This window comes from Pantherophis guttatus, chromosome 3 (assembly GCF_059756535.1).
Source record: "Pantherophis guttatus breed Tessera chromosome 3, ASM5975653v1, whole genome shotgun sequence".
Lineage (NCBI taxonomy): Eukaryota > Metazoa > Chordata > Lepidosauria > Squamata > Colubridae > Pantherophis > Pantherophis guttatus.
Genome location: NC_142065.1, coordinates 120410254 through 120466626, shown reverse-complemented (window position 1 = coordinate 120466626; position 56373 = coordinate 120410254). Strand labels below are relative to the sequence as shown.

Sequence of the window (56373 nt, the reverse complement as noted above, 5' to 3'; positions counted from 1 at the left end):
TAAAGATGATTACACTGAGTTTAGCAGTGACAGAATAAGAATGGATAAGGGAAAATACATCTCAAATAAGAAAAGAAGAGAAATAAATGGGGAAAGATTGAGAAAGAAAATTAATAGAATTAAAATTAAAGAAAAGAGGCTGAAGGGGAAATACAAGAAAAGGAAAAAGAGGAAGGTAAGGGAATGGGAGAAAGGGAGGAAAATACCAAGAAATGGAGTTGTGGAGAGATTAAGGGGAAATGGTTAAGAGTCAGTGAAAATGTTAATTTGTTAATAAAGAGATTGATGTTAGTGGTAGAAATTATATGTGAAAATGTTGTTAAATGAAATAGACCAGTAGGTGCAATGTGAAAGAAAGAATGATTTTGGAGAAAACATTAAATGGAGAGAAATAAGTAACATAAGCATTAATTGAAATTATGATGGAAAATTGAAACTGAATGTAAAATTGAATGAAATTGAAATGTTATTTACTTTTCAATTTACTTAAATGTGATTTAAGTGTTATACTTGCAAGAAGTAAAGAAGAAAAAACTATTGTTAAAAGTAAAGAAGATAAAGGATTGGAAGATTGGATAAACATTTAAAGGGAAAAATGGAATAAGATGAAATATACTGTTTATAATTAAAAAGATAAGAGGAATTTTGTGAAATATACTTGATAAATGAAAGATTGGGGTTGCCTGGACTCCATAGTGGAAAATATTAAATTGAAGATGAATACAGCAATAGAGAGAGATGAAGGAGGAGAAGAGAGGTGGAAGGGAAGAGGAAGGAGAGAGAGGGAAGGAAGAGTAGGGAGGAAGGAAGGGAAGGGAAATTAGAGTAGGAGAGAGGGGAAGAAAGGAGGAGAAGGGGAGGGGAAGTAGATAAGAGAAGAAGAGGAGGGGAAGAGAAAGTAAGAAGGAAAGGAGAGAGGGAGATGGCAGGATTGAGAAGAAAGATTGCTGTACAACAAAAAAGATGAAATGGAAGAAAGGCAATCCCAAACATATATAAATATACTAAGATAAAGAATGAATGGTTAAAAAATAAAAGAGAATAAATATGAATAAGCAGGAAAATTAGAATTTGAGGGCGAATGAAGATGTTGTTTATATAAGTAAGCAAAGAAATATTGAGATATGATTAAAAAAAGGGAAAAAAGAAAATTGTGGCAAAAATTGTAATTGAGTAAAATGTATTTGAATTTGATAAATTGTATAAAATAAGATATGGCCAATACTCTGTTCAAAAAAGATGTGGGTGAATGTGTGTGTGTGTGGGGGGGGGACCAATAAAACTTGATTTAAAAATAAATAAATAAATAAAAACACCTGCTTTGTCTTTACTTAACCCCCCTCTGAGTTGATCCAAGAAAGTTAAGTTTTTCTTAGATTCTGAAATAGCAATAGCACTTAGACTTATATACTGCTTCACAGTGCTTTACAGCCCTCTCTAATTAGTTTACAGAGTTAGCATATTGCCTCCAATAATCTGGGTCCTCATTTTACCGAACTCGGAAGGATGGCTGAGTCAACCTTGAGCCGGTGAGACTCGAACTGCCAAACTGCTGGCAGTCAGCAGCCAGCAGAATTAGCCTGCAGTACTGCATTTTAACCACTATGGCTCTATGACAGTGATGGCTAACCTTTTTGCTGTCGCGTGCCAAAAGGAGGAGGAGTGTGGGGGGGTCGCGTGCCCATACCCATAATTCAATGTGCCTTCCCCCCATGCATGTGCGCACGACCCCCCCATGCTCCCCATACTTTTAGCACGTGATGGCACAGTGGGCCCGGTAGGCCCATTTTTCATCCTCCCCAGGCTCCAGAGGCTTTCTAGGAGCCTGGGGAAGGCGAAAACGGCCTTCCCCAACCCCCCAGAGGCCCTCCGGAGGCCGGAAATGGCCCATTTGCCAACTTCCGGTGAGACCGGAAGGCCCGAAAAACAGCTGGCCAGCGCACGCATGCACACTGGAGCTGACCTAGAGCAACGTCACGTGCCCACCAATATGGCTCCACGTGCCACCTGTGGCACATGTACCATAGGTTCTCCATCATGGCTCTATGAGTTTCCTATGCTGAGACCATCTACTAAACTTGAGAATATGTTACTGTGAAAGTAGCTGGTGATCAATAACCGCACCCATTCTGCCCCCAGTTTTATTTTGATTTGATATGCATTAATATTAAGTAATACATAAATGAAAAATTATCTCTGAATTTTCATTTGGACTTGGATTTTAATCAGAAGTTATTTTTGCATTCTATTTTTAGTGGAGTCCTCGGTACTCTCTGATTTTAAGTGCAAGAGTTCTAGTAAACCTCATACAAGAGGGCATTACGTCATATAGAATCCATACCTCTTTGGACCAGGAGTTTAAGAAAAAGGAGGTGGAGTGTATGTATCATTCTAAAAATAGACTCTTTATATTCCTTCCTTCAATTCTACTGAGCTTTGGGGCCCAGCTACCTCTTAATCCTAATTCACTGCATATGTTTACCTAAAGTGCAGTGTCCCAAATTCTAGTAGAGTGTTTGAATTCCATAAAAAGATCTATGGTAATCAATAAAAGTAAAAACACAGAAAGGGCATACACTGTGTAAAAACAGAAATTATCCTGGCTCCCAAGGGGTGGTGGTAGAAGTCATCTAAAACTACATCACATGTTATTTCAAATAATAGCTGTATTTAAGAAACAGTGCAAGTAATTGAAATTATACAAGTCTGCCTCACAGTCCTCCAAATGGTCATACCAGAAAAGTCTGTGATTTTTACTATTATTCTGTTAATTTGGACTTTAACTCACTTTACCTAACTGTAAATAAAGACTAATTCTTATACTGTAGCAAAAAGTGAAAGAAAGGCTAGTTCCCCACCCCAAATGGGAACGTAATGTAGGTCTACTAAGAGTACAATAATGTAGGAAGAAGTTTTTCCCCTCATTTAGAAGGGTGTATATCTTAAGAGAAAACACACACACACACACACACACACACACACACACAAAACCAGAGAGAAATGTTACTGTTTTGAGAGGGTGCATGGCAGGATTTTGGTATTTGCTAGTTGCTGTTGAATTCCGGCAAGGAATGGCAACAGTAACAGTATAACAGAGTTGGAAGGGACCTTGGAGTTCTTCTAGTTCAACCCCCTGCTCAAGACCCTAAAACATTCTAGACAAATGGCTGTCCAATCTCTTCTTAAAAACCTCCAGTGATGGAGCACCCACAACGTCCAGAGGCAAGTCATTCCACTGATAATTATTCTTACTATCAGGAAATTTCTAAATATCTAAATTTAGAAATTTTCAAATTTCTAATTTCTCATTCTAAATTGGATCTCTCTTTGATAAGTTTCCAGCTGTTACTTCTTGTCCTGCCCTCAAGTGCGTTGGAGAATGAGACAACCCCTTTGTCTCTATGGCAGCTCCTCAAATTTTGGAAGACTGCTATCAAGTCACCACTAGTCCTTCTCTTTTTAAACTAGGCACACCCAGTTCCTGCCATTGTTCATCATATGTTTTATCCTCCAGTCCCCTAATCATTTTGCTGCTCTTCTCTGCACTCTTTCTAGAGTCTCAACATGTTTTTTGTATCATGGTAACCCAAACTGGATGCAATATTCCAAGTGTGATCTTACCAGTGCAGTATAAAGGAGTAGTAACATTTCATGTGATCTTGATACTATCCAGTGGTGGGTTGCTACCAGTTCACCCCGGATCAGGCGAACCGGTAGCAGTGGCGGGATTTATGAAGATGTTGAATAATATTGGGCCTGATCAGAGGCATGCCAGCAAAAGACAGCTGTTCTGTCCCTCTTTGTAATCTGTTGTAAAAGCTGGCATCCAGTGTTGTACTAAGAGCAGGGGCAATGGCAAGCAGCACATTCCTGTCTGATAAATATTGATCCCTAGAATGTCAATAAATCCATACATGAATTTATTTGGCATCATGAAAACCATTAATTTTATTCTGACATTTGCTTATATATGTGTTTCTTCCATTACAGCATTTCACAATACATAATATGGGAAATATATTATGTTGAAGAAGTTCTCTTATTTTTCTATATCTATTCAGTCCCATTTTTTGCTATTTTATATTAACAGAATTGAAATTCTGAGTATATAATTTAATTTATACCATTCAGCTTTAATTCTCAAGTAGATCTTTTGTGTTTTAGTGAAATTATATATCCAATATGTGGAATGACATATTGGACCAGAGACAAGTATATGAAACCTGGTATATACAGTTGCAATTACTATAATTTCTTTCTGTTCTAAATGGTTATATTATGAATTGGATCTATATGCTTTGAATTTATTTATAGGCTGGTATTTCAGCAAATGGATGCTAGGAGTTACACGAATCTTTGGTGAACGTGTAGATTCTAAATTTTTAATGCCAGATCTGCATGATATACTAGAGCCCTGAAAATATGCTCTCCTTTAAGTTGTTCTGAAGCTACAGTATTACATAGCAGGACTGTTGGAGGCAGAAACCTGGATTGATGAAGACTCTGTTATTATATTTCACCCAACACAAATGAGTACACTATATTTGCAAATGTAGACTAATTGACTTCTTTGCCAACTGGTCTCTCTTTTCTTTTTGCAGGTATATACATATTGAGTTCAGTGACCAGGAACTTATCAAACATATTTGAAATCATTTTATTTTACCCTCTGTGTTTTTTCTTTATTAACAGGGGACTAGCATTGCTACCAAGGTTGAGCATGTAATCTTTTTTTAATGCTTATTTTCTCTCTCTCTTTAAAAAAAGTGGTGCTTTTAATTTAGATTATATGCTACTGAAAAAGTCTGATAGATCTACTCAGAAAACTGAAAGAGAGAATATAAAGATGTAGAACAAAAAATCAAAGTGAAACATTATTAAGAAAGTGACCAAAATAGAAAAAAACATAAGACTTTTGTATAAGGAAACTTCTTAAAAGTAGCATGCAAACTGATAAATATGTACAGTATATATGTAAAACCAAGATTACCCAGTGAAATTCACATATACCTGCAGTGAAGTATTCCATGATAAACAATTCTCCCGGCCAGGTTTTTGTAATTTCTTCATCTGTTTTCTGCCAGCAAAAGATAATACAAAAATGTCTTGACTCTCCCTCTTTTGTAGTTTACATGATTCATATTGTTACTACTTCATATACAAACAGTAACTGTAATCATGTGCTTCAACCACGATCACATTTCCAAACTGATTTTGGGAATACTACAAATGCTACATCTTTTTGGAACGTCTGGAAAACATCAAGGTATAAATCTAACAAATAGTTAGACCTGTGAAAGTTTTCTGAAACTTTATTCTCATGTTGAACCAAATATATAACTTTATAGAATGAGGGATGATGTACTTTGCTTTTGGAGAGTAGGGAAAAGCTTGTTGAAGAGAAGGAAAATGTAATGGAAGATGAAGAGAGTATTCCTTGATCCTGCTTCCCTCATTGCAAGAATAGTTCTTTTAGTGGTCAGTTAAGTACTTGCCATTATTTCCAGAGCAAATATATACCATGAGAATATCTTTTCAAGCTAGATTCCCTTTAAGGTAAAGGTGTCTCCTGTCTACTCTGACTTTAGGGGGTAGTGCTCATCTCCATTTCTTAGCTGAGGGAACCAGCTACTAGCAGGGAAGAAAGGTGATAAAACAAATGAGAAATTCTACCTCCATATAAGAAACTCTTAGTATTTTTGGATGGTAAAAGCACAGACTTAAAGTACATTTATTTATCCCCAAAACAAACGTAGAACAAAACATAACGAAATGAAGTCATTTTCTCTAAACATGTACTCCAAAAGCAGAAGCATACAAAGTCCACAAGGAAAAACATACTGACCAAAACCCATGAAAGAAAAAAAAAAGACAGGAATTAGACAAAGTAAAGAAATCTGAGCAAAAAGGCTACTAAAAACTGGAAAGAGACGTATATACAAGTTATTTCCACAGGAAAAAAGAGGGAAACAGATATAAACAAAAAGTTCCTGCTGGAATCTGAACAATGAATAAAGTTGTCTTAATAAAAGAATGAAAAAACAAAAGAGCAGAATGTGCTGTTCAGCAGAATTGCAAACAGAAAGGAGAAGAGGCTGCCAGAGTTGTTGGTGAGGAAATGGGATGGTTCTACAGAAAAAGAAGCTGTATATTGGAAACATGATAAAAAAAAGGAGCCCTTGGCTTTAGAAAAACCATTATCTTCTGATTTAAGTGTAATTATTTATTTAGGGGGTATCAAGCCATTACATGAAATTAAAACTAAAGATAAAGTTAAATTCGCTACTCTGGTAGAAAAAAAGCATGAAATGAAACCAGGGGTTAAATGCTCCCGGTTCGGACTGGATCGCCCGATCCGGTAGCAATGGCGGCGGGTGGTTCAGAGAACCGGTAGCAAAAATCCCTGTGCGCCCCCCCCCCATGCCCAGCTGAGCTGCACGATCATCAGAGGCTTTTTTTTTTTACTTTTAAAAGCATTTTTTCTACAACCTCTTCCGACGAAAAAATGCTTTTAAAAGAAAAAAAAAAGCCTCTGATGATCACACGGCTCAGTGGGATCATCAGAGGCTTTTCAAAGCATTTTTTTCTGCAACCCCTTGGCCGAAGAGGTGGTTTTAAAAATGCTTTGAAAAGTCTCTGATGATCCCAGCTGAGTTGCCTGATGGCAGAGGGGTATTTTTTAAAAAATACCTCTCTGCCAATCAGGCAACTCAGCTGGAATCATCAGAGAGGCTTTTTAAAAAATACCTCTCTGCTGATCAGGCAACTCAGCTGGGATCATCAGAGAGGCTTTTTAAAAAATACCTCTCTGCTGATCAGGCAACTCAGCTGGGATTGTCAGAGAGGTATTTTTTAAAAAGCCTCTCTGACGATCCCAGCTGAGTTGCCTGATCGGCAGAGGCTTTTCAAAGCATTAGGAAAAAACCTTTTCCCTTTTTCCCTTTTTAAAATGTAAATTTTAATCTGTTTTAAATTATTGGGGTGTTTTAAATCTGTCTTGAGCCAAATTGTTTAATTCGGTTTTACTTTGCTTTTAAATTTTGTATTTATGTGTTTTATCTGTGGCTGTTCACCGCCCTGAATCCTTCGGGAGTAGGGTGGTATATAAATCAAATAAAATGAAAATGAAATGAAAAAATGAAATCCCAGCAGCAGCAACCTCCCACTCTCCCCTTTCTGCTAGCCCCCTTCTTTGCACAGGATCACCCAGCAGCAGAGACGGAGAGGGAGAAGGGGGCAGCGGCAGCCACTAGCATTGAGGGGAGAGTGCCACACAGAAACGGGAGCATACAGAAATGCTGCCCCCTTCTCCCTCTCTGTCTCCGTCTCTCTTTCACTGCATTCAGTTCATACTCAGTAAAAGTACCTTTCTCTACAAACATGGAGTTAGGGTTTTCCTTTCTTGAGTTTTGAACAGAGGCACGCCTGACACCAACTCTGCTCCTAGTCCTTCTTTTCTCTAGACTAGCCATATCCAAATCCTGCAACTGTTCTTCATATGTTTTAGTCTCCAGGCCTTTAATCATCTTAGTTGCTCTTCACTGCACTTTCTCCAAAGTCTCAACATCTTTTTCATAATGTGGTGACCAAAACTGGATGCAGTATTCCAGGTATGGTCTTAACTAAGGTTTTATAAAGCGGTACAAATGCTTCACGTGATTTTGATTCTATGCTTGTTTATACAACTAAGGATTGTATTAGGTTTTTGGGTTTTTTTGCTGCTGCTGCTGCACACTGTTGACTCATAATTAAATGATTGTCCACTAGGACTCAAAGGTCCCTCTCACAGTTACTGCTTTTGAGCCAGGTCTCACCTAATCTGTACTTATACCTTTGATTTTTCCTGCCTAAATGTAAAACTTTGCTTTTCTCCACATTAATTCATTTTGTTGGATAAGGCCCATTGTTCAGGTCTATCAAGATCTTTTTGGATCCCGAGTTTGTCTTCTGGGGTGTTGGCTATTCCTGCCAGCTTAGTATCATCTGCAAATTTGATGAGTTCCCCTTCTATTCCCTCATCTAAGTCATTTATGAAGATATTGCAGAGTACTGGGCCTAAGTCAGAGCCTTGTGGTACTTCACTGCTTACTTCCCTCCATGTAGACCTAGACCCATTAAGGACTACTTGTTGAGTACTGTTTGTCAGCCAGCTACAAATCCATCTGGTGGTGATGTTGTCTATTCCACATTTTTCTAGCTTTCCAAGAAGTAGGATGTAGTCTATTTTGTTGAATGCCTTACTGAAATCTAAGTATACTATGTCCACAGTATTTTCCTGGTCTACTAATTTAGTGTCTTTGTCAAAGAATGAAATAAGATTGGTTTGGCATGATCTGTTTTTAACAAACCCATGCTGGCTCCCAGTTATACCTTTATTTGTTTCTAGATTTTCACATATCTGTATTTGGTTCTTTTTCAGTATCTTCCCAGGTATTGATGTTAGGCTGATTGGTCTGTAGTTTCCTGGGTCTGTTCCCCCCCACTTTTTTTTTAAAGATGGAAACCACATCACCTCTTTTGCAATCACTCCTCAGGTAGTTCCCTGGTGCTCCAGGATTTTTGAAAAATATGGTACAGTGGTTCTGAGATAACATCTGCCAGCTCCTTCGGAATTCTGGGATGTAGTCTGTCAGTACCTGGTGATTTGAATCCAGGTAGAGCTGACAGGGGTTCTCTTACCATTTTCTTGTTTATTTAAATTTTTATTTCTAGTCTGCCTTTTACAGTTATGTTTTTGGTAAGTTGAGCTATAGTATATTTTTGCGTGAAGACTGATGCAAAGAATAAGGTAGGCAACTCTGCTTTCTCTTTGCTGCCTGTTACTTCCTTGCCATTTTCTCTCTTTAGTGGATCAACTTTTTCTTATTATTTATATGTTGAAAGAAACTTTTTTTTATTATCTTTGACATTTATTGCAAGTCTTTGTTCATTCTGAGCCTCTAAAGCAGGGGTGTCAAGCTCAAGGCCCGCAAGCTGCTTAGATCTTGCCTGTGGGGCTGGCCTGGAGGTATCAAAGGACTGGCCTGTGGTGCCTCTGCCGGCCAAAATGGGCCACGGGGGGGGGGGGTGCGGGGCAGTGTGTGCAGCCCATTTTCAGCCTCCATGGCCTCTTGCAACACCTTTTCTGGCCAAAAACGGGCTTTGTGGGGGAGGGTTGCACGACCCCCCTGCTGCCCGTTTTTGGTCGGCAGAGTCCTGCGGGTGGCCTGTTTTCGGCCGGCAGAGTGCTGCAGGAAGCAGCACTTTCTTCACCTTCTCTTTAGCAGCATCTGCCAACTAGAACTAGGTACTCTCCAAGATCTGGATGGCTGTTGTTCAGAAGAGCCAAAAACATCTGGCTCTTCACCCAGGTCTTCGATGAGAATGAGCCCTCTCATATCAGTGAGTTCGTTGTCTTTTATCTTAATCTTTTACCTGTGATTGATTTAATTATAAAGTTTTTTATTGTTGTGGGTCATTGAGAATTGGGTGGTATATCAATTTTGTAAATTATTACTAATATTAAGTCCTCCTCTAGGGCTGTGTCAGAGATAGTAACAAAGATTGATAGACTGTGGGACAGACAGTTTTTAGAGATATTTGGAAAAATTGTCAGTTCATTTATGCTCTGCTCCTATGCAAAAGAGTCAAGTCTCATAGAAGCTGGGGACTCTACATGTCTTTAATCTCTACATTATGGAATTGAGACTATTTGTGCCAAAAAGTAAATGTCCCTTTATCTGGAATAGCTGTTTTGAATGCAAAGGAAGAAAAATGCATCTTGAGCCTGTGCCAAATGCCCACTGTGGTGACGCCCACCATGGCCACCCCCACCCCCAGCCACGCTTCACTACCCCTGCCTCTCCGAGGCCAAGCACAACCCCTGATGCAGCCCTCAATGAAATCGAGTTTGACACTCCTGTTCTAGAGTGTGATCTCTAGAGTCTCTTATAAATTTTTTACGTTGTCTCTTATAAAGATTCTTATATAGTCTCTTTTAAATCTCTTATAAAGTATGACCTCTAGAATCTCTTATAAGTTACTATGACATATTAATTCTGTATGTCACACATCAAACATTATTAAATTTACAAAGTGCAATTACATACTGTATATTGTATTTAATTCAATTCAATTTAAATGCTAAATATTATTCTAAATATTAGCCCCTGACATGCTATTCCAGGCCAAATTAAATATTCAGGTTAAAAATAATTGCCTTCCCCCAAGGTAAATTATGAAGTTTGCCCTCCTGAATCTAATGGTCATTGGAAGTCCAGGTGTCTTCCATAGTGGCTGCTATCTTCTGCCACTTTCTAAGAATCATGCGCCAGCCAAGGCAATAACAATACAATAACTGCAGTTTGGCTATGATTAGTTAGATTGATAAACTCCACATTGGAGCATAGTAATATATTTGAGGAGTTTTCAAAAAGTTTAATAACCCAGCTGAATAGAGCCAGTGGCTGAAAATATATATCCTGCCATTACTCTCAGACAAACTCTGGGCAGTCCCACTGAGATAAAGCTGCCGGCAGTTGTAGTAAAAACCTCCCTATTTTGGCATTCTACACATGGAATGATCTCTCTAGTAAAGCTGACTCAGCACCACTTGGTTTCTTTTCATCATCTTCCCATGAGATTATTTTCATACTGCTGTTTTATGTATTTTAGTTTTGACTGTTTTAATGTTTGTTGTAGTCTTTTTAACCATTGTAATGTGAAATATCCTAAAAATACTTCAGATGGAAAATTGCATGCATGTATGTATATATGCTTGAATAAGGGGGGAAACATTAACAGAAGTAAGAAAGATCAGCTCAAGCGGCTCTCACTAGCCGCATAAGCAATATCATGAGCTAATAAGCAGATACTGGCTTCCTAAAATCAAATCTTTGTTGCAGCAGGGGACTTGATAGCCCAGGTGAGCTCAAGAGGAAGCCTGAGAGATGGAGTAACTGAGAACAGTCCCTTACTCAAAAGGATTTTCACCTTTTGCTTCTTATATACACCCATATTCACTTGCCACTGAATTGGCTTGACCTATTATGAAAATAAAACCAGAAGCTAAAAAAACCTGAGTTTCTGTTTCGTATTAAGAAAACAAATGTAATGCCAACCAGAATGCTCCTTGAACTCCCTGCTGGTGATACATTGTTCTTATTTCCTGAAATTCAAAAATAAAGACAAACAGTCAGCTGGAGAAGTAAATATGCCAATTATTGAGATGAAAGCAATAACAATGTTAGCCAAATCTGGAAGGAAAAAGACATTTTTAATGACAACAAAGATCAGAAGAGTTGATTATAATAGATCATAATTGTTTTCCTATAAGGTGAAAAGTAGAAAGAGAAAGGTGAACTCTGATACTCAGGAAGAAGGAGAAAAACAATACCTTCGAATTATGCATCTAACAATGATTACTAAGTACTGTGACTGCAAAAGAAGCAATCTGTCAATATATTCTGAAACAAATATTGACTGCTTTCTTTAGGTGATTATCACAAAGCAGATTTTTGGGTGTATGATGCGAATGGATTATTCACTAGAAAAAAATACTGTGCTTGTCAAGAATGAGGGAGGGAGGTAGATGAAGGGATAAGGTTGATGGACTAAAACTGTGTCACACTATTTGTTCTTGTTCAGCTTGTGATCCATCAAGACACACATATTGGTTCACTGATGCTGTTATCTAACATGGTATCCCCTATCCTATACTTATACCTTTGGTTTTATATCAACCAGCTAAATATAGTTTGGTGCTCTGAGGTTGCCAAGAAAATTCTCAACAACATCCTTGAATGCTTTCCAGGTGATTTTCTCTGGCCTTACTAACAGATCTTTGAACCACTTGTCATTGAGGATATATCTGATCTATGGACCAAAAAAAGTCTTTTTTAATTATGGCATCAGTTATTCTTGGAAACATCTGTCTCAAATAACAAAAGCATTCACCTTCTTTGTTTATCACTTTCATAATTTTTTTCATTTTTATGTGAAGCGGAAGCACCAATATCTTTGTTGAATCAACAAGTGGTTCATGCACCATATTTTCTGTCCTGGACCAAATTCTTTCGGAGTGGCAGTTTCTTTTTAATGTAATGCAGCCCTCTTGCACATCTGTCCCATTCACATATGTAACAACAGTACTTGATATATCTGAGCTACATGCCAAGCAGCAGAACCAACTACTTTTAGATCTTCAGATATTCCAGTTACACTTGGTATAACTGGATTTGCTTCAACAACAGTTCCATGTTTCCATATGTTTCTTTCGCAACCAACAAGTACTGAAGGATGTATATTGCAACATGAGAAGATTTCTATAAAATGGTATAATAGGTTAAATTATGGGTTATTTTCATGATTAGCAGCCAAAAATCTGTAATTCAGGAAACATTCAGGAAACAAAATCTTTGTTGTCCATTTGCCTTTCTTCAATCCTCATGCTTTATATCAATCCTCCATGGTTTAGGAGATACCGAAAGGGGCTTTGAGATAACATCCACAGGTTTCTTCAGGGCTGTCAGATGTAAATGGCCTGATCTGGAGATTCAATGTCTTACATACTCGGGGTGCCCATTCCATCTTTATGCTTAGATTGATTTGACATGGAGAAGGCTAGAGCAAAGTAGAAAATGCTTGCTTTCTCCCCTGTCATCTGTCATTACTATCCTAGCTTAACTTTTCTGCTATTCTTTTTTGGTAATTAAACACATTTCCAATATATGTCTCCCAGGGGTGGGTTCTACTTACCTTTACTACTGGTTCACATCGCGCACACACATGCTCTTCTGCACATGCGCAGAAGCTACTTATGATGATGTCCGGGTCAGTGGGCAGAGCCTCCCACTGGTTTTACTACCGGTTCTTGCGAACCAGTCCGAACCGGGGACAACCCACCACTGATGTCCCCTTAACTATTTATTCAGTTCTCAATGTATCCATATGGTCCCTAGATAGAGTTGTTGGTGGCTGCTTGATATCTCTGCTCTGCAAAACATTCTTTTAAATTTATTTTAATTTCAGCTGTAAAATTTCAGAATACTTTGTTTCTTAGGCATCCTCTGCAGTCCATGTTGACATTGTTAAGACAAACCACAGTATTTCTGTGTGTGAAATAAATGTATTGGCAATTGTGGAAGATCCCTGGTTCTGCCACAAGCGATAAATCAAAGAGTTAATTTTCTGCCTATGCAAGAAACTATCAGATTATTAGAGCATCAGAAACATCAACAAAACATCAAAAATGTTTTTATTTATGTACCCCTCAACTTCCTAAATTTTTGACCTAAAACTGTCATCCTACTAGTTTTCCAATGAAACATGAGGTGAAAAATTGGTCAACATTGAATTGATCAAAAAATCATACAGCTTTATTTTTTTACATAAGCATAGTCAGTTTTTAGAACAAAAATCGAGTTTCTTTTAAATCCAAAAGCCATCCATTAATACAAATCTATATTTCATGCCAGTATTTTACTTAGCAATTCAGCTTTTTATTCACTTTTGCAATATATAAAACTTAGCTGTTATATCTTTGTCCTTTCCTCATTATGGAAGATTTTATAAGGGCATAGTGGGGAGGGCTGAGAAATAATATGTTGCTCTCAGTCTTAGGAACAGAACCTCAGCTTTGTTGTAATATTGTGCAGTTTTGCAGATTAAAATACTATATATTGTATTGTTTGCTTAATTGCAAATGGCCCTATATATTGAAAAATTGATAATATATATAAGGACTGCTTGTGTAACTTTCAGTGAAAATTGGCATCTCTGTCAACAGCTGTCAATTAAAAACTATATGAAACAACTAGAGATTGTTTCCAAAATTATGAATATCAGGACTAGGGAGTCAGTGAGCAAAGAAAATATTAAATTGATAATAGTCATCACCACAGGCAAACTGTTTACATTTTGGTGCATCCCCACACAACAATGCAATCGTTCCTATTAAGCCAGCTGCTTTTCCCAAAAATTTAGTGTTACTATTAAAAATGTTTTGAGAATTTAATCCACTATTGAATATGAACATTAACTCTGTGACAGAGTTTACAGCTTTTCTAACCAAGCGTTCTCATGTTTTTATGTTCTGTGGACATTATCTTCTAAAGCTTCTGCACCCGGGATAAATTCTTTGTGTGTCAAATCACACTTGGCCAATAAAGTATTCTACTCTTATTCTATTGCAATTCCAGTAACTCCCACTCCACTCCACTCCATTCTTTCAAAAGACCTTTGCAGGACTGCTCAATAGCGCTTAGGACACCAATGGACCCAAATCCTTTATCTTCACAAACCACCAGGGGTCACTGGACCACTACTTAGTTGGAATCACGAGACAGCTGACGTCTTGCGGCTATTTGCTCTTTCCTCAGCTCAAACCAGTAAAAAAAAGTGCAAAATTCAGTACTTTTATAGCGTTCAAAGCACCTCACGTACTGCTCCTTATCAAGGGTTTGACAGGAAGTCTGTCGTCTAGTTATTGGCAATAACCTTATAGTTCATAGCGCGGAAAAAGTTTCCTTCCTGCACTGGGTTTTTGAACCTATATTAGGAAAGGGATGCAGGTACATGTAGTATTTTATTACCCCCCCCCCCAAAAAAAACCACATCCACTTCCTAACTACCATCTTAAGTCATAGATCAAAGACGTTTTGGAGTTAGATGACATCTAGATGAAATCAGCACTGGATCAGTATTTCGCCCCAATTCTAAGCGCTTTCTGGAACCTACTGAAAACAGATCTTTTCCAGAGGAAATTTGTGGACCGATGCCAGACTCTGCATGGGTTAATTCTGTAATTCGGCTTGTAGATTTTTTTTAAAAAAAATTATTTGCTCTTTTATCATTCAGTGAACCGCCGAGAGTCTGCTTGTGATTGCAGCAGGCTAAAATGTGATACTATAATAAACAAGTATGTTGTAAAGAACGCAGTCGTACAGCCAAAAGAAATGGGAGACGGGGTGGTTCCTGAATGCGTGACCTGCCTACCCCACTCCTGTTCCTTCTTTCGCCGCGGGATCCAAAAGACTGGACATTAGGACCACAAGGAGGGCCCTTCAATAAAAGCACCTTAAACCTCTCCCAACACCGCGGCCGCGGATGGGGGTTGGGGAGAGCTGTACGCACGTCCTGGGTGCAGCCGCGGGACAGCGCATGCTTCCAGGGTTGGCGCGGTGGCCCCACTGCAGCGCCCTCCCTTGCTGGCCGCCCGGTGACTGGAGCTCCTGGAGTGACGTCACGGCCGTGCGCACTTTGCGGTTGTATTGTTGAAAGCCGATAGATAGAAGGAAGGAGCAGGCAGAGAGCTCGCGGGGAGAGTGGACGGCGGAGGGCAACCTTCGTGAGACAGGTAGGCGCGGCTGCTGCTGTTGCTGCTGTTGGGGACGACGCGAGGGCTGGGACTGGAGGTTCGGCATCGCCGTTGGAGAAGACTCCTGGGAAGCTCCGGGTTTGGGGGTACGTGCATATCGAGCCTAGTCTGCCTTAAGACGCCGGGGAGCTGGAGACCAGATTCGGACCCTTATACTTGAGTGTGAAGGCCATTCGGTGGCTGCAGCTCTGCGGCTGCACTGGCGGCGGCTGCTGTGCTGGTGGCCTCTCGGTGGGGCTGCCTTTCTGGTTCTTCGCCCCAATTGGGCTCCTTTACTGGAACGGAGGCTTAGAGAGGCAGGCCAGGTTTGTGCTCTGCTAGTAATCATATCGCGGGGTTGAGGAAATCGTGGAGGAGAAGAAAGGCGAACACGTTTGGGGTGCCCGCCCGTACTTCGTCAGGTGTATCACCTCTGAAAAGGGACGCCACAATGCGGCTGTTACTCTAAAAGTACGGTTCTTCTGGAGCTAAGGAGACCATTTCCCCTGCCAGCATTTCCAGGAAGAGGGTGGGGGGAGGGGGGTGCGTTCTAGCTCCTTGTGACTTAGCGGTTTTACCAAGACCTCTTTGTTTGGAGGGCAGCAGGAAGAGGCCTCTGGGCAAAGGTTGAATCAAAGTGGCAGTAGGATGTACAATAACACTTCGTGGGTGGGTGGGGCGGGGCGGGGCAACTGTTGCTTATTTCTTTGAGAAGGATGGCACAGGAGGCTAAATAACTCGCTCTGTACTGTACTATTAATGTGGTACTGTAAAGCTTAGTCTGGCTTAGGGCCCAGTCGAGCTGTCTCAGCTTAAATTATTTTACAGGGTGGCCATGAAGATAAAAATCCAAGGGGAGGATGTGTGATAAAAAAAAGTGCAAAAAGTTCTTCAAGAGAGAGAAAAATTAATATTTTCACACACCCATATTAATATATAGCAATTTGAATAAGTGTGAGATATAATTTTGTTTTATTGTTTATTGAAAATGTTAGGTATGGGTAAAATTTACCATAATGCTCATGCCAGTGCTGATCTCATTTGATTGGCAAGCCTATATTACCCCATAGCCTTTCCTAATAACAGCCTTGGAGACGATTGGCCTGCAGAATACACCTCAATACTAGTAATTATGTCTCTTTATATAATCTTTTCTGTCTCCATTCCCCATCTTGTGACTCTTTATTTTTCTCCCCTTTGAATAAGAAGTAAAATTATGCTGTTTGCTTTTTCTTTTCAGATGCTTTCCTGTACTTGGGGAGGGTTCTCTTCCTGATTTTCTTTAAGATTTGAGATGAATATCTGTCTATCTTCCACCTATATTGCTTCAAAAACAAATTAAACAAATTGATTTTGGGTCAAAGATAAGATGGTCATTTGTTAATTATAGTCAATGTGTTCATTAATTGCTGTTACTGTGTGACTCATATATGCTGGATCCAGTTGTTCCTTAATTTAATTGCAGCTTTACAGGACACTTGTACATTTTTACTGCTGAACTTCAGTAGAAATGTTGTAACTTCATTATGAATCCATTATGGACTGTCACAACCATTGAGTTTCCTTTTAATCTTCTTCATTCCTGTGCTACTGTATTGATTTCAATGCCTCATATTTATTACCAAAGTATGTTTTCAATAACTGAATAACATGTAATGTTAAACTTAATTATTATAAAATAAGACCGAATAAAAGCCATCACTTGCACAGCAGATAAAATAGTATTTAAAAAAATAGTATAAAATAGAAGAATATATAAAAGAGAAGAAAAAAAATAAAATCATTGTTCATAAAAGTAAAAAAAAAACTATTAACAAAAAGGACTAAGAGGAAGAGATGCCTGACTTTCTCTCTTTGGTCTTGATGCCTTCCTGGAATGGGATAGTCATTTATGAAAGCAATATTGTATGGCTTTGTGATTCGTGACTTTATTCTGAAGATACAAGTGGTATCCTTTTGTGTTGAGGGTCATTGACAACTTCTTATAGGGAACATTAGTGAAGGAGTAGCAGTGTAAAGATGTAAGACAGGAAAGTTTGACTTTGGAAAATGTAGACACAAACATTGCCACCCTTCATTTAAGATAAATATTGGGGGTAGCTAAAAGATCTATTATGACCATAGGGATGTGTATGAGCAAAAGAAGTTGAATATTGGTATCAGCCTATTGAGCCCAAACCTATTATAATATTTATATCTCTCTGACTTGGATAACATGGGAGTCTTAAGAAAGACAAACTTTGCTTACTGTAAACTTGCTATTAACTATTGGTCTTGTGAAACTGGTTCATCAAGTGCATGGCTGAGCTATGTCACAACTGAAATAATAGTTACCTCTCTGGTTAGGGAATGAGGGGGTAGGTCAGTTTCAACTACTGGGGCCATCTGTTTCTCTTAGTACAACCTTCCTCATGAGGTTTCTGTTGTAAGAGTTAAATGAGTCCATGTAAGCTACCTGGCACTTCTTAGACCCTAAGACCTAGAGGAATAGCAGGTCAAGTATAATTAAGAAATAATTAAGAAGCAGAGTAGCTTTTGGCTTTCATATGTGACAGAAAATGCTGAGGAGTTCATGGAGGAAGGACCATCAGTTCTGCAAGGAGCTTTTCTGACCCAAACACATAGTAATCAGGTACATGGTGAAAAGATTTCTGCTAAAGGCTCATGGTGAATTAGATGTCTGTGAGGGAACACAGGCAGCATTATGGTGAGATTGGCAACCAGGCCTCTCTGGATAGATTGTGAGGTTGCCCATTTGCATTATGGACAGGTGTTCCTTGTGAGTAAACAGCAGGAACTGAGCTTTCTACAACAGATTCATGAGGTAGTTGGAAGTCAAAGGATTATATCCCACAAAGTTCTGCTGGACCTCATTTCTTAATCACTTTTGGAAATTGCCAATTATTTTTCAACTAGTGAGATCCTTCCAAGTGACAAGTTTTAGAGAATGCACTGGATTAGTTTCCTTTAATCCTTAACAAAAGAAGTTTAAAAATAGGTTTAAGGATATTGCTAACTTAAAGATAAATTTAAATTTTTTTTTGGAATAAGGTGATTAGAGCATTGATTAAATCATTGGTTTTGGAAAGTTATAAATGGACTAAGGGTTCAGATGAATTTGAAATAAGGTTTTGAAATTGATTGTGAGGATCCTTTCTATGGGAAAATGCAATTGTTTTGAATTCTTGAAAAAAAACATGGTAGGATGGGAATTTGAACAGTGGATGCTAGAGGACCAAAGATTACATTAAAACAGAAGAATGCTTATTTTTGACTATTAATACAGAATGGCGCAAAATACATCAAGTTGACCATTTCTGAGGATATTTCTGAGCAATGCATCCAGAAGTTAATCTTAAAAGTGTCTGCCATTATAAATAGATCACTTTTAAGACATGTTGTAGAACAGGAACAGATTTTACTGGACAGGACTAGGACTGATTGGAAAATGGATTTGAAAATGATAGGTTGAAATAGTGAAATGGAAGATATTACACTGGATATAAAAATGAAACCAGCGGATGCCTTAATAATTAAAAGGGATATGCAAGTATCAGGTGTGCCTCCTTTCAATAGTCAAGAAAGAAAAACCCCAACTCCATTTTCATTGAGAAAGGTACTTTTACTGAGTATGAACTGAATGCAACCATAGAAAAGCAAGATCTGAAGCATAGACATGAAAATCACAGATAGAAAGCATCTCCTCCCAACTGTCCAGCGTATATCATCCAATCCACAGGCCCTCCATGGGTCATGTGGGAGCACACGTCTGGCAGTGTCATCCTCCTGATATGCCACGACCGTTGACCTTGAAATAATATCAACTTGAAAGAATTGCAGCAAAGATTCACTTTCGTTTTCCTCCAGCATGCTTCCCCCCCAAGAATCCCCCTAGCACCCCTTCCCCTGTTCCCATGGCAGCCGATCAAGTAAGCATCGAAAGAGCGGAGGCTGACAGCAAGTGGCAAACTAAAAGAGTGACTTAGATAACTTTCTTATCTTAGATTTACAAAAGAGATCTGATAAAGTTCTGAAGGATTTTTTGAGAAATTGAAATTCTAGGACCGTGATGGCGAACCTATGGCACACGTGCCACAGGTAGCACACAACACCCTCTCTGTGGGCACGTAAGTCGTCGCCCCAGTTCAGCTCTGCTGCGCATGTGCGCACACCTCCCGCTGCCCAGCTGGTTGTCTGGTCTTTGCTGCGCATGCACGGGTGGTGGGGCACGTGCATGGGGTGCATGTGGGGGGCTATGCGTGTGGGGCTGGGGTGTGTGCAGGGGGGCCACGTGCGAATGTGCGAATGCACATAGGACGGGCAGGGGGCATGCATGCATGCACGGAGTGGGGTGCATGTGCAGGGCCTGTGCGCACATTGCATTTTGAGGGTTCGGGAATGTGCACACGCATTCGTGCACATGCTTTGGGCACTCGGTCCAGAAAAGGTTAGCCATCACTGTTCTAGGACATTATTTGAAGGGATTAAAGTTCAAGATTATTAAAAGAAAGGGGAAGTGATATAAAGTGGATTTAGTGGAATGAGGTTAAAATACAGGTATTCCTCGACTTACAACCACAATGGAAGGAAAATTTCTGTTGCTAAGCAAGGCACTTGTTGAGTAAGCTGTGCCCCATTTTATGACCTTTTTTGCCACAGTTGTTAAATGACTGCAGTTGTTAAGTGAATCATATGGTTTTTAAAAAACCATATGATTTCCCCTATAACTTTGCTTTTCAGAAGCCAGCTGGGAAGGTTACAAATTGTGATCACGTGACTCCAGAACAGTGAAACACTCATAAATACATGCCAGGTGTCAAGTGTCCAAATATTGTTTATATGAGGATGCTGCAATGGTCATAAGTATGAAAAATGGTCACAAGTCACCTTTTTCAGTGCTGTTGTGTTTGCAAAGATGAAGTCAGGAAAACTAAGTCTCAGAATGAAGTAAGATTTGCAACAAATGCCAAAAATAATTTTAAAAGTTTCTTTCAACATGTAAAAAACAAGAAAAAGTCAAGAAAATGATTGGTTCACTAATGGGAGAAGATGGCAAGGAAGTGACAGGCTCCAGGGAGACAGCAGAACTGCTTAATTTGTTCTTTGCATCTGTCTTCATGAAAAAGGAAAAGATAGCCCAACCTACCAAAAGCAGAACCATAAAAGACAGATTAGGAATACAAATTAAAATTGGTAAGAAAATGGAAAGACAACTCCTATCTACCCTAGATGAGTTCAAATCACTTTTGAATAGTTTTATTCTCCTTATGACAATCCGTGAACTAAGACTGATTCTTGGAAAACATGTTTTCAGAGTTTCAAATAATCTTGTATTCACTTGTATATTTATACTCCAAACACCAAATGTTTGAATTTCAACATATAGTACAGTTAGGGCCCATAGGTATAGTTGCAAGAAAAAGTATGTGAACCCCTTGGGATTACGTGGAGTTTTGCATGAATTGGTCATAAAATGTGCTCTGAACTTCATCTAAGTCACAACAGTAGAAAAACACAGTCTGCTTAAAATAATACTACACAAACATTAGATGTTGCCATGGTTTAATTGAACATAACATGTAAACATTCACAGTGCAGGGAGGAAAAAGTATGTGAACCTTTGGACTTAATAATTGGTTGACCCTCCTTTGGCAGCAATAACCTCAACCAAACGTTTCCTGTAGTTGCAGATCAGACCTGCACAACGATCTGGAGTAATTTTGGACCACTCTTCTTCACAAAACTGTTTCAGTGTAGCAATATTCTTGGGATGTCTGGTGTGAATCGCTCTCTTAAGGTCATGCCACAGCATTTCAATCGGGTTGAGGTCAGGACTCTGACTGGGCCACTCCAGAAGGCGTATTCTGTGCTGTTGAAGCCATTTTTATGTTGAATTACTTGTATGCTTTGGGTCATTGTCCTGTTGCATCACCTATCCTCTGCGGAGCTTCAGTTGGCGGACAGATGGTCATACATTTTCCTGCAAAATGTCTTGATAAACTCTGGAATTCCTTTTCCCATCAATGACAACAATCCGTCCAGGCCTTAAGGCAGCAAAGCAGCCCCAAACCATGATGCTCCCTCCGCCATGTTTTACAGTGGGATGAGGTTTTGATGTTGGTGTGCTGTGCCTTTTTTTCTCCATACATAGTATTGTGTGTTTTTCCCAAACAACTCAATTTTGGTTTCATTTGTCCACAGTATATTTTGCCAGTAGTGCTGTGGAACATCCAGGTGCTCTTTTGCAAACTTCAAATGTGCTGCAATATTTTTTTTGGACAGCAATGGCTTCCTCCGTGGTGTCCTCCCATGTACTCCATTCTTGTTTAATGTTTTCCTTATTGTAGATATGTCAACAAAAATGTTAGCATGTGCCAGAGATTTCTGTAGATCTTTAGCTGACACTCTAGGATTCTTCTTTACCTCATGAAGCATTCTGCGCTGTGCTCTTGCAGTCATTTTTTACAGGACGACCACGCCTAGGGAGAGTAGCAACAGTGCTAAACTTTCTCCATTTGTAGACAGTCTGTCTTACCGTGGACACATGAACATCAAGGCTTTTGGAGATACTTTGTAACCCTTTCCAGCTTCATGCAAGTCAACAATTCTTGATCGTAGGTCTTCTGAGAGCTCTTTTCTGCAAGGCATGGTTCACATCAGACAGTGCTTCTTGAAACCAGTAAACCCAAAACAGGTGTGTGTTTTTAAAGGGCAGGACAGCTGTCAGCAACACATCCAATATCATCACACTGATTGGAGTCAAGGTTGGCTCACTCCTCACTCCAATTAGCTCTTGGAGAAGTCATTAGGCTAGGGGCTCACATACTTTTTCCTCCCTGCACTGTGAATGTTTACATGTTATGTTCCATTAAACCATGGCAACATCTAATGTTTGTGTAGTATTATTTTAAGCAGACTGTGTTTTTCTATTGTTGTGACTTAGATGAAGTTCAGAGCACATTTTATGACCAATTCATGCAAAACTCCACGTAATCCCAAGGGGTTCACATACATTTTCTTGCAACTGTAAATAATTACCACCCGGAAACAAATCTGTTTTCTAGCTGTTCCAGGTTTTCCCCTGTATTATACTTACTGGAAGAGGAAATGAGATAAAAATTAAATATGAATTGCTTTGAAGGTTTACGAGTGTAGAGAAGAGAACTGACATAATCTACTGAGCAGTGTCAGGAAGATATTTACTTACAAAACAGTGAAGATAAAACTAAAAAAATTGGTAAACTTGCAAGGGTCACAGTAAAATCTGTTCTTACCTATTTCAAATTGCCAGTTTGTTTTTGTACAGGAGTAGAAAGCAAAGTACAATTGCTTAGTCATACATAGCAACATTGTTGATTGCTTTGGAATACAGAGCATCCAACTTTCCAATGCATGACTTTTTTTCTTTTTACTTATATCCACATTTGTGGTTCATTGATTGCATCCAGTATGATGTATCACTAGCAATGCATTGTAATAAATTTTGAAAATAATATTAAATATTTTCATTGTTTTTTTTAATAAATGAGCTTTAATATACTGTACAGGAATAGGCACCTTATTTATAATTTTATAATTTTAGTAATTGTTTTTATTTTAGGGTTGTCAGCCTGATATGGTGTTGATGCTTCAGCTAACATCATCTCTGAAGAATATGCACAGTTCTTTGTGGATAAAATTACTCAGACAGTTCTTGGCTTGATAACATTTTGGGTAGTACAGTATTTGACATGTAGGGCAATGACATCTATCTGGATCAATTTCATGTATAGTTCAGTAGGAATTATTCAAACGTAGTCTGACTTGTTAGGTCACCAATGGTCAAACAACTGCTATAATGTTGAAAACGGCAACATAAATATATCAAGTTGGCAGAATTATAGAATTAGATTTGAATCTTCATTTGGGACTCCCATGTCGATTTCTCTGATTCAGTGTTGTGTAGTAGGTAAACAATGCTTGAAATAGGTGCATTTTTTAAAATTTTTTAAAAAATTTGATTTATATGCCGCCCTTCTCCGGAGACTCAGGGCAGCTTACAATGCGTTAAGCAATAGCCTTCATACTTTTGTATATTTTATACAAAGTCAGCTTATTGCCCCCACAATCCGGGTCCTCATTTAACCTACCTTAGAAAGGATGGAAGGTTGAGTCAACCTTGAGCCTGGTGAGATTCGAACTTACAGTAATTGCAGACAGCTGTTGTTAATCACAATGTTTTTAGTTAGCTGAGCTACCAGGCCCGTTTTTCTTCTAATAAAAAGATATTTCATCTTTTTATTGTTTAATATATCACCAGCCAGTCTTCTTCGTTGGTCTGTCAGAGTTGTGCTTCTAAAATATAGCTGTTTCTATATCGCTGCTGTGGTATGGATAAAATACTTTCCTCTTGAGAAGCAGTTACTGAAATTTTTCAGTACTAGTAACCTTCTTGGGTAGGGCAGCTGCTTCTAGGGATTTTGAGCCAAGAAGCTGTGAAAAACAAAGCTGCTCTAGCAACTAAGGAGCCTTGGTGGAGCAGCGGACTAAAGCGCTGTTAAATAGCACTTAGATGCCAGCTGCCTGCAATTACTGCAAATTCAAATCTCACCAGGCTCAAGGTTGACTCAGCCTTCCATCCTTCCGAGGTAGGTAAAATGAGGACCCGGATTGTGGGGGCAATAAGCTGACTTTGTATAAAAAGAACACCGCTTGGGGGGGGGGCGGCAAAAGCCCTGCTAAGCAGGTATATACAAAAGTATGAAGGCTATTGCTTAACGCATTGTAAGCCGCCCTGAGAAGGGCGGCCTATAAATCGAACCAATAAATAAAAAATGATAAATAAATAAATAAATAAATAAATAATGACAGTACATGAAAAATTACCTATTAAAGAATATCTAACCAAAGTAGTTTTTTAAATAAGCAGAGGAACCAAGTGTTGTACTTTGGGAATAACTCAAATTTATTCCTCTTGAGATAATAATACAAAGTGTGTAAACAAAAGCTCACATCATTATTGCTTGCAAGCAGCAGTAAGACTTTTAGGGCTTATTAAGTTAAATGCAGTTACTTTCAAGTTCCCCTTCAACCTCAAAAAAGACAAAACCAGGAATAATTTTGGATTTGCTCACTTGTGTTGCAGAACTGTGTCCTCTGTACTATCAGAAATACAGAAAGATCAACCTTTGGTGGAAACATGGTCAATCTCTGCTTTATAGTTATGCTCAATTTTCTGTGCCAAATCAAACTTTGTTCTGTAACCTATATGAATTGAGCAATATGTAACACTCACTTAATGCAACATTTTATTCCAATCATAGGCTATTGGTTCCCTGAGGTGTCGCTTTGGAGGCAATACACCAGGGGTGTCAAACTGGCAGCCTGCGGGCCAGATGCATCATGCGCAGGCTATACCCACCCCAGCTCTGCAAAGGCAGAAAATGTTGTGATACGTCACGTGACACAATTGACTTTGACACCCATGCAATACACAATCCTTATGAGGGTTGCCTAAATACTTTTCTAGCTGATCACATCCATAAGGAATGACAGACTGCCTATCTCCTCCTTCAGCTTGTCATTCTATTAGTTGTGCTAACATACGCTATCTTGCCTTTCATCCCCTGCTCTAACAGTCCTTCCAGAAAGCAAAATTATTTTGGCCTAGTGATGCAGGAGATTGTGCTGCAGTAGTAGCTTCCAAACTATCTTGCCCAGAATATGCCTTTGTGAAGAAGTATTATTAGACTGAGGTATTGGGATTCCCGAGAGCAATAATTGCATCATTCTGAAGAAGCCAGCAAGGTCCTTCGAGATATTCCAGAGAAGCATTGATTACTTCCTTTGTTGCAGTAGGCATGCTTCTGGAATACTTTGCCACAATACAAGCCTGGTGCATCTGCTAGGGCTCTGCTTGATGGTAGGTGTGATCGTTTCCCTGTAAAAGGAAACAAGTACTTTGAGATTTAGAAAGAATACTTCTGTTGATGACAGTATATGGCTCCCTAGCTGTAAATGAAACATAAAATTAAGCAGGTTGCTTATAAGATATTAAAATCAGAATAGAACTGGAAGGGATCTTGGAGGTCTTCTAGTCCAGCTCCCTGCTCAAGCAGGAGATACTATAGACAAGTGACTGTCCAGATGAGTTACTGTCCGATCTCTTCTTAAAAATCTGCAGTGATGAAGCACCCACAGCATCTGAAAGCAAGCTGTTCCACTGGTTTACTGTTCTCATTTTTAGAAAATTTCTCCTCAATTTCAGGTTGCTTCTCTTCTTGATTAGTTTCCATCCATTGTTTCTTGTCCTACCCTCTGGTGCTTTGGAAAATAAATTGACCCCCTCCTCTTTGTGGCAGCCTCTCAAATACTGGAATACTGCTATCATACCCCCTGCCCCCCGGTCCTTCTTTTCTCTAGACTAGCCAAACCCAAATCCTGCAACTGTTCTTCATATGTTTTAGTCTCCAGGCCTTTAATCATCTGTTGCTCTTCTTTGCACTTTTTCCAAAGTCTCATCTTTTTTGTAATGTGACCAAAACTGGAGGCAGTATTCCAGGTGTGGTCTTACTAAGGTTTTATAAAGCGATAATAATACTTCACATGATTTGATTCCATGCCTCTGTTTATACAACCCAGGATTATATTAGCTTGTTTGGCTGCTGTTGCACACTGCTGGCTCATATTCAAGTGATCGTTCACTCCAAGATTCCTCTCACAGTTACTGTTTTTGACCCAGGTTTCAACTAATCTGTACTTGTATCTTTTTCTCCCACCTAGGTGTAAAGCCAGTGGTGAAATCTAAAATTTGTTACTATCGGTTCTGTGGGCGTGGCTTGGTGGGGGAGGTAATGTGACTGGGTAAGCGTGGCCAATTTTTTTTTTAAACTTTTAAAACCATTTTTTCTACAACCTCTTCGGCGAAGATGTTGTAAAAAAAATGCTTTCAAAAGGCTCTGACGATCCCAGCTGAGTTGCCTGATCGGCAGAGACTTTTTTTTTAAAATGCCTCTGAGGATCAGGCAACTCAGCTTGGATCGTCAGAGTCATTTAAAAGAAAAAAAGGATTTTTTTTCTTTTAAATGCCTCTGACGATCCAAGCTGAGTTGCTTGATCGTCAAAAGCATTTAAAAAATCAGGTAACTCAGCTTGGAATGTCAGAGGCATTTAAAAGAAAAAAACCCTTTTTTTCTTTTAAAAGCCTTTGAGGATCCCAACTGAGCCGCGCGATCATCAGAGGCTTTTTTTTTTACTTTTAAAAGCATTTTTTCGGCCGAAGAGGTTGTAGAAAAAATGCTTCTAAAAGTAAAAAAAAAGCCTCTGATGATTGTGCGGCTCAGCTGGGCATGTGGGGGGGCAGGGATTTTTGCTACTGGTTCTCCGAACCACCCGCCTCCATTGCTACCGGATCGAGTGATCTGGTCCGAACCGGGAGCATTTCACCCCTGTGTAAGGACTTGCTTTTTTCCACATTAAATTTCATTTAATTAAATTAAAATTAAAATTAATAATAGTTTACACATTAAATTTCATTTAATGTGTAAATTATTAATTTTAAATTAATTAAATGAAATTTAATGTGTAAATTATTAATAAATGTAATACATTTAATAAAATGTATGTTTCTTGTTTAAAAGTAGAATCCATTTCTGTATTTTTAGGAAACACATAAGTATCTTACATGAATTACGAAAATCCTCCACCATATCCTGGCCCGGGCCCAACTGCCCCTTACCCGCCATATACTCAACAACCATCAGGCCCTGGTCCGTATCCTGCTTATCAGCCGGGGCCTACGGGGCCATATCCAGCTGGTCAACCAGGCTACAATGGTTACCCACCATATGGATGGCAGAATGCTCCACCTCCAGGACCAGTCTATGCAGATGGACCTAAAAATACAGGTAATATAAATGCCTTGCATGAAATTGTATAGATTTCATGATTTATTTGTCTATCCAAGAGAAAGCCATTTTGATCTGGATGTATGATAGCATTTAATATATTTTTCAATCTTTCTGCAATTATATTCATAAAGATTTTATAATCAGTATTTAAAAGGGATATCGGTCTATAATTTTTTATCTGCTTTTTGTCTGATTTATTACAGATCTAATAAGTGGTTAAAATATGTTAATGAGAGCATGGTGTTCAAAGGATGTTTCTCAGTGTTGCTATAATTTTATCCAACTTGCCCAATTCTTTGAAAAAAAGGAAGGATTTCTTTTCTATGGAAAAGAATTTTGTTTTTTTACTATGTCTGTTATTTTTACCCTTATTTCTTCTCTATTCTCCAACTGATAGTGGTAAGGCTTGATCCAGAACTGGCCAACCTTTTCTCTACTCAGAAGTCAAGCAGGGTTAGACCTTGTTAGTATCTGAACAGGAGCCTACCAGGGAATTCCATAAGAGTGGATGATATTAATTAGGCAGCTTCAAGCAAAAATATTTACAGTTTGCTATGTGATATGAAGCAATGACACAATTTAATCTGCATATACTTTTATTATTATTAGGAGTACCGCAGTCCTTAACTAGATAATAAAATCCTTTTATAAACGGGGTTTTTTTTTTTTTTCAAATATAATGTAACCAAGGAATATTTTACTGCATACATTTGCTATAAATTGGAATTGGAAGTGAATTAGTGTGAAATAAGCTCTAATACTAATCTTTATTTAAGTGTTTTTCCTATTTTAGTTGTAACTGCCTGACATTAAATCACTTGTAAAGGTAGTGATTGGATTATAGATTATATAATTATTGCACAGGAATTAAAGAGAATTCCAGGCATCAGTAGATATGAAAATATTCATGAAGACATAGAGGAGGGTTACCAAGACTAGTTGGTGCTTCTTAATAGATGGAGATCAAGAATAAACAAACCAAACATTTTGATTATTGCAAATTTGGTTACTGTAAATCTTATCTGATTCTTGTGGATTTTATTTTACAAAATTAACTTGTAGATAGTCTCATGCTGTCTGCCTCTCTTCCTCTCATCTTCCCGGTTTAGCTCCTTGTTCTGAATGTGTCTAACAAGATTTTTCCCCCCAAAATGTCTGATACCTAAGGAACACATGTTGCATACAATGTTGTTTGGTCTTGTCTGGCCTAAGGGACTACCTCTGAAAATTCTGCATTCATTCTTAATGCAGCTTGACAAAAACATATTCAAGCTAATCCTGTGCTTAGGTAAGAATTTAAAATGAATAATAAATTCTCATTAATGGCCATTCCTTATTTATTATTTCACAGCTGAGTTTGTTCTAAAAAAATTGTTTTACTACCAATATTAACTTAGGTGATCCTTTCTTTTATAGACCACATTTCAGAGCAGTTATTAACAATCCTTATTTCTTCTAAGCTTAATCAGTAACTAATAATCTATATAGGTGGAAATCAAACACAAATAGTCATGATAGAAGCAAAGGTAACGTACCTCATTTTTAAATAAAACCACGCAAATTGTTTGTACAGAATAAAGTGGTACTTGTCACAAACGTCAAAGCCTACAGATTAAAAAAAGCAAGATTAACTCTGACCTACAGCGGATTAGATAAATTTCCAAGGAGGCTAGTAGTTTCAGTCAAAGGGTTTTATATATGTGCATATGTGTTTAAGATTTCAAAACCAATGCAGATATGGCAGAACCAGGTGGGGCGGAGGAGACTTTAGCCTTAGTTTTTATTTCCAAGAAAAAAGGGACCAGAAGAGTTTGATACAAAGTGTCCATTTTAGATTAGTTCAATTACAGAAAGTTCGTGGTGCTATCTCTGGACTCAACTGAAGGGTTTGTGAATTTCTAGCCTCATTTTTTCTTAATGATGTTCCCACAACTGTCATAAGTCAGGATAAGAGAATTCTGATTGGCTAATTTTTCAAAATCATGAACATAATTTCCTTTTGCTTAAGTGAAGGATTAGTGATGGCTGTTTGGAATATAGTCACGATACTGAGTGACGACATATCGAAAGGGGAGTCTGCTTTGCATTTGATGGTTCATAAACAAGTAGCTAAAAGGAAGTACAGGTAGTCCTTCACTTACAATCACAATTGAGCCCAAATTTTTTGTTGTCAAGAGAGGCAAGTTAAGTGAGTTTTATCACATTTTACAACCTTTCTTGCCTCAGTTGTTAACTGAATCACTGCAGTTGATAAATTAGTAACCTGCTTGTTAAGGTAATCTGGCTTCTCTATTGATGTTGCTTGTCTGAAGGTCACAAAAGGTGATCAGATGACTTTGGGACATAGCAATAGTATGAACCACTTGCCAAGTATCTGAATTGTGATCACATGATCATGGGGATGCTGCAAAGAGCATAACTGAAAAATGATCATATCACTTTTTTCAATGCTGCTGTAAGTTTGAATGGTCACTAAATGAACTATTATAAGTTGAGGACTACCTGTATTCTATAACATTACTCTTAAAGTCTCTTGCTTTTAATATATTATGCAATATGGAATAACAGAGTTGGAAGGGACCTTGGAAGTCTTCTAGTCCAACCTGCTCCTTAAACAGAAGGTCCTATGCTATTTTGAACAAATAGCTGTCCAATCTCTTAAAAACTTCTAGTGATGGAGCACCCAGAACTTCTAGAGGCAAGCCATTTCCCTGACTGTTATCACTGACTAGAAATTGCTCCTTAATTCTATGGTTACATGTGAGCCTGTAGTACAGTGGACTAAAGCACTATTATTAACATCTGCTGCTTGCAGTTACTGCAAGTTCAAATCTCACCAGGCTCAAGGTTGACTCAGCCTTCCATCCTTTCAAAGGTAGGTGAAATGGGGACCCAGATTGTGGGGGCAATAAGCTGACTTTGTATAAATATACAAAAGTATGAAGGCTATTGCTTAACGCATTGTAAACCGCCCTGAGTCTCCAGAGAAGGGCGGCATATAAATTAAAGCAAAAAAAAAAAAAAGGCAGAAGTTTGGGGTAGCCCACTACAAGCTTTCCTCCTTATAGAGTTGAACTACATCAGCCCATTTCCAGTCCTCTGGTAGTTCCCCAGTGTTCCTGGTGATTTGAAGTCTGACTTATACATCCTTGTACCTCTTTCTTACTTTAACCAGCCCCTCTCATTGTAGAGAAAATGGCAAAACAGAGAAAAAATAATACAGGAAGTCCTCGACATAATCATTTTTTAGTGATCATTCAGAGTTACAACAGCACTGAAGAAAGTGATTTATGACCATTTTTCATAGTTATGACCTTTGCAGCATCCCCATGATCATGTGTTCAAAATTCAGATGCTTGGCAAGTGGTTCATACCATTGCTGTGTCCCAAGGTCATGTGATCACCTTTTGCAACCTTCTGACAAGCAAAATCAATGAAGTCAGATTCACTTAACAACCAGGTTACTAACTTAACAGCAGTGATTCACAATTGGAGCAAGAAATATTGTAAATTGAGGCAAAACTCACTTAACAAGTTTCCCATTTAGTAACATAAATTTTGAGCTCAGTTCTGGTTGTAAGTTGAGGACAACTGGTACAGAAATATGAGTAACATTATAACAGGAACTGCAGCCTATTTTACAACTTTGACTGAAATATCACAAATGGAGACAGCTGTGGCACATTACTCTCTATAATAGTGTGGGTGAGACAGAATGTACACTAGTCTGTAGTAGCAAGGGCAAAGGTGGAGGACTAGATTTGCTCCAGAATATAAAGCAGAAGGACTTAAAAGAGCTTCATTCTCTATGGCTCCCCATCTTGCCTTGCATACAGAAAAACACATATAAACCATAAAATGGGGAGCCAGTGTTTCATCATCAACCATCACCAAATCCACTTCAACAATCTCCTACCATTCTGTCTGGGAAAATAATAGGATAGTCAGGGCACAACCATTATCACAAGCGCTCCAGTAGGGATATTCACAGGGACTGGAGACTAAAGCATATGATGAATGGTTGCAGGAACTGGGTAAGTCCAGTCGAATGAAGAAAGGACTAGGGTTGATGACATGACAGCAGTTTTCCAATTCTTTAGGGGCTCTCACAGAGAATAGGGGTCAACCTATTCTCCAAAGCACCTGAAGCAAGACAAGAAGCAATGGATGAAAACTAAAACATTTTATTAACAGATATAATTTTCATATAATAGACTATAAGTAATTACTAGATGGAAAGATTAGAGGTTGAACGATAGTGTTACTATGTATGCTTAATATAATTGGCATTAAAATGGAACATTGAAATATTGAATACTCTAAAACTATCATGTATATCAATACTAGGATTATATAAGTTTGACTAATGTAACAAGTATTATTATTATCATTATTATTATTATGGCTGATGTATCAAAATGAACTATACCCAGAGGCCACCTGTTCATGTTTTCATACATGTATATTTAAAAATAAAAATCCAATAAAACTTTAAAAGAAAGAAAACTAATCACTTGTTTCCCAGCAATCAAATCTGTAGAGACTACTGTTCTGCAGTTCCCTTGCAAGGAGAACTGGAGCATATGTGGGTAATCTTTCATCCTTCCTTGTTCAGAGAGATTTTAAAGAACCGGTCTACTTGCTGGTTCTTCAATCTTTGCTGTAATCATCATCTCTGCTTTTTTGGAAATATACTTACTTGACATGCTACCCCAAGAAGTCCCAGATTTTTATCTTTTTCAAACAGAAATAGAACCTATGTATTTTAGAAAGACCTCATTGCATTTATGTTGTCAGAATGTGGTGAAGTTATGCTTACTTATGTTTATGTTTAATTCTATTGTTCCATTTTGGTAAGAAGCAATTTACCAGTATTAACTGAAATTTGAGATTTCATATTACATGGGAGTTGACTTCCAGAGAAAGAAAATGAACTTCTGGTTGAAATCTGTAGCTGAAGTGGGAGGTGAAGAGACTGGCAAGCTTAGAATCCCTGCAGGGCACAAAGTGACAGAGATCTCATACCCAAATTCCTAAAGTGTTCTAAAGAGAGTACAGTTTGCCTGATGAGATTCTTGTAGATAGGTAAATAGCAGTAAAGAAACTTCTCTGATCAGGTCAGGGTGTCATTCCTTTGTTCTGATACTTACTATTCAGCATTGGAAAAACAAAACATAAGGCTCCTGTTCAGGGCTTTGGAGAATTGATTAATATACAGGTAGTCCTCAATTAACAATGGTTTGTTTAACAGTAATTCAAAGTTACAACAGTCTCCAAAAAGTGACTTGCAACTCATTCTTGGAAGTTATGATCTTTACATCACCCCCATGGTCACATGATCAGAAATTGGGTGCTTGATAATTGGCTCATGTTGGAGTTGATCTCCAGACAAAGAAAATCAATGGTTGTAGTGCCTTGTGGTCACATGACATCCCAGCTGATTTTGGGTGTACGTATGCAAATACATGTATGGTTTTTTTCCTTGTTAAGCTTTTTTTTTTTTATAATTTTGTGTATTTTTTGTTTTTTGTATCTAGATTATGAAAATATATATGAAAAAAGGTGGAAATCGCTTTTGATATATAATATCAATCATATTGTCATAGCAGGGAAGGTTTGGTTCAGATCAAGTTGAAGCCAAACTCCCTTTAATGTTTGAACTTACATTATCATTTATATCAAGTAGGGGAACTATGGCTGCATTCTGCCAGTTAAAACATATTAATGCATTGAATGAATATTAATGCTTGGTTTGTTGATATTTTATAAGGGCATGCTTGTGTATGTGGGTATTATAAATTTGATAATTTAATTTTTAAAAAATAACAGTCCAAAGATTCAAAGTACAATGTATTTGGAAAATCTTTAGTTGATCCATAATATTTGATAAATGAAAACATTTATTAAAGCAACCACTAATAATACAAAAACACTTTTTTGTAGGATTTAGTTATTTCTTGCTGGTCACAAATATGGAGCATTTGGTAATAAAAATTGCTACAACTGTAGCAAATTTTGAATTTCCACTGAGGTATACAATACTTGACAAAACTATCCCCTTGATAGGAGATACTTCTCTTGTATAAAAAAGCATCTTCAAGTTTTATGTTACCTAATATGGTAAATATCTGGCTCCTCTTGGAGAGTCATCTACAATCTCCTATTTTCCATAAAAGTTGTAATCTTATTGGACTAAAAATTGGCTAATACACACTTTTGGAAAACTGTAAAAAATAAAGTTACAAGAAAAGTTTTTAAAAGTTAAAAAGAGAAAACAGCAAACAAAAGGGATATGTATTGTGTATCCGTATGTATATCAAAAACTTGAAAAGAAAATAAAATAATAATCTAAGACTTCCATATGAGACATAGCCAGTGATGGGATTCAGCTGGTTTGGACTGGTTCACTAGAACCGGTTGTTAACTGTTTGGTCAGTTTGCCAAACCGGCTGAAGCCTCATCCTGTTCAGGCCTCTGGAGGCCTCCCCCAGCCTGTTACAAGTCCAAAATGGAGCCTCCATGGGCCCTATCCAGCTCTCCTGGAGCCCGTGGGGGCCTTGGAATGCCTCCCCTGGCCTGTTACAGTCCAAAATGGAGCCTCTGTGGGCCACTTATTCCTCCTCACCCCATTTCCCATGGCTTTACTGTACTTTTCAAAGAGCTGCAGAAGAGACTGACCTACATGGCAGAATAGCCAAAGTCTTTTATTCAGAAGCTGATGAAGCTGTAAAAAGTGAGATGTAAGGAAAACAACTTTTCGTATCTGAATAAAAGACCAGCTTCTCTGCCATGAGGGCCTGCAGGCTCAGTTTGGGCCCAGTTGGCCGGCATGGAGCAAACTCCTGCTTGCTACTGATTGGCTAGATCGAATGAGCAGCTTCAGGGATTGAAGTGTGGCAGCCAATCAACAAGGGGCTTGGAGTTCAACCCAGTGAATTTTGCCATCAGCTGAATAAAACACTGGCTTCTCTGTCAGTGGGTCAGCCTCTGGACCTCTGGAGATCTTCAAAAAGTAAGTATTCCATGGGAAATGGTGGGGAGGAGTAGTGGAATCTGTGGTGCTAGCAAAGCAGGCCCAGTCTGTGGAGACACGGCGGGGCAGGATGGGGGGGAGCAATTGTGGGAACCCCAGGGGAGCATGAGGTATCTCAGTGGATTGGGGGAGGCCTTGGATGGCCTGCTCCAGCACTAGGTCCCACATGCTGTTCCCCAGCCTGAGATACCTCATGTGCATTTAAAGACCTGCCTATTCGATTAACAAATGTATTGGGGAAAGCAGGGAGTGTAACTGGAGGATTCCCTGCATAATGAGAGTGAGGGTCTCAGGGAAGTCCTGCCTTAGCACCTCACGAGTCCCGTGTCATGCCCACCCTGGCCATGCCCCCACAGTCACATGACCTCCCAGCCATACCTACCCAGCCGGACATTAGGATAGAGAACCAGTTGTTAAATTATTTGAATCCCACCACTGGACATAGTTCTTCTCCTTTCAAAGTGGAAGAATTAAAAACAGATTTTAGAATCTGATACTTCTTTAATTCGGGTGCTGCAACAATAAAATTCTCACCCAGCACTTTGGTCATAAAACTTTTTCAAGAAGTATCCAGCAACCAATAAACAAAAATGCTGGAAAAAAGAAAGAAGAATTGATGATCCCTTTCTGTTTAGCTGCCAGAGAAGCTTTACTGAGTTGCTTCTAGTATTGAACCATCTGTAAAGAAAGACATGGAAAAGTCAAAAGTCATCTCGGCTTTCCATTCATGGGGTCCCAACTACCATGACAAAAGCAAAATATCATCCTATATAATAGATTTTAATAACCTACAACAAGAGATTAGATTTTTGATCTAAATATATACTTGCACTCTTACTACGCTGTTAAAAGTTGTTATTTTTCTAAAAGCTGCTAAGGCTCTGATAAATGGAATATTTAAAAGTGTAAATTATTTCTGCAGTAATGACCTTGAGTTTCATCACCAGGTTTTCAACCACAGCATTTTTTGATCTAAAATATCTGGTTCAAATCCCAAGATTTTTTAATTGAAATTTTCTGTAACGGTTTTATCTGCAATACATTCAATGAAGCAGAATGGGAAAGCGCTTTTAAAAGCGCTGGGAGTGAGGGTCTCCCTTTAACTGGGATTGCTTTTGTTTTTCTATGTTCAGCCAAGGCAGTCTATCAGCAGGCAGCTCTTCCCTCTCTGTAACAAACATAGAATTTCATCCACTGACTGCTGGAGGCACCACATGGTAATGCTACTACACACAGATGATAGAGGGATCCACTCACTGACGGAACTAGAACACTTAACCAGTTATTCTTCTTCTGTATAGAACAGTGATGGCTAACCTTTTCCAGACTGAATGCCCAAAGTGCGCACAAGCGCACATGCACACACAAATGCGCGCATACCCAAAACCCCAAAATGCAATGTGCATGTGGCCTCCGTGCATGCGCCCCCGCAAATGCGTATGCAGCCCACATGCATGCACCCCGCAGCACTCCACCCCCAATGCATGCAATCTCCCTCATGCACCCGTGCATGCGCATGCAGGACCCCTGCATGTGCCCTACCACCCCCACATGCGCAGCAGAGACCTCCTGATGACCAGCTGACTCCTAGAGAGGCTCTGGAGGCTGGGGACAGCAAAAAATGTCACTTCCTGTCCCACCGGGAGTTGGGAAATGGGCCATTTCAGGCCTCTGGATGGCCTCCAAGGGAGTGGGAAAGGCTGTTTTTGCCCTCCCCGAATGCACAGAGAAGATCTGGAGCCAGGTGAGAAAGAAAAACCAGCCTACTGGGCCATTGCGTGCCAGGAATGGGGGGGGGAGGGGGTTGTGCGCGCATGCACAGGGTGGGGCGCATAGAATTATGGGTATGGGCATGCGCGTGCGAGAACCTCTCCCGTTCTCTTCCCCCCCAATTCTGGCACGCGATGGCAAAAAGGTTAGCCATCACTGGTCTAGAGGAAGAATTTAGTAGACTAGAGGTAGGATTGCAAAAGGAACCACAAAGATGGGAACTGAAGCAACAAATGGACTTAACTAAACACAAGCTGAATATTATTGAGAAAGAAGACTTAGCACAGCAAATAAAATGTACTAAACAAAATTTCTTCGAAAACGCAAATAAACCGGGGCGATGGTTAGCCTATAGACTGAAGAAACAGAAGGTGGATTAGCAAACTATATAATGAAGAGGGAAAGATAACATACCAAAATGAAGGGAAAAGAAATGTAATTTATGTGTTTTATAAGAAACTATATACAGAGGAGGAATGTAATATTGAAGATAAAATGTTACAATGTTTCCAGGAAGCCGAACTACCTAAAGTCCCAGAAGGCATAAAAATTATGTTGAATAAAGATATAACACTCTTAGAACTAACAGAGGCAATCAAAAGGCAGAAAAATAATAAAACGCCAGGTCCCGATAGACTACTGTCAGAAATATATAAAAACCTACAAGACTCTTTAGGTCCAACATTATTAGAGGTATTCAATGCAGTTCTAAAAAATGCAGATACCCACATCGTGGGAGGTGGCCACATTGATCCCAAAGGAGAATTTTGATTTGACACATTAAAAATTATAGGTCCATATCCTTGTTAAACTCAGACTACAAATATTCATGGCAATTATGGCTGAAAGATTAAAAAGGTTTTTGGATGAATTTATTCATGCCTACCAAAATGGTTTTTTGCCAAGAAGGCAGATAAGAAATAACATCAGGACCATATTAGACATGTTGGAATATTATGAAGTTCACAATGAAAAGTAAATGGCATTAATATTTGTTGACGCACAAAAAGTGTTTGACAATGTCAAGTGGGACTTTATGTTAAATCAACTAAGATACATGGAATTTGGGGAGAACTTTATAAATATGTTCAAGGCAATTTATTCCAAACAGGAGGCCAGAGTAGTAGTCAATGGCGAACCAACACATAGTTTCAAAATCCAAAAAGGTACAAGACAAGGATGCCCATTATTGCCATTATTGTACATATTATCCTTAGAAGTACTGACTAGAATAATCCAGAAAGATAAACAAATTAAAGGTTTAGAAATTAAGAAAGTAATTTTTAAAGTACAAGCCTTTGCAGATGACCTTGTGTTCATTATAGAAGAGCCATTAAAGTCTGGTGTGAGGCTAATGGAAGTACTGGGAGAATATGGTGAAGTAGCAGGTTTGAGGATAAACAAGGAAAAAACTAAATGTTAGTTAAAAATATGATTAAATCTCAAGAAATTGAACATTGGGAAAATAAACATCCAGACAGCAAAGAAAGTGAGATATTTAGGGATTCAATTAATGGCAAGATGCATCACATTCAAAGAGGATAATTATAGTAAATGAATCAATCAAATTAAGGTGGATTTGGACAGGTGGAAAAATTTGCAACTCTTCATGGGGAGAATTACAACAATTAAAATGAACATATTACCAAAAATACTTTTTTTATTCCAAAGTATACCAATAAGATTAAAAAAGGAGTTTTTTGGAAATCTAAATAAAATTATATCTAAATTTACAAGGGAAGAAACCGAGAATTAAATTAAAATTATTACAGAATTCTAAGGAAACTGGGGGATTCGGCCTTCCCAACTGGGAAAAATACGACCAAGCAGCAGCACTCATGTGGGTTAGGGATTGGATAAATTTAAAAAAGAGGAGGTTATTAACACTAGAATGCAAACAGGGTGGCATGCTGCCCTTTGAGATAGAAGACACAGGGCCCACCAGTACTTCCAGAAGCACCTCATTAGACGGGCTCTATTGGATGTTTGGGTAAAAATCAAACAACGAAATTACATGGAAATCCCAAACAGGTTATTGACGTTGGAGATGTTTGTACATCCAAACTTCATGAAATCAGGAAGAGTAGCACCAGGAACCTTCTACCATATGTGGTGGGTGTGTCCGAAAGCTAAGGACTTTTGGCACCAGATAAAATGATGGCTGGATCAAATCATAGATCTAAAGCCAGAACTCTTTCTATTGGGTATCACAAAGGACAAATATAATAAAGGAACAATATACCTAATGTTGCATATATTAACAGCAGCGAGACTGGTCTTCGTGCAAAATTGGAAAAGTAAATAGAGCCCCCCTGAAGAAGAGATAATAAATAAGATACTGACGTGCAGAAATGGACAGGCTGACTCTGGAACAAAGTGAAACAGAATATCATGAAATCTGGAATAAAATGTATCAATGGTTGGAGAGGAGAAGAAATGTCAAGATAGAGAAATATGGATAAATCAAGAGTTTAAGAATTATTATGTGATAGGTAGGAATTGTATTGGTATTGAATGAAATTTCTATAGACGAAGAGATTTATGTTGCTGAATTTTGATAGATTGTATATAGGAATATATTGAATATGAATTGTAGTTGTGGTAAAGGAAAAAAATGATGGAAATGTTGGAACCAGAGAAGTTGCACTAGGTCCAATGTTTTTATTTTATTTTATTTTTTTTAAATACTTTATTGAGTTTTCCAAAACAAAAAAGAAAATATATAATCTATCTCTCCTTTCGGAGGTGCAGTGTTTATACAATATAGTGAAACAAAAGTTAAAAAAAGGACTTCATCCTTAACTATACATTATTTTAAACAATATAACTATAATACATGTGCCAAGTCAAATTCTAAGGTCATGTTTTCATCTTATTGTTCAACCAGTGATACCAAATACCCCATACATCATAATATTTTGAGTTGTCCTCGTTTTTTAACTCACTTGTCAGTTTTGCCATTTCTGCGCACTCTAGGATCTTATTTATTAGAGTTTCTTCTGAGGGCATAAGTTTGTTTTTCCAGCATTTTGCGAAGGCTATTCTAGCCGCAGTTATAATCTGGATTATCAGTTGGGTTTTTTTGTTATTGAAGCCTTCTTCAGTTACGCCTAGGAGGAAAAGCTCTGGGGCTAGGACTACCTCCTGTCCCGTTATTTCACAGAGCCAGTGTCAGATTTTGGACCAGAACTTTTTAGTCTCAGGGCAGGTCCACCATAGGTGGTAGAAGGTGCCGACCGTTTTTCCACATTTCCAACATGTGGGAGAGAGATTTGGAAACATCTTGGCTAGCCTCGCTGGGGCTAGATACCACCTGTGTAACAATTTGTAATGATTTTCCCTAAACGTTGTCGATTTAGTTATTTTGTAGTTTCTATTCCAAGCTATCTCCCAATCATTAAAATTTAATCTATGTCCTAGATTTTTTTCCCAGATGTTCAGTTGATTTCTTGCTATGGACTCTGCCCTATCTTCATCTAATAGAAAGTTATAAATTTTTGATAACATTTTCTTATCTGTTCCCCAAATAATTTTGTCAAAATTCCCAAATTTCACTGCTATACCAAATTTGTCTCTGTCTTTTTGGAATCTTGAGTTGATCTGAAAATAGTTCCACCAATCCAAGTTTAGGCCCTGATCTCTCAATAGATCCAGCGATTTAAGTTTCCCTTCTTCATCGAGGATGTCCTTGTATGTACCCCATTTGTACTCATCTCTCCTGTTTGGTGCCGCCAAGGCTTCCATGATGGAAAGCCAGTTGGGTACTTTCGTATAGATCTTCTGTCTAATTTCGACCCACGTGCGAATAAGGGTCTCCCTAATTTTATGTTTATGAAAATAGGATTTTTTCTTATTCTTTATATCCCAAAGGTAGGAGTGCCATCCTTCTAGAAGGTCATGTCCTTCCAAGGTCAGGGTTCTCCTATCTTGTAACTTGATCCACTCCTTAATCCAGATTATTTTTGCCGCCTTTTGATATAGTTCCCAGTCAGGGAGCCCAAAACCTCCCAAATTCCTTTTCCCTTGGAGTATCTTAAAAGAAATCCGCGATTTCTTGCCCTCCCACAGAAAATTCCTGATATGTTTGTTCAAGTCCAAAAAGAATTTTTTATCTAAAGATAACGGAATGTTTTGGAATAGGAACAAAATTTTTGGTAGGATATTCATTTTAATCGCTGCAATTTTACCAATCAGAGACAATTTGAGCTTTTTCCATCTTTCAAGGTCTTGGTGTGTTTTCTGCAGAAGGGGGATATAGTTATCATCTTTTAATGAGGAAAGTCTCGCAGTGATCCATATTCCCAAGTATTTTATTTTCCTAACTGTCTGGAGGCCTAATAAATCTTCCAATTCTTCCTTTTGAAGGTCTGTCATGTTTTTCACTATTAATTTAGTTTTATCCTTATTGAGTTTAAGGCCCGCCACCTCTCCATATTCCTGTATTTCCTGCATTAATTTTCCACCGGATTCTAATGGGTCTTCCATTATGAGGGCTACGTCGTCGGCAAAAGCTTGGGTTTTGAATAATTCGTTCCTAATCTTTAATCCTTTAATATCATTGTTAGCTCTTATTTTTCTAAGTAGCACCTCTAGCGCCAAAATATATAATAAGGGAGACAGGGGGCATCCCTGCCTCACTCCTTTTTGAATCTGGAACAATTGGGTTCTGTCTCTATTCACTAGTATATTTGCCCTCTGGTTTTTATAGATGTTCTCAATCATCTTCCTAAAGTTAGTACCGAATCCCATTAGGTCAATTTGATTTATCATAAACGTCCAATTCAAGTTGTCGAATGCCTTTTGGGCATCGACAAACATTAAGGCCAGCTGTTTTTCAGGATGTTGTTCGTAGTATTCAAAGGTGTTTAAAACTATTCTCAGATTATCTCTGATCTGTCTCCCTGGGAGAAAGCCATTTTGATCTTTGTGTATCCACCGATTTAAATTTTTTTTGAACCTCTCCACAATTATGTTCATGAACAATTTATAATCTGCGTTCAACAATGAGATAGGTCTGTAGTTGGATATCTGTTTCGGGTCGGCACCCTCTTTCAAAATAAGCGTCAAATATGCTTCCCTCCACGAATCTGGAATTGTGATACCCGCCAGAGCCTCATTCAATATTTCTAGTAACTCTAATTTTAGGGCATCATCAAATTTTTGGTATAATTCCCCGGGAAGACCATCTGGGCCTGGAGTTTTATTCTTCTTTATTTTAGAAAGGGCCGTTTTTAATTCCTCTATAGTGATCTTTTCATTTAACCTTTTCTTTTCTTCTTCAGGGATTAACGGTAGATTAGCATCCAACAGGTACTGTTCTACCTTGTTTGACGCAATTCCTTCACTTTTATATAAACCTTCATAAAACTTTCTTATACTCTCTAATTTGACTTCCTCCTTCGTCAGCAAATTACCCTGGGAGTCTTCTAATACTAATATTTGGTTTTTTTCCTTCTCTTTTTTTAGTTTATATGCCAGCCATCTCCCTGACTTGTTAGCGTTCTCAAAACAATAATGCTTGGATCTTTTTATTTTTTGCGCCATTTCCTCTTGGTCCAATAAGTTCAATCTATGTCTCGTCATCGACCACTGTTGTTTGATCACCTCATCTCCCGGGCATTGCTGGAGTTTATCTTCAGCTTGTGATAACTTATTAGTGAGCTCTTCTCTAGTCTTTCTTTTTTCCTTGTTTTTGAAGGCGGCATATGAGATGGCAACCCCTCTCACATACGCCTTCATAGTGTCCCACACAATTTCTTTGGCTGTCTCTCGGTTTCCATTTTCTATGAAGAAGCGTTTGACTTCTTCGTTCAATTTCAGTATAAACTCTTCTTCATATAGCAGCTTAGTCCTTAGGCTCCATCTCTGTTGTATTTTCTTTGTATCGTGATGCCAGCTAATTTCAAGGAACTTGTAGTCTGCCCAAGCATTTATGCACATGTTGACCTTTTTAATTTCTAGGCCCAGTTTTCTGGTAGCCCAGACCATATCTATTCTAGACCAAGAGTTTTGTGGCATTGAATAGAAAGTAAATTGTCTGTCATGGGGGTGTAGGGTACGCCACATATCAACCAGGTTTATCTCGTCCACTAAATCAAAAAAGGACTTTGGTAGGGGAGATCTTTTATTCTTTTTAGTTATATCACATTTGTAATCGTATTTTGGATCTATTATTCCATTAAAGTCCCCTAACATACATATTTCATTATTTGCCCAATTTGCCAGCTGTTCATGTAATTTCCGGTAAAATTTCCCTTGTTTTTTATTCGGGGCATAAACCCCAACCAATAACACCTTAGAATTACCTCTCGTTATTTCTACTATAAGTATTCTCCCTTTTTCATCTTTATATTTACATTCTGCCTCTATTCCTTTCTTAACATAGATAGCCACCCCTCTTTTTCTTTTCTCAGCTAATGAAGAGAATACTTTACCAAATTTAGTGTAATTTAAATAGTTGGCTTCTTCTTTTTTTATGTGAACCTCTTGGATACAAATTATGTCGGGATTTTGTTTCGCCAATTTCGACAATACTATCCTCCTTTTTTTGTAATCATTTAAACCGTTCACATTTAACGATAAGATCTTAGTATCATTCATTCCTGTAACTATTCTCTAGTCTCTGGTTCTTATTTACCTTTTAATGTTACTGCTCTCACTGGTCTAGTTTTTTTCCCCCTTTCTTCTGTGTCTTCCTTTTTCTTCTCCTCTTCTATATCTTCTGTTGTGATTTGTTCTTGAGATGTCTCTTCTTCTGTATTTACTATTTTGTTTTCCTCCTTACTAATTTGTTCCTCTTCACCTCCCCTTAATTGCTCTAGGAAGTCTTGGGCATCGCTTACACAATCGATTTTAATTTTCCTCCCTTGCCAGGATATAAGCATTCCTTCTGGCAAAAGCCACCTAAATATTATACTTCTCCTGTTTAGTTGGTTTGTCAAAAATCTATAGTTTTTCCTCCTCTCCCTCACTCTCCTTGGAATTTGTTTTAAGATGTTCACTTCTTTTCCCCCAAAGATAATTTTTTCCTCCCTGGCAATATTATACAAAATGTCTCTCACTTTTTTCCTAGCGAACCGAACATGGACTTCTCTAGGGAGCCTATTCCTTCTCACGTAGTTTGTTTGGACTCTGTAGATTTCGTCGATCTCTCGAATTATTTCTTGCTTATCCTGTTGGAGAGTCACTGCAATCAACTCAGCCATCTTATCTCCTAAGTCCTCTTCTTTGTCTTCCACTATGTTTTGGAATCGCAAGTAAAATGAGGCCTTGTCCATCTCGAGTTGAATTAGGGCATTTTCCGTTTCTTTATTCTGCGCCAACAGGGTTTGATCAACCATGTCCAGTTTCTTCTCGTTTTTTTCTATTCTTTGTTCCGCTTTTTGAATTCTGTTCTCATTACTAGCGATCGAAATTTGAATCTCATTCATTTTAGCATCAAGTCCATGTATATCCAATTTCAATTCAGAATGGCTATTCAAAAGTTTTTCTTGCATCGCAAGCATGGTTTCTTGTATTGTTAACAGAGACGATTGTACCGTCTGCAGCGTTGGAGTTGCTGGGGGTTTGTCTGTTTTCTGTAGACCTTCTACTGCTTTCTGGGTGGCTGGAGATGACATTGCTAACGTGGGGATGGATGGCACTTTTTTATTGGTTTTTGCGATTGTTGATGTCAAACTTGGTCATTTCTTTCAAAAGCGCTTTTTGATCTCTAATTATATTTTCTATCTTTCTCCAAATAATCATCCAATGGCGCTTGCCACCTTTTACTCCGGGGCACTATCTTAAGTCCCAACCTCCTTAATTGGTTCCCACTAATCTCTTAATAAGTTTCAGGTAGAACTTGATTTAAAGATTACTATGATACGATGATTCTACGTTGCAGCTAACCACGATATGTAAAAGTAGGGTTCTTATAAGGCTAAGTACAGTCTTGATATAGTTTGTTAATGTAAATGACTTAATAAGTTAATAAGTTGAGCAGTTAATAAATTACGTTAATAGATTAGTTAATAAAATTTATCAATTCTCTCAATAATTCTTATATATCTAAGTTTAGCCCTTAATATGGAATACAATATTACTATAAAGTGAATATCAATGAAATAACTATTACCAATAGGAGTAAATATTTAAGATTAAATAGATAAAATAGATAAAATAAATATACCTAGATAAATATATATAAAATATCAATATTATATCAAATCAATTCAATAAATGCAAGTCTATATCCTAATATAAAGTTTTATCCAATAACTATTAAATAAGATCAATACTTAATTAATTAATCAATTTTATAAGTTCAATATTTCTTAACACTAAGGGAATCTACTTGATAGGTAATCTACTTGATAGTATAATGTAATTAATTTCTTTTTTTTTTTTTTTTTGGTAATTTTAAAAATACTTATCAGGGACAGAATCAAAGTTCTGAGTATTAAAGTCCCAGATACTCGAAAGAGCAGGAAGGGAAATGAATAAAAGTATATCTATGATGCAAAACGGTGATCGCCCAGCTTTAAGTCTTCGCCTCTCAGCTCTGCTAGGTTCCGACGCTTCTCAGTGGTAAACACTCACGACTAGAGCGTCTCCTTGTCAGTCCTCTGCTGTTTCAGTCTTCCACTTCAATGGACGCACTTCCTGTTTCTCCAACACTCTCTAGAGCTCTCAAAGGCAGATCGTGAATTTCTCCTTCTTTTTCACTTTATTCGCCAAACAGAACCCAACCGCCCCAATAGACTTTCCCTTTGCTTTTCCTTTCTCGCCGCACCATCTGGAGCTCTTTAAAAAAACAATCTGCTCCCTCTGTGACTCTCGTCAGCTCGTCGGGTTGTCGGGTCTCTGTAGTTGCAATCCGCTTTACCCTCTCCGTCGCCGCCTCACATCGGATCAAAACGCTCCTCTCCCGACAGCACCGACCTCCTCTTTCGGCGCTAGATCACTCCAGGGTATGGGAATAAGGTTTTAGAACTAACACCGCACCTCCGATCTCCTTCTTAACTCCCCGTCACTTGCCGGCTATTGCAGCTTCAGGCCGGCCATTAGCGGCCAGCTCACCACGTTGGATTGACAGAGCCGCCGGGTCCAGCGAGAAGTGGTTGCGCCCCACTTTCCCACTCGCCTGGCTTCCCCTCTTGTCCGCAGGGCTCTCCGGGTCCTGCGCCCCCCAAGGGATCCCCAAAACGTGATGAAAAGAGGTGAAGAGGAGCAGCGAGCACTCACTCCACACCCTGTCGCTTCAAGTCACCAACTGGAAGAGGTCCAATTTAATTTAATTAATTTAATTGTATATTTAATAAAAAAACCTTTTTTTAAAAAAAAAAAAAGGAAGGAAATTGAAGGTAAAATGAAAAATGCTGCAGACTGAGCTTCTTCCCAAAATGTTGGTGGGGATGGGCTATGTACATTGCTCAAGCAGAGATTTAACAGATACTGGAGACTCGGAAAGCTCAGGGGACAATCATTGCAAGCACAGTAGCTAGGTTTCAGATTTCCCAACTCTCTCATGACTTTGGCAACACAAATATATACATTTCAAAGAATAAAATACATGTAATACAAAAAGCAGGTGTGTGGGAAAATAATACAAGAAGTCTCACAAACTAATTATCCCAAGAATTCTGCCACTTACTCTTCAGTCAAGGCTGGAGAGAAGAGCCAGGTTGTAAGGACTTTTTAAACAAAGTCAGGGTGGGAACCATACAAATCTTTTGGGATATTGTCATTCCAGAGAGCACGTGTTATCACAGAGAAGGTCTTTCTGGAACCCATCAGATGGCACTATTTAATCAATAGGACATGCAGCATACCAGGCTGTGTAAGATGGGCATCAAACTACAAATCCCTAAACAGCACAATATCTGAAACAACGTACACTTTATACATTTTAACAATCTCCCTGCAGACATTTTCAGCATTAGTTATGCTTCATGTGATGCAAAACCCTACCTGTGTGGGAAATGAATAGTAGAAACACTCTGATCCAGATTTTTTAGTTGTCTTATTCTATAGAGACATCTATTGCAGCCTGATAACCACCAACAATTCCAGGTGATCCAAGTGTTTAGGGAAACTCTCCACTTGCTGATCTCATGACTAGTAGAAAAAATTCTTTTTGGCAATTTATGAATATGGCACTATTGCAAAGAGGAATACAAAATATGGGGAGATAGAAGTCAGAGGTCTTCCATTTTATTCAGTATTGTATTTTGTATTTATTTTGTATTATCAGAAGTAGTACAATACATATTTTTACACTAGTCTGATTGCTTGATTGCTAATTTCCTCTGTTTATGAGTGCAAATTCAACAAGCATTACAAGATACTTTTCTAATTAAATCCTGCTATGTTTGACTAATTCTCTGACTACCATTTCCTGAAAGTATGGTTCATTTGCACTGTTCATTCAGGCTCTACCATTTTCCTTTTCTTCTGGCTATGAAGCAGTCTTTTTGATTTCTGCAAAGAGAAATCATCTCGTCAGAATATAGTCAGATTGTGTTGAAATGTGAAGTGCAAGTCTCACTATATGATTTTTGGCATGAAATGTCATTTTATTTTGCATAACGGTGTTCAAGAGACTGCCACTGGAAGGAGGGTAGATTGTTTTTGATTTGGAATGTATATTCCAAAATAGATATTTTGGATGAAAAAGAGTTCTAAATAGGAAATAAAAATGTGTATTTTATTCAGGATTCGATTACCTTGAATCGCCTGCAGTCCGATTTAAATATAGTACACAAAATTGTCTGCTACAACATCTTGCCTGTCAACGACTTCTTCAGTTTCAATCACAATAATACACGGGCAAACAATCGATACAAACTCAAGGTAAACCGCTTCAAAGTCAATTGCAGGAAATACGATTTCAGCAACAGGGTGGTCAATGCCTGGAATGCTTTACCCGATTCCATTGTTACAGCCTCAAACCCTCAGTTTCAACCTCAAACTGTTTATCGTGGACCTCACTCCATTCTTAAGAGGTCCGTAAAGGGGGCATGCATAAGCGTACCAGTGTGCCTACCGTCCCTGTTTTACTGTCCTCATTTATTTGTATTTACTTCCTTTGTTTATGTTTATGTTCATACCTATACTTGTTATCTTGTACGTGTTTGACAAATAAATCTTGCTGCTGATCTCTCAACATTTCCAAATTGTTTTCAAAGAGCTGTTTGTAAATGCTTTCGTTCCCATCTTTTCCCACAGCATGAAATAAATAATTCGAAAATGTGGATATTGTCTGGTAGGCTGGGAAAAGAGTGGGTTGGGGCTAATCTCCCTCTTCCTGCTGCTTCCTTCATAATGAACTCTCTTGCATACTTGAACAGTATTGGTTCCCCACCAGTCCTCTGGAGTCTGCAGGGCGACTAATGGTCATTTTCATTAGTCATGAAGCAAAACCAGAAATCCAGTGATGGATTTCCCAGTTAGTTTTGACTTTTTAATATTTTGACTATAATAAATTTCATTATCTTGAAATATTTTCAGTTTATTAGTAACTTTACTGTTTACTAAATAAATCAGATGTTTTCCTTTTCCTGAATACCACTTGTAAATTGCCTAAATATTAAGTTACAAATAATGTAAAAAGCAAATACATTTTTGAAAATTTTTATGAGAGGAAAAACTGGAATTTCTCTATTAGTCCTCTGCCTTCAGCCAGGAGAAGAGGTCATCTGAAATGTCATGCAGTGAATCCCCTGGACATTAGCTTAGTAAGGCTTATAGTTCTCTTAGGAAAGTCCTTCTTTTGTTAGTAATTATTTTTTAATCACTGCTGCCTAAACTGTCCTTAATTTCATGCCTACATGTTTTCATCTCCTGAATACCATTTTCCTCTTCTCTCTTCCTCTATAAGGACCAAAATGCTACAGCATTTTTCTCCCATCTGGAATGCTTCCTTATTTCCAAATAGGGTTGTCTCTAATTGTGGAATTAGTTGGAGTCAAACTTTAAATCTATTTTTATTTCCTTGAGGGCCAAAAGAGACTAGCGATGCAGAGTGTCATCTTACGCTGGGTGCGTCCTAGTAGGAAAATCCTTTAAAGAAATACCTTTTACAATACTGCATAAGAATTGAAACTTGGAAATATTTCTTTGGACAAAATACAACCATAATGGTGACTGTGTTGTTCAAAATGTTGCAGGAAGAAATTAAGGCTGACTACAGTTTTTTATTCAACAGTTGGATTATTGGTTCTGATATTCTAGTAGATTTGATTTTGAAAGTACAAAACTTTCATTTGCAGACCTATTTGTAAAGTGCTTGGGTGCAGTCTTCCATTTTCTATTAATTTAATAACTTTTGAGTTTTCCTAATTTAGCTGAAAATTTTCTAGTGATTTCTTTGATCCTCTTGAAATTATCTTTTATTTTCCTTTATTTTCTCTTTATTTTACTCTGTTAACATTCCTGAATTAAATATATTTCCTTGTCCTTAATTAATGATAAAAGTTTGTATTCCTGTTATGCATTGCTTCTGTTCAAAGCTTCCATCCTGTTTTTGTTGCTATCATGGTAATTGCCCTAAAAGCCATTTGGATTTTTGAAAAATAGGATACAGTACTTCAAATAAATAATTGTAGATTACAATTTTTGGATTACAAAATTTAACTTTAAAGAGTCATTTAAAATGGCAGGGATAAGATCTATACCAATGTTGGCGAAACTTTTTGGAACAAAGTGCCAAAACAGGGGGCACGCACATGCATGCTGGAAACCAGAAGACTGTCAAAATACGAATGCCAAAATTCACCCGAGTGGCGGGGGCACCGGAGCTGTCAGTGGTGGGGGAGGGATGAGCCCCGCATGCGGTGGACCCTCCGCCAGCTCTACATGGCCTTTCAGGGATCCTCACATCTCCGTGTCCACCCCCCTGGTCCCCATCGGGATGGCGGGACATCTCCATTGATGACCCGGTTCCGCAGCCCTGGACAGGGAGAGAAAGTTGGGCAGAGAATGCCACCTCTTTCTGCTGGAAAGCGAGAGCCCCTTCCCAACCTCGGAGGGAAGGGGTGTCAGTGTTCCCGGGGCTCGGATTGGGAGGCCAGCAGGCGGGAGAGCTTCACCCCAACTCTGGCCGGGATGAAATGCCCCACCCAGCCCGCCACCAAGAAAAAGCCAGCACAGTCCTCTCACCCGCCACTTCTGGCAAGGGAGCACGACCACTTCCCAGCTGGTGCGCCTCTTACCCCGCTGCCGGACAGAGGTTCCTCCTGCGCGGACTCAGCTCCTGCACAGCCCCAGAAGAGCAGCAGCGGCAGCCGCAGAGCGAGGGGCAGGAGCAACCGGCCAATCCTCACAGACGCTTCCTGGCTGCGGGGCGGGCCCTCAGCGGCATCTCCATGCATGAGGAACTGTGCTCTCCTCCGGCCCTCCTGGGGCAATTTGCCTCCCCGATGGCAGCTCCTCCTCGCTGTTCCAGCATCCCGGCCGGAAGCGGCAGGGTGAGAACCACCACCACTCCCACGCCCCCACCGGCGGCAGGAGCCGCAGATGGGGCAGCCGGCCACCCAGCCAGCAAACACTGCCCCATGCGCCCGATCATGTCGGTGCCACAGGCTGGGGCCACGCAAGAAGCCCGCTTGGGTGGGGAGGGAGGGAAGCCGTGGCCCGCCCATCCTGGCCAACAGCTCTGCTCCCCTTGCTCTTGTGCATCAGCCAGCTGGTCTTCACACATGCAGGAGCACTGGAAATCCAAAGAGCAGCCGCCCGGTGCACAGGCACGGGCTGGGAAGATGATCTTCCAGTTTCCAGTGCACACATGTGAACCGGCCAGCTAGTCTTGGTGCGTGCATGTGTACCAGAAACTGGAAGACCAGGTGGCCGGCGTACATTACTTTGCTATTTGTTTGTAATATATAGCTTCTATGGTTTGAACAAATTTCTCTCCAAAGCCCATCTGTTTCAATTGTAATATCATAAATCACATTGTTGAAGGCTTTCTGTGCATCTAAAAACATCAAAGGCATTTGCTTTTCTGGGTGCACCTCATAATATTCAAAAGTATCCAGAATTATCCTCATATTATCCCTAATCTGCCTTTTCGGCAGAAATCCATTTTGATCCGAGTGTATATAATTATTTAAATATCTTTTAAATCTTTCTGCTAATATTGTAGCGAAGATTTTATAATCTGAATTTAGCAGAGATATAGGCCTATAGTTTTTGACTTCTTGTAAGTCGGTATCCTCTTTTGGAATAAGTGTAATATATGCTTCTAACCATGAGTTGGGTATTTCCTTCTTTAACAATACTTCATTCATAACTTCTAATAATGGGAAACTCAATGATTCCTGTAAGGTCGAATAATATTCCGCCGGTAGTCCATCTGGGCCTGGAGCCTTCCCACTTTTTTGTTTTTTGATTGCTTCGGTCAATTCCATCATCGTTATATTTCCTTCTAGCATCGTCTCAACATCTTTTGGAATCGGAGGTAAATTCGCCTTGTATAAATATTGTTTAATACTTTCCTCTTCCTCTAGTTTTTTATAGTAGTCTTGTACAATTTTTTTCTTCTCCTCATTTCCAAATCTAAGTTGTCCTGGTTCATCTATTAGTTGTGATATTTTCTTTGAGTCCCTTTCTTTTTTCAGTTTATTTGCTAGCCATCTGCCTGGTTTATTAGCATCTTCAAAATATTTCTGTTTAGCATTCCTAATTTTTTGTGCTAAATCTTCTTTCTCTATTAATCCCATTTTATATTTAATTATGTCCATTTTCATTTTAATGTCTTTTTTTTGTGGGAACTTCTGCAGTTCTTATTCAAATTTCTTATAATCATCCTCTAATGTTTTATATGCTTGTCTTTTCTTAATATTTATTTTTCTTGTATAGTCAATAATCAAGCTTCTGGGATAGGCTTTCATAGTGTCTCACAGATTCTGCATTGATGTATCCTCTTTTCTATTTTCTTTGAAGAAAAAAGCTAATTCTTTCTCCATTTTCTGTAGAAAGTCCTTTTCTTTTAATATTGTAGTATTTAGAGCCCATCTAAACCAGTGGTTCTCAACCTGTGGGTTGCGACCCCTTTGGGGGGTCGAACGACTCTTTCACAGGGGTCGCCTAAGACCATCGGAAAACACATATTTTCAATGGTTTTAGGAATAATTTTATGGTTGGGGGTCACCACAACATGAGGAACTGTATTAAAGGGTTGCGGCATTAGGAAGGTTGAAAACCACTGATCTAGACCTTCACCTTTGTCCTTTCCATCTCACCGTCATTGGATTATGATCTGCCCAGGTATTAGCCTCTATGGCTATTTCTTCTATGTTTGAGGTCAGTCCATTGTCAACCATATCATATCTATTCTGGACCATGATAAATGTCTATTAGAAGAAAAAGTGTATTGTCTGTTTTCTGCATTTCTTTCTCCAGATATCTTTCAAATTTATTTCCTCTAGAAATAAATACAGGTGGCCGGCGTACATGTGCATGCTGGAAACCAGAAGATTATCTTCCCGGCATGTGCCTGCGCACCAGGCGGCCGGAAGAGCAACAGCCGACAACTCGCGTGCCCAGAGAGATGGCTCTGCATGCCACTTCCGGCACGTGTGCCATAGGTTTGCCATCACGGATCTATACAATGGCAGACATGTATCTAGGGCTGTGGAAATGATGACAAGCCTGGAGTTCTTCGGATGTGTACCACCACTTCCAGGACTTTCTATTCATAAGCACTTGTGCCAAGCTTTCAATGATTGGCCATCCATGTACCAGTCAGCTATCTTGAGCCAGAAGGCCTGCCAAGAATGCAGTGTAGCAACAGTTGAGCGCATGAAGCCTAAGCCATTATTCAGTTGCCTGCATTTGCATAAAATATTGGAGTTAGACACGGTTCCTCAAGTTTTGATGATGTGTCTTTTCTTTTCTCAGTGTATGTTGTGGAAGAACAACGAAGAGACACCTCTGGTGAAAGTGCCTGCCTGACAGCATGTTGGACTGCATTGTGCTGCTGCTGCCTTTGGGACATGCTGACCTGAGATCCCTGAGAAGCAAAGCCTTTTGATACCTCTCTCTTGGAGTGCTATGCAGTCTCTTCCTTCTCCTCCTCCTCCTGCTCCTCTTGTCTCTTCTTTTCAGCAGCTTTTTAGTACTGTAATAAATGAGATGGCTTTGTCCAAGCATAACATGCCTGCCAGTTGGATGCATGAAGCTGAATGCATCCTTTTTTATTTGAGTGGAGAATCCCCCTCCCCTCTTCTTCTTCATGATTGTTCTTTAAATAATGTACTATATTTTGTTTGAAACAAGCTTTTACTATAAATTATGTATTCATAATTTACATGTCCTTAGAAATGGAGTAATATGCAATAATTTAAGGCATTTTTGGTTTTCTCTTACTTGCTTAATTTTCTGTTTTAATAAACTTTGTCCAATAAAATGTGATCCAGAAATTGGTAAGGCACAAATCAGTTTTTTTCCTCAAAACGTTTAGAACACTAAAAATGCCAGTTATTTGCATACTGGCTCTCAAAGATAGGATAAAAGATTATTCTTTTTGTGTCATCTATTATTATCTAAATAAGTGGGTGTGATGGTTAAACTTAGATTATAAAGAGGAAGATCCAGTTCTAAGTTTACCTTCAGCCAAAGAAGTTCACTGGATGATTTTTGGCTAGTTAATCTCTCAATTTAGCTTGTCTCACAAGTATGCTTGCAAGGAAAAATGGAAGATAACATTATTGGACTAACTACTGTCGAGGTAATGGGCATTTGCTTTTATTAGGATAGTCAAATTCATGAAGAATTACTCTTGAACTTGATGGGTCTCTCTTACTCCCAGAATAAAAACCATATGTCTTAAAGGCCAAGGCCTCCTGGATTCAATAGGAAAAGATGATTCTCAGGGCAAGTTAGCACCCACATATTCAACAACTATTCAAATCAACTGCCTGTTTTCCTGGGTGTCTCAAAAGTCTGTGTGCTTAGTTGAGAGATATTCCAGCTGCTGTCTGACATCTAACCTAGATAGCTGCATGGTTACTAAGCAACAGTAGAAAAGGTTTTTCTGTCATATTCAAAAGCCTCACTTTCTTCCAAAAGTATAAAATCACCTTTTTTTCCCCTCAACACTCCAAGCTCAATATATCAAAAACTTCATGGACAAATTCCAAACTCTGAGAATTTAATAATTCATTAACATTCTTAACCTTAATGTCCATGCAAGGAATTGGTTTACCATGACAGTATCTAATCAAATAGCAAAATATATCTCTAAAACATGTAATAACATTCTTTAAATTTAATACATCTTGAATATAAAAACAATGGCCAACAATTCTTAAACATTTACTGGGGAGTCCAATAAACCCTACAAATAAGTATTTACTGAACTAATTTGATTTTTAAATTATTTATTAGAAATAAATTTGAAATTATATTTTTGAAATCTAAAACCACTGATGTTATAAAATATTTCTCCAATATAAATTTCTTGCAATTTATCCAAGTATATGTTTGTAATTTTTAATACATGTAGAATCCAATACATTTAAAATTTCAAAAGGCTGTGAAAGCTTCAGGGCTAAAGAATTAGGCAACTTTTGACTATATAGCAATTCAGCTAGCTTTGGTAAATTCAAATTCATTTAGCCCATGATTCCCCTCCAAATTGTTTCCCTCCCTATTTACAATAAAAATTATTTCAAAATGTCAGTTTTTCCAATAAACTTCAAAAAAGTCTTACCAGCTTATGAAAAATGATAAGATGCTATAGTTAGAATCAAGAAAATGCCAAAATATCCAAGTTTTCACTAAGAATTTCAAAACTAAGCCCACAACTGAATATAACTAAACCTTTATGATTTATAAGAAATATTTATGGGGAAACAATACAGCTTTTACTCTCAACATACATATTACTTGTTTTACCTCATTTATTCCCAAAAATTCAGGGATACTTTCATCCATCTCTTATTATCCCTTTCATTTGTGTAATAAAATTTGAAATACATATTTCTACTAAATTAAATTATCATAGATATTTAAATGAAAAGGATAAAAACCAGTGGTGAAATGCACTTAACTTCACTACCAGTTCGGAAATGTACGTCAGGTATGCTTCCTTCAATATCCAGGAAAGGAAAACCCAAACTCAAACATTTTGAAGAGATTAGTACTTTTACTGAATATGAACTGATCGCAACCCAGGTAAAGCTGGAAGTGAGCAAAACGCGCGAAATAGCATCTACTAAGCTTCTCCCCCCCCCCCCCCGTGTCCATTGGTCATCAGCCAATCCAAAGGTCTCCCAAAGGTCAGGTGGCATCACGTCTGGCAGCGTCATTCATCAGGAATGTAGGGCAGTTGGTCAGCCGTTCCCTTTGAAGATTCACTTTCGATTCTTTGGAAGACACGTCCTACAATGAAAAAAAAACACCTCCTGCATCTTCCCCCCCTTCGCCCCCATAACTAATCCCTCCCCCGTTTCTTATGGCAGCTGAAGCAGGCAAAGCTGAGGCTAACAATGTGAGTGCATGCACGCTCACTACACTCGCATGACCTCTTCTGCACATGCACAGAGCCTTCTGCTCATGCGCAGAGGGTCAAAAACAGGACGTAATGACATCCCAGCAGATGGACAGAGCCTCCCACCATCAGCCCTACCGGTTCATGCGAGCTGGAGAGATCTGGCCAGATTTCACCACTGATTAAAAAAAATCTTTTTTGTAATCAATAGGAATCTTGTTATCCATTGGAATATTAAAATTACCCCAAATTATTATATACCTAGGATATATGACATAATGCTGTAGAATTTCTACAAAATTGTAAAAAAAAATATTGAAACATTGAAAAACTGTCATTTGTATACAACAACTTATATTCTGTTTCATACTGCACATGAAATCACATTTTCATACAAAACTCACCTAAGATTCCAATACTAAATTAAATATTAAATGAAATCCCTGGCATGTGCATATTAATTATTATATAGAAGCGTTGGTCTTACCTGATACTGTACGCGCCTTCTCGTTGGGTGGAGATAGCATCCAGGAATGGGTTGACCTTGTTTGCTTAGCTGATTCGACTGAGTTTGTCAGAGCTGTTAGGACACACCTCTGTTGCTAGGGCTCCCCAGCTTTTGGCGAAGACAAAGGGATAGACTCGACGTGCCATGCTTGAAGATGTTTCCCTTACGAGCCGAGGACCAGACGGTCTACAGGGGGGGGCTGGATGCTATCTCCACCCAACAAGAAGGAGCATATCAGGTAAGACCAACGCCCCTTCTCCATAGTGGTGGCGGTAGCATCCAGGAATGGGACATACCAAAGCTGGCTGTCCTACGGGTGGTCTGCAGTCTGGTCCGAAGTCTCCTCCTCCGAATGGACGCTGAAGCCAAATGCCACCTCCTCCAAGGCGAAGATGTTCAATTTATAGTGCCTGATGAAAGGGGAAGGAGAGGATCAAGTCACTGTTCGACAGACCTCCTCCATAGAGGCCTGCGTTGCCCACGCCACAGTTGAAGCCGGATTCCAGGCAGAGTGTGCAGTTAACCTGGGAGGCCTTGGGAGGGCCTGCAGTGCATAGGCCTCGGCAATGGTGACCTAAGCCATCGTCCCACAATGGAAGGGGTGACCCTGTTGCCCAACGTGGCCAGCTGGAACTAGATAAACAGGGACACTGTTTTCCTCAGTTCAGCAGTCCGTTTAACACATATACGGAAAGCCCTCCTCACAACCAAGGTAAGCCACCTCCTTTTCAAGGGGTTGGCTGGGCCAGGGCAGAAGTTAGGCAATATCAGTTACTACGCCCTGTGGAACCAGGCGGTCACCTTGGAAATGAAGGAGGGGTCCAACCGCACAAACACTCTGAGTGAAAAACACAGGTCCTTCCTTACTGACAGAGCTGCCCACTCAGACACCCTCCTGGCCGTTGTAATAGCCACAGGGAAGGCCACCTTACTAGCTCCACTATTTGGCCTCCCTGCCTGTCAAATTGGGAGCATGAAGCTCCACTGTCAGTTGGTAAGGGTGGGAGCGTGAAGGCTCCACTGTCCGGTTTCCCTGGCTGTCAAATTGGGAGCGTGAAAGCTCCACTGTCAGTTGGTAAGGGTGGGAGCGTGAAGGCTCCACTGTCCAGTTTCCCTGGCTGTCAAATTGGGAGCGTGAAAGCTCCACTATCTGGTGGCAAAGGATTGCAATCCTGAAAGGACAATCTTGGGATTGGCTGGGAGAGAACCAGGCCTGCTACCCTGACAGCTGAGAAGACCACTGTCTGGCAGCTGGAACTGAAGGCCTCGCCGCTGAGGTGACCCCAGCGACTCAATCAGATGTTTGGGAGTCAGCTGGGTCAAACACTCACTGTCAGATCCCTAAAAGTGATACTGCCATTCAATTGG

General features: G+C 38.9%; 1 protein-coding gene and 1 long non-coding RNA gene across 4 annotated transcripts; one reads left to right on the top strand and one right to left on the bottom strand.

The window, feature by feature from the left end:
• The first annotated feature begins 11964 nt into the window (after positions 1–11964).
• CYSTM1 (cysteine rich transmembrane module containing 1) lies at positions 11965–52425 on the top strand. 3 transcript variants are annotated; one of them, XM_034411672.3, is made up of 3 exons: positions 11965–15334; positions 26977–27219; positions 51905–52425. In XM_034411672.3, exons 2-3 carry the CDS (start codon positions 26997–26999, stop codon positions 52009–52011), a joined length of 330 nt encoding a protein of 109 aa, XP_034267563.1. In that variant the 5' UTR covers positions 11965–15334; positions 26977–26996; the 3' UTR covers positions 52012–52425. The 3 variants fall into 3 exon arrangements, with proteins under 3 accessions (XP_034267563.1, XP_034267564.1, XP_034267565.1); XM_034411673.3 differs by having other exon boundaries at positions 11965–15441; XM_034411674.3 differs by lacking the exon at positions 11965–15334 and adding an exon at positions 17753–17966.
• On the bottom strand, positions 24258–34892 carry LOC148114806 (uncharacterized). The gene is made up of 2 exons (XR_015733548.1): positions 33335–34892; positions 24258–25253 (listed from the first exon to the last, which is right to left on the bottom strand). It is a non-coding gene; the product is annotated as an uncharacterized LOC148114806 (long non-coding RNA).
• Positions 52426–56373: the final 3948 nt, after the last annotated feature.

Excerpts from the sequence above, each read along its gene's own strand:
- CYSTM1 (XM_034411672.3), top strand. The coding sequence starts at position 26,997 with ATGAATTACGAAAATCCTCCACCATATCCTGGCCCGGGCCCAACTGCC. Across the intron at positions 27,220-51,904 it reads AGATGGACCTAAAAATACAG|TGTATGTTGTGGAAGAACAA; the intron begins GTAATATAAATG and ends TTCTTTTCTCAG.